The sequence below is a fragment of the Gopherus evgoodei genome, chromosome 3, assembly GCF_007399415.2.
Source record: "Gopherus evgoodei ecotype Sinaloan lineage chromosome 3, rGopEvg1_v1.p, whole genome shotgun sequence".
Lineage (NCBI taxonomy): Eukaryota > Metazoa > Chordata > Testudines > Testudinidae > Gopherus > Gopherus evgoodei.
Window position 1 is genome coordinate 71,666,698 of NC_044324.1, and position 58,934 is coordinate 71,725,631.

General features: G+C 41.9%; 1 protein-coding gene across 1 annotated transcript; it reads right to left on the reverse strand.

Moving 5' to 3' along the window:
• Window positions 1-20,779: 20,779 nt before the first annotated feature.
• Window positions 20,780-43,469, reverse strand: LCA5 (lebercilin LCA5). Its single transcript, XM_030555800.1, has 8 exons — window positions 43,352-43,469; window positions 41,919-42,302; window positions 37,988-38,517; window positions 35,730-35,867; window positions 32,785-32,881; window positions 27,954-28,102; window positions 25,938-26,076; window positions 20,780-24,501 (listed from the first exon to the last, which is right to left on the reverse strand). The coding sequence occupies exons 2-8, from the start codon at window positions 42,115-42,117 to the stop codon at window positions 23,699-23,701; spliced, it is 2,055 nt and encodes a 684-aa protein (XP_030411660.1). The 5' UTR covers window positions 42,118-42,302; window positions 43,352-43,469; the 3' UTR covers window positions 20,780-23,698.
• Window positions 43,470-58,934: the final 15,465 nt, after the last annotated feature.

Consider the following 58,934-nt stretch of genomic DNA (forward strand, 5'->3'; position numbering starts at 1 on the left):
GTGTCCAGTAAGAGGGGCTGGTTGCTGCAGGGGAGATGGTTTTGGTGAGACTTGGGACTGGAAGGGTTGTGGGGTCACCCTGCAAGCAGTAACTAGGCTGAAGGAAGCCAGGATGAGACCGTTATACTGTGCACATGCTGCTGGTGTCAGGGCTCTGAGACAAAGCTGCAAAGCAGAGAGGCATCCAGGGCTACAGGCAGGCATTGACAGAACCCCTTACTGGTCTGGGTGAACCCCAAAGCCTCACATTCTGGGGTCAGACAAAAGCCTGCCTGGCCTCTCTAGTAAATCAGAGCAGCTCCAGGGCTACTCTAACTTCTGTTCCACTTCCCATGGCCCCACATATCAGAGAATAATCATAGTGTAGTGCACTTTAGCTACGCCCATGATTCTCCTCCCATGCTAGGGATGGAGAGCTGAGCCATTACACCAGCTCTACATTGGTGTGTGAGGCCCATTGCACAGGGACAATCCCCGTGATACCATTTTCACCTCACTTGGGGTCCCTCTGTGCTGTCAGAGTGGCATAAAGTGGCCTCAGCATAACTGAAAACCAGAAGACCCAACATCTCATCTGATAAAACCTTATGTGAGCTCCTTTCCTTGATGCATGAATGCCAAGTAGTAACACATACTGCAGGAAATGGGGTCACAGAGAAGGAATCTGTTCTGAATGCTCCTTCCCAACAAGTATTGAAGAACACCCTGCTTGTGGATATGATATAGAGTAAGGAAAACTACTTCCGGCGTGGTGATGGGGAAAGGCTAACATTGTTATGTGAGTGAAGAAAGAATATTTTTGTGCAATAAACATGGGTGTCTGGAGTGGGAAAAGATGAGATTTTAAAAGGAGTCCAACCAAACCTGTTTTCAATTAAAACATCCCTGAGCCAATTGCTGTAATGGCTAGGGAAAGATCTCTTCTGTTATGCAACACACATGGTGGATCAGTTGCTAATTAATTTCAATTAGATGGTGATGAAGTTCCTTGGCTTATTGCCCTGTCATTTGCATTGCATTTTCCAATTGCATTCAGACATTAAATATTCTTACAGAAGGTAACTGCTCACAAGGGAATTTGCTTGTGCAAGATACACAATATATTTCAACGGACATCAGACTCAGCACACCAGCAGCCTAACAGTTGTCAATTTTTCTGTAGGCATCATGACATAGGAGCGTGTACTGGTCCTGGTCCATGGCTAGGAAGAGGTTATGATGCTGGTAGCCTAGGGTCCAGTTCATGCCAAAGTCCTGGACCTCACCGAACACTGACAAATACATAGCTGGAAACTAGTCTGGCTCACTTGTGTGTTAGTACAGTTAAAAGATATTAGAGTTATAAGAATGTGTTTAGAGTTATAAGAATGTTTGTAGAATGCTACATGAATTAATCCTACTTATAATATCTGTACCCCATGTTACAAGGTAGTGTTTAAATGTTTGCTTTGTAACTATAAAAATGTTAAGGCTGTAAATCCCTCATAGTCAGGAGAGAAGCATCAGGTATGAAATACTAGTTCACCACAAGAGATGTTCTCTCCTCCCAAACAAAAGAAGGTCTACAGCCATCAGACAAGCCATTGTGGACAGAAGACTTTGTTGTTTGCTTCCCCCACATACCTGAGGAGGGTAGTGCCCAAACCTTCGTCACATCACAGCTTGAATGCTGGGGTAAAGGAATAAAAATGCCTGTTAAGGAGAATTTGTTATTCCTATGCTGCTTGAAGTGTGTGTATTTCCAAGCATAAGCAAGGAGTCTCCAACTATTTTGCTTAGGTTATCCCTAAAGGATATACAGAGCCTGCTTACTATAGACATTTCTATTACCTTTTGAAACTCAACTCATTTGTGTGTATGTATGTTTACCCACTTTAACTTTGGAAATAACTCATTTCTTTTTTCCTACTTAATAAACCGTTAGTTCATCACTGGATTGTCTAGAAGTGTTGTCTTTGGTTTGAGAACTGAATACAGTTGACGTGGGGTAAGTGACTAGTCCTTTGGGACTGGGAGTAACTTGAATATGGTTGTGATCTGTGGTGTAAAGTGACCATCTAATTCTAGATCATACAATCAGTTTGGGGCTTTTGCCCTACTTCTTGACAGACTCCCCTGAGGTTGGCACTCACAGTCGTGAGCCACTCCCGACAGCATAACAGAGGTCATTAGAGACTTTGATAAAAACAGTTTAGGTGGAGTGCATGGATTTGAAGCTGGATTGGACAGGATCTAGGATGCAATTAGAGGAGAGGAACTCCAGAAAGAGACGGTAGACAATGAAACCAATCAATCATATTAGCGATAAAAGGAGGATTGGGGAGGTTGTGGATCAAGGGTGGCTTTTTTTTTTTTTAAAATGATGGGAGAGACTAAAGCAAGTTTGTATTGTGAGGGGTAAGAGTAAGTATGAGGGAGGTCAGAAGATGGGTCGGAATGGGGTCACTGGGGCAAGTGGAGAGGTTACAGGAGGAGAATAGCAGAAAAAAAAAAGTGTGTCCATGATTCAGAGAAGGAGCAGAGAACTATAGGAGGGGAAGAGGGAAGAGAAGGTGAGATGAGGGGAGGGGGAAAGTCAAGTCATATTTTGCCAATTTTTTCTAGGAAAAGTGCAAGATCCTGTGCAGAGACAGAAGTAGATGCAGGAAGAGGGTTTGAGGAGATCTGTGGCTGCTAAGACAGCCTGTTTGATATGTACGTTTGTTCTGACAACACAATAACTCTGGCTTTCGTCAATGCATCTGGACTGCTATTGCATTCTTTTCATTGTGTACAGACTCCACAAACAGAGCACAACTCCGACAGCAGTTGCCCTTAGGACACAGTATAAATGCAATGAGAGCAGGAAACACATGAAAACAACGGCAACAAAATCAGCTCGTGTTAGTTCAAAGGCAGTGCTCTTAGACCACAGTGTTCTGTGTCAATGAAAAGAAAAAATACCAAAGTTACATTACTATGCTATAGGCATCCCTGAGCCAAAAGAGTGTCCCTAGTTCACATATGCACATGAAGAAAAGTCCATCCTAATCCTTTTTCAAATACACCCATCCAGTGGCTTCTAAGAGTCACCTATTACTTGGTAAGTGCGTTACGGGGTCTTACCTCACAGACTTCTTAGGCCCAAATCTTTAATAAAAATTCTTGAAATTAGACGAAGGTTTCTAACCATTAGGGGTGTGAAGTTCTGGAACAGCCTTCCGAGGGAAGTAGTGGGGGCAAAAGACTTTTCTGGCTTTAAGACAAAGCTTGATAAGTATATGGAGGGGATGTTATGATAGGATCGTTAATTTGGGCAATTGATCTTGGATTACCACCAGATAGGTCTGCTCAATGGTCTGCGGGGAGATGTTGGATGGGATGGGAACTGAGTTACTGCAGAGAATTCCTTCTTGGGTGCTGGCTGGTGAGTCTTGCCCACATGCTCAGGGTTTAGCTGATCGCCATATTTGGGGTCGGGAAGGAATTTTCCTCCAGGGCGGATTGGCAGGGGCCCTGGAGGTTTTTCGCCTTCCCCTGCAGCGTGGGGCACGGGTCGCTTGCTGGTGGATTCTCTGCAGCTTGAGGTCTTCAAACCAATTTTGAGGATTTCAATAACTCGGTCCTGGGTTAGGGGTTGTTATAAAATTGGATGGGTGGGGTTCTGTGGCCTGCCTTGTGCAGGAGGTCAGACTAGATGATCATATTGGTCCCTTCTGACCTATGAGTCTATGAGTCTAAAAGGAAAGAAGAAAAGGGAACAAGTTGGGAATGTGTAAATGGCACAACATTCATTATTAGTATAAATAAGAAATTACTTATGTTCATGAGTCAATAGCCTCATGGAAATACTCTTAAATGTAGGAACTCTGGATTTGTTGAGGGCATTGACATGGAGAGATGAACAAAAATGTATGCCAAACACTGAACATTGAAAAACGAAACCTTGGGCTGTAGTAGTGCTTAATAGAGAGCAGGAGCTCAGCAGTAACAATGATGACTAGGGCAACAGCTTCTCAGACAGAGCTGTGATTCCCAGTTAGGGAGGTGGGGTATACAAAGCTAGCTTAGTTGATAATAAAAATCTGAAATTTTTACCCTAAGTCCCCTCATTGGCCCAAGAGAAAGAAAGATGCGCCCTGACAAATATCTAGGCCTGAGGACAGCTAGGATGTGGGAAACTCACCTACCAGACCCACATCAACAGGATATGAGAGAGTGCTGAGGAGGAAAAGTGCAGAACTTTCTAGACTAGATCTCTTCTGAGTGTTTGTTTTGAATCAGTTGATAGGGAAACAGAACAGCCATTTCATGACATCATCACAGAGGGGATCCTGTGGCTAGGAACACTTGTGCATTTTAGAGTGTTAAAGGCAAAATGCTGTTAGTCCTAGCAAGAGGTTAACATACTCTTGCTATGATTAAAGAACTAAACTCAGGGGCAGTAGACAGTGGATTATCTCCAGAAATGATGTCAGGAAACATGGTAGAAAGAGGATTTTTAAAAAATGTACTTAGTAGAGTTAATGGAAGAGATTTAAAACTAATATACATAGGCTGGAATTTTAGAAGTAATGTTAATAAATAAAGCAGGATTTGAAAGCAGAAAGGGGATTTCAGTGAGAAGATCAGTTGACTGTAAACAGAGGGAAGAGGTCTACACATATAGCAAAGGTATCAAGCTATATATATACCCTTCTTACCATATATAGCAGCAGAAAGATTCCAGACAAGTAACTGTAACCTTCACATGGGTGGGGAGTTTCACAACCTTATTCAAAGGGAGCATTCATTAGTGCCTTGACAGCACACACATGTGCCACAGAAGACTCACCTCAACTCTCTTAACCCAGCTGGAGGTATTCTTTTTTCAGAGAGGTTAAGTGCTGATTATTGCCTGCACATGCCTGAGCACTGTTCTATGGAAGGGCATGGATAATGGATTCAGAGAGCACTGACCTGTCTCACTCTCAGCCATGCTTAGCAACTGACCCAACTCCAGGGGCTAAAATCAGAGACAGATTGGGCCAGTATTTCACATAAATGTAGGGCCACATCACCTCTGAGCATATAGATTGGTGTGTGAGTGTTAATCTACCTCATTAACCTCACATGCCATAAAGTTAGGCTGCTGGCTGAAGAGGAAGAAGCTTAAAGCACTCTCCCTGGTGCAGGCAGTGTTAGAGCATCATCAGGCCAAGAACACTGAAGTCACAATAGCTCCAAGGTATCAGGTTGTTAAACTTATACTCTAATGGCCTTAGCAGAACCTCATTTTGGGTCACTGAGAAAAGCAAAGGAAGCCCAGACCTATTCTCAAATACACCATATGGATCTTGCCAAAATAAACAAGGCCTCAAGAGAGTGAACCAACTCTCCCACTCTGTCATGAGTGAGAAGCCTGCTGAAAACTGGTTTAGGAGGCGAGCTCATCTGTAAGTCAGAACCAATGAAAAAGAAGAGACCCTCTGTATGGAGAAGTATCCGCCCGAGAGGGAGGTCACAAAGATCATAATGAAGTGGTCAAATGAAAATAAGATAGTGTTGAAAGGACACTTTTGGAAGTGGATAAACCAGATTCATGTGAATAGTTCATTCCCGGCTAGAGATCCCTCTAAGGGTATGTCTACACTGCAATTAGACACCCGTGGCTGACACATGCCAGCTGACTCAGGCTTGTCAGCGTGGGCAAAGGACTGTTTAACTGCAGTGTAGACATATCAGTTCTAGCTACAGCCTAAGCACTGGACCCTCCCACCTTATAGGTTCCTCCAGCCTTAGCCCAAACATCTACACCACAATTAAACAGTCCAGTGAATCTGAGCCCCAGGAGCCTCAGTCAGCTGGCGTGGGCCATCCATGAGTGTCTAACGGCAGTATAGACGTATCCTAAGCCCAGCTCCTCAAAAGTATTTAGGCTTCTACCTCTCATTGAGGTCAATGAGTCAAGGGGAAGTAGGCACCTAAATACCACTGAGGATCCATTGAGAATAGGAGTTTGCTAGTCTCATCCCAATCCAAACTGGAAGGATGGCAGGAAATGGATTTACAGCAATAGAGACAGTCTTTTATCACTTTCTTTTTGGGAGCTCAGAGGACCAGTTTAAGGAAGAGGAGTGGGAAGAGAAGAAAAATGTTGAGTGGCCATGTCACTCCTATGCCCACTCTAAGTAATTAAAAACATAACAGTAATACAGACTCAAACAATGTGCCTCTGTGTACTGAGGGGCATGAATAAAAAGAGGCTGAAATGGGAATGTGGGATGAAACCAGAGAGGTAGGCTTCATTAGAGGAGAGCTCAAAGCATACCAACCTACACTGCCCAGCTCAGGCATTAGCTTCCAAGTAGGCAGGCACAGGAGTGGTGAGGAAAAGCCTGACCCCACCATGAGGAAACACACAAATTTAGGTGTGGGAGAATGTTTCCTGCTGATCTTCACATAATGAACTGTACCATATCCCTTGGGATAGGGAAGGTTCATGGTATAATAGGTGCCAGGAATAGGTTACAGCTCCTAAATGGGCTACTACTGGAACCACTGCCTTAAAATATCATCAGAGGCATTATACACACTTCAAAATTCCATGGCTGTCACATCATACCAGAATTTTCGATTCTCAGCTGCACAGATCCCTCAACAAGTTAACTGGGTTCTAATATAGTCCTATAGACCCAGACTTTGAGACATATCCCACAGAATCCCTGGGAATAGATATGAACTAGTGGACCACATGGTAAGTTATGACCCAAGACCATGGAAGTAACCAACAGAAATTATGGTGAAAACTTCAAATAGCTGTGATAGATACCTACATTTTCAAATGATTGTCCAAACCTCTCTCTCTTTTTTTTTAAAGACAAAAGTTAGAACTCTCCTGGAAACAGGCTTTCACACAATTTCTGTACAGCTAGCAATAGTATGAAAACAATGTTTGAACACTTCCTCAACAACAAATAACATGAGTTAATGTATAATTAAATCCTTTCAAAGCATGCCGGTTCAGATTGGCTCTTGTTTTGTCTGAACTCTCTCTGAGCCTTACCCTTAAGGTTAAGAAAAGGGGAAGAATTATAGAGGAAGATTTTATGTGGAAATGCCGTATCAGATGCTGTTGAGCCCTCACTCTCTCTCAGTTCCTGGAGGATCCTCTCTCCATTCAGCAACAAGGATGTGATCTCACTCTTTTAGACCTTTCTGCACAAATTAACATGCCCGGTGGTCCTTAAACAAAAGGAATGAAACATACCCAGGATTCAGTGCAGAAATGTGTGCTCACATTTTTTGTACACTATCAGGATCACAGAGAATCATAGAACATTAGGGTTGGAAGAGACCTCAGGAGGACATCTAGTCCAATCCCCTGCTCAAAGCAGGACCAACCCCACCTAAATCATCCCAGCCATGGCTTTGGTAAACTGGGCCTTAAAAACGTCTAAGGATGGAGATTCCACCACCTCCCTAGGTAACACATTCCAGTGCCTCACCATCCTCCTAGTGAAATAGTTTTTCTTAGACCGCCCCCACTGCATCTTGAGACCATTGCTCCTTGTTCTGTTATCTGCCACCACTGAGAACAGCCTAGCTCCATCCTCTTTGGAACTCCAAAGGTAGTTGACGGCTGTTATCAAATCCCACCTCACTCTTCTCTTCTACAGATTAAACAAGCCCAGTTCCCTCAGCCTCTCTTCATAAGTCATGTGCCCCAGCCCCCTAATCATTTTTGTTGCCCTCTGCTGGACTCTCTCCAATTTGTTCACATCCTTTCTGTAGTGGGGGCCCCAAAACTGAATGCAATACTCCAGCTGTGGCCTCATCAGTGCCGAACAGAGGGGAATAGTCACTTCCCTTGATCTGCTAGCAATGTTCCTACTAATGCAGCCCAATATGCCGTTAGCCTTCTTGGCAACAAGGGCACACTGTTGACTCATATCCAGCTTCTCGTCCACTGTAAACAGATTCTGCTCATAGTTGGGAATTGGGGATCACTGGCAGTTGAGGTAGAATCTGAATTTGGTTTTCTGAAATGCTTTTTGTCAGTGAATTAGCTACCAAGAGATCATTTTGGCAGGCAGCAGCCCATGTGTGCTCAGTAATGGTTCTCAGGAAGAAATTAAAATTGGTTGCACATGAGCAGTAGTAGTGGACAGGAAACTGAGACTATCCCTTGGTCTGTCCAGAGGACCATGGCATCTTTCCCCTAGTTAACAATCATTGAGTGGGCTTTAATCTCAATTAGTAGCTGTGGCTACTGTGTGCCCTTAGCAAGGGAACTACACTCCAACTGGAAGAGAAATCCCAAGGATTAAAAATAAATTGTCTCACCCACTGCCAAGTACAGGAGCATAATCCAATGGTGGGAGTAGGAGTAATAATACTTCTCTCTCTCAACTGCAACACTGAGTTTGTTTATACCCTGCACCCACAGCCAATTCACACCTCTCTCAGGTAATTACACTTTGGCCAGGACCCAGTCACATCCACCTAAGAGAAGTAATGGGAATTTGTCCCATCTGCAAATCAGTTCATTTTTTTCCCCATGTTGAGTAGACCTGAAGGATTTTTAAAGTAATTAATAGGAAAAACCTTGGATTAGAAATCTCAAGGGAAGTTAGTTCGTGAATGTGAGGAATTCTAGGAGAGGTCCTATATATGCACACATTTTTACTCATAAGTCTTGTTAGTTAGCAGCTATAAGTTTGATGACAAAGTTCATTTTGAAATATTTTTGAATAGTCATAAAAATTTAAGGACAATCCCATCAATTTATCAGGTACTTAGAACTGTGCCTACATTTTCATGTATATTTTGAGCACACTGGCAGTCATCAATAGTAAATATACCTCTACCTTGATATAACACCATCCGATATAACACAAATTTGGATATAACGCAGGAAAGCAGTGGTTCGGGGGAGGCGGGGCTGTGCACTCCAACAGATCAAATCAAGTTCGATATAATGCGGTTTCACCTATAATGCAGTAAGATTTTTTGGCTCCCGGGGACAGCATTATATGGAGGTAGAGGTGTAATTGAGATGGCACAAACCAGAACACTGGGTCCTAACCCACTGTACTTTGGGGATCTCCGATCCAGATCTGTATTTGAACGCAGTAGCTCACCCCAATCTTTAGTAATGATTCTAACAAATCATTTGACTTGTGTGTGACTTAGCAGCTACAGAGGCTTGAACAAGGTCACATACAAACTGGGAGGGTACAAGTACTGAAATAATACAGGATGTTACAGGTCAGGGTTGAGGTGTATTTGAGAGTTATAGATGGGCCTAGAAATAGATTGGAAGGAAGTGCATTGAAAGAGCCGTGTAAGGCCAGAAGACTGGAATATCATGAGGTTTTCCAAGTCATGAGTGAGGTGCATTACTTGGCTGTGTTAGGGCTCAAGTCTAGAGTAGCAGGGTGATCCAGATCAGGACTGAGGTTCATTGGAAGATTTCCAAAGTGATGAAGAGAGAGAAGGAGAAGAAGAATCTGCAAAGAGAAAAGGATGGGATACTGGAAATACACCAAGTAAACGGTGAACCTTTTAAAGGTACAGACAAATTCAACTGGAGTTTGTCTCCTAACATAAATAGTTACACATACCAGAAGCAAGTGTTGCAACATAAATGTGTTGGAAAGAATTTCAGTCCTCAGAAAAGTGTACAGAATACTACCCAGCACAGGCCTAACTACAGCAGCTAAACTCTGCCATGTCAACTGAAGAGAGTCGCAGTACAGAGAACTAACTTATTTCTATGTTTGATAGTGGGAAGAGTGGTGGTTTGGTGAATTAGGAGGAGAAGGACTTTCCCTGAGTACAGTGCAAGGAGGAAAAAGGCACCAGACATAGTAGTGGGTGAACAAGATAAATTGGCCATCACAGGTGGAGTAGAGGGCTGAGACAATAGAAGATCATTTTTTTAAATTATACATAAGCCCTATTAGGGCGCTGCACTGTCAACATTTAATAATTGTAATAACTGACAAAAACATCAAGACAAAATATTAGAATAAGCAGAAACCATGTTGGATTAATCAGGGTCTGGTATGGCACTGATAGCATTAGGTGCTCACTCAATGTACTCCCTCTGCTGTGTCTGATGCTGAATCAACTAAATCTTACTTTTAAAGGCTGAAATGTGTTTGAATGGTTGCAGGGCAGGGATTTTGTATTTCAGATAGGAAAAGTCAGCTTTAAAAATAAAATTATGAATATTCTGGAGTTTGCAGTGGCCACAGTGACAGGAAAACAGTTTCAAAGCATTGAACCTGAGTGGATCACAGCCCACTGCTGGTTAATGCCAGCATTTTAAAAGAAAGACATCAGGAGTCTTAGGCAACAATCACAGAACTGAGTGTCATTTATAGTTCTATGTATTAGCAACACATTCCAGCGACTGACAAAATGTGTAGCAAGGACAGGGAACACACTCTCCCTTAGATCCTGTGACATATTGGAATGGAGCTGCCTGGGGACTGCAGCAGGTGAAGTGTCACTATATTTTGGACAAGTTTTCCAGCAGGAGAAGAGACCAGAGCATGACTGCACCTACTAAAGAAAAGTTTGCTCCTCATCCTTCTGAAGGCCTCTCTCTCTTTCTCACCCCTCCCCCCCCAATGAGGCAATAAGCCTGGACTAAGGCTCTGTTCAGTGCTGCCCTTGCCTACAGCCCTCTCTTCTCATTTGTGCTGTGGCTATAAGTTCCTCAGATTTCCTCTCCTTTGCACTAGGTCCCCTACCTGTAGCTCAGGAATATAACATACATTTCTGCTATTAACATAGAGCCAGTCTGGGGACTAGCCCAAGGCTCAGCAGGAACCTGGAAGCAAGTTTAATTCACATCTGACCCTTGGCAACTCCTTTGCTGGGCTTGGTTCTCTACAGTAGGCACGGGCTACTGCTGCTCTCCCGAAGAAGCTCCGCAGGCAATGAACATGTCAGGTAAGCATTCAGTAGGGGTATGGTGTCAGTGGCCAAAGTGTGCCTTGTTCCAGATCCCGCTGCCTGTCCCTTCTCCCCCGAGAAAGTGCTAAGAGCCTCTGAGCAACATGTTTACCAAGTGGATCTGAAACAGACTGAATGAAAACATTTTAGCTTGGATGCCCTAATTATCCATTAATTGAACTGATTTTCTTCTATCGTGGGTTGTTTTCAGCTGGAATTACCTTAATTCTGAGGGGTCTTTATAAAAAGAATGATATTCATTTAGTTTCTTCCACTCGAGAATCTCCGAGTACTTAACAAATATTAACAAGCTAACTGACACTTCTGTGCAGTAGGTCAGTATCATCACCATTTTAACAGATGGAGAAACTGGGGTACAGAGACATTTGTCCAAGATCACACAGCAGGTCAGCATCGGAACTAAGACTGGAACTCACGTCTCCTAATCCTATGCTGAATGCACCTAGAGCACAGCTCTACATCTCTTCTGGATAAGTTGTCGGAACAGCTTAGCACCCACAACTCCCAGTGAGGTCTCTTAGAGCTAGAAATGCTCAGCATTAGTGAAAAAATCAGGTCCTGTATGTTATTTTTTCTGTCTGATAAAGGAGGATAATAATATTTGCCCACTCCTCTGGAGTACCCACCCCACAGATGTTTTGTTAAATCAAAATAAGGTGTTCAGTTTACAAACAGGCCAGTCTCAAGCTTGTCATCATCTAGAACTTAAGAATCACATTACTGCCAACCTCAAGTATTCCAAAATCACGAGGCAGGACCCACAAAAATCCCAAGATTGCTTTAAAAACACGATTCAAAAATATATATTTGCGGGGTTTTGTTTGCCATCTGGGTTTTAAGCCTTTAGAGATTTTACATTTTCAAGCTTTTTTCCACTTCCGTGAGTACTAAAACCTTACTTTTTAAAATTAAAGCAGGGAGTTTTATGTAATCTCATGACTGGAGGGGCTGAAGCTTTAAGACAAATGAAAAATATTGTGAGACTTGGCAACACGGAGATTGTCTCAAATTTGCAACTTCCTGAGGTTCAGGGTGATACAAATGTAAACATTCATACCTTAAAATACTATTAAACCAATTTTCTTCAAATCTGGTTTTTTTAACTGAGACTTTAAAATCAAGACAAGTTAACTGTCTGTATGCAAGCTTCTAGAAGAAATAGCATCTGTATCTTAATATATTGCATTGGTGGGAATGTAAGCTTTGGGGGACAGAGATCTAAAGCGAACAAGTGTGAGAAAAGCCTGTACTGTACTCATGGAATCAAAGTCTATTGATAACCCCATGCCAAAATTTTAGATCTATTTAGATAAATTTGAGAGTGGTGAAAACCTCCCTCAGCAGACATGAGGAAGCAAGGGCGGGACAGGGGATACCTGATGGTTTGGTTTGGTGGGAGTCAGTGTTCTCCCACTTTCCCAGTTGGGAGCTTCCATTAGGCCTCTTCCCCTTCTAGCTGTGGTTTCTCCCTCCCAGGGCTTCCTCTGGGTTGCTTCATGCTGCATCCCTTTCCCCTAGCCCTTAGCTAGTCTGTGCCCATCTCTATCTTCCTTCCCCACCTGTCCCATATCCCCTTTGCCTGTCCCATCTCATCCTGTCCTAACTTGGTGTGGTATGGATTTTTCAAAACAAAATAATAAAACATGCCATTTTAATTACAAACAAGTGGTTCTACTATGTGGGGTGTGGGGTGCAGATGTGCTGAACTGTCCCTCCCTGCATGAAATATTGGATCTAGTAAGACAACATTACTGTCAGTAAAATAGGTGTTTAAAATATAAATCCAGATTATAAGGGATTTATCTATGCAGTTGCATATAGGAAAATGCACGAACAACCATGATGAATGTGAAGTAAGTGACAGACATCTAACTGGACTTTTTCTTGAACATTATTTTATCAGATGTCAGTGGCAATAACTGTACGGACAAATTAGATTAATAAATGGGCACACAATTTTGTGCATTCTCTTCTGAAAACCTGGTCCATGTTTCTTACAGCCAGAGTACTGTGCACAGCTACAGGAATATAATAGTTACATCACCACATGAAAAGAATAGAATTTGAAAAATGAAAAAATAATTAGACTCAGGGATTCAAAAAGAGGCTCTACTCACTTTTGAAAACAATCTCATTTTGCCCATTCTCTTGCCAAAGCTGCTCTTTTAGAAAGGCAAAGTGACATTAAATGCTCTTAATCTTGGTGTGCAGGGGAACAAGAGGTTGGGATAGTTCAGATTCAAAGTGTTAGGCGCTTATTAATCTTGCAGGCAGGACTAGACCTCTCACAAAATTTCCACTGGGCCTGTCCAGCATCTGGAAATACAGCAGCATGTAGAAGTGAAAAGAAAAATTCAAAGTTTTCAGATCTCTGGGATGGTTGAGTTCAGGCTTAATGTGTATTTTGAACAAGGGCTCAGGATAAGGGAAACTTTTTAATGCATCCTAACCACTTTGCTCGTCTCTAATTTGGAGGCAAACCCAAGGCCACTGGGGGAAATACTATTGCCTAGCGAGGTTGCCTAGGAACGTTGTGGAATCTCCATCACTGGAGATTTTTAAGAGCAGGTTAAATAAACACCTGTGAGGGATTGTCTAGGTAATACTTAGTCCTGCCTTGAGTTGAGGGGACTGGACTAGATGAGCTCTCGAGGTCCCTTCCAGTACTATGATTCTATTTGGGTCCAGACAGAGAGGAGAAAGTCCATGCAGAAGGACTCTGCACAAGCTCCATGGCAGCTCTCAGTGCATGGGGAAGTAGTGTGATCAGCAGTGGTGCAACAATTTAAAAAAAAAAGGGGGGGTGAGGGGAGAGAGAAGGCAGGGGAACAGATCCCCTTATTCCCCTCCCATCCCATAGTTGTATCCATAGTGCACAGGTTGGGGAAGTGATAGGGGTTGTCCCATGTGTCTGTGCACTGTATGGAGTCACTAGCCCTCCAGGTAGGGTGGAAGAACCTGCAATTCCCCCATATTTTGTAGTGGAAATAAGGGCCCAGGTGCACAACACTTTTACAGGCTGAAGTTGAGCCTTCTAATCCTTTTGAACTCTTATCTGAGTGCACAGCCCAGTGATGTGGCCTATCCACTTTTTCGGAGGGTTTGGCCCTTGGAGCATGTGATGGGATTTAATGTCATTGCAACTAACCCCCAAGAGATCATATACAGCAGGAATGGCCAACCTGAGCCTGTGGCAGAGCCCGGGATTGATCAGTGAGCATCCACTGGCACACTGGGGCTGGAGCTACCGGCGCCAACTTTCCAGAGTCGATGCCTATACAAGGAGCCACATATTAACTTCTGAAAAGCCGCAGGTGGCTCTGGAGCCACAGGATGGCCACCCTGATGTACAAAGTAAGGGGTATGGGAAGTTCTTGAATACAATATTGTGACGAACTAGGAATGTTTTTAATGTTTTCTCTGAATACTGTGTTGGTACCTCAGTGTCCCCATGGCAGTTCTTAAGTATCTGGCAGAGCAAAGGGCCAGTGCACCTAAATGCCTGACCCTCTGTGTCCTAGCAACTGATGGCCTGGGCCCCTTCTCTGCAAAGGTGCCAACTGAAGGTGTTGGAGACAAAGAGATCAGGTGACCTCCTGGCCCGGGAGAGGAACTGAGCAGAGAGGAGGGGTTGGACGGGATTGTTAGTCTGGAGCAGGCTGGGGCCGAGAAGTGAAGTGCAGACGTGGGGGTCTGGCTCACTGCCCCCCACAATGGACCCAGCCGAGGGGTCTGGTTCGCTGTATCTACAAGCTCTGTTTTAGACCCTGTTCCTGTCATCGAATGAACCTCTGTTTTATTGGCTGGCTGAGAGTCACATCTGTCTGCAAAGTGGGGGTGCAGGACCCTGTGGCATCCCCAAGACCCCACTGGGATGGGCTCACTGTGGGAAGCACACGGAGGGGCAGAGGATGCTGAATGCTCCAAGGAGAGACCCAGGAGATGAAGATGTGTGAGCTTCTTGCCCTGAACAAATCTGCTCCAAGGTAGAAGAGGCTCCCCAAAGTCCTGACTGGCTTTGTGGGGAGCAGTTCCAGAGCATCGCCCGGGCTCTCTATGACAAATATATAATGCACATTAGCCCAAAGCACTATAGCTTTTTGACACAACATAAAATAAACACATTTAAAATAGCAAGATGTGGATAGTAAACTTTACCACAAGATCAAATGGTTAAAGAGTTTCCAAGGAAATCAACGGTGCCCTCTAAAGGAAACTAGTATGTTATACAGGACTCTTGACAGATATTGTTCCTACTGTCAAGATACTGTACAGCCCATAAACTAATACTGAAAAAGAGACTCCATTATGGAAAATTATTCCAGATTGTTCTGTTTAAAATTAGCATCCTCAAAAGAACCTGATCTATGAAAAATCATTTAGATAATTGGTGTGTAAAATATAGACTATTCACTCTTCATCCAAATCTGAGAAAATATCTGAGCTCTACATCGGTTTTGTTAAAAGATTATTGGTTAGGTAATAAAAGATTCCTACCCCAAGCTATCCAGCATTTTTGTCATGAAAGATCATTTAAATACTTAATTATGACATAGGAAAACTGCAATATTTTCAACCTAAAGGACTACACCCATGAAGCATTGTTAGGCCCTTCCTTTGTACGACATCTATCATAAAGCTGTATCCCAGAGCTAGATAATACATAACTTGTATGAGGTATAAATAGATTGCGTATCATAATATACCAGCCTCAGAAAGAATAAGGGATGAATGAATACATACTAATCTAATCATTTATTTATAACTATTTTGTCTCTTTTGTCTCAAAAGGAACAGTTCTGACATAACAAAAGGCTGCAGTTACTTTACAATGCATTAATAGACTTCAGCATATTTTCTTTTGAGAAATGTCACTTAAGGTATCATAGACCCCAACTACACAGTTTGTTTTTAAGCAGAACTCTCCATTAACTTCAGTTGCAATTCTGCTTGAAAAATTGATAGAATGATGTACACTTACATTAACAGGTTTTAAAAGTACTCCTATATGTATACTTAAGGGCCTGTTCCCCAGAGGTGTGAGCTGTCGTTGATTCCATTTGCCAAATTGCAGACACTGGGCCAAATCCTTGAAATACACTGTTGACCACAAAAGTAGTAGTCAACAGTGTATTTACTCCACCAAAGCAGCACTAATGAGCATGTATATTCATTTTAGCAGGAGTCTTACAAATAGCTCTGCTACTCATACAGATTATTCTTCTCCTGATCTCAGTAGGAGCTATGGTGGGTGCTGCTGAGGCCAATTATTTTGGTATAGAGGGCCTGATCCAATCCCCAGTGGGGAGTCCTTCCACAGACTTAGACAGGGCTTGCATCAGGTCTGGATTTTGGTGTCTAATTTATGTACTGATCTTTGGAAATATGGATTTCTGAAAGAGACAGAATAGTTAAAAAGAAAGCAAAAAGAACTTCAACACTTACAAAAGTTTATAAAATTTAAAACACTTTGACTAAGATGTATTTTTAATGTTGTTTTAGTAACCTGTGCCCTTTTGATATTCCCCTGACTGCTGGTATAGAATCATCAAGATGACGTTTATCAGCTAAAGTGGCATACTGCTCAAAGCAAGGTTAGACCCTGTGCCAGCGTAACTAGATATGGTTTATCAATCTCAACAAATTAAAAGAGTTATGGCTTTTAGAAAACAGTGGTTAGAAATAGTAAGGCATTATTAGGGAGATATGCCATATCAATTTTAATATGAAATCTCTACCTGCAAAAAATTGGGATGTATTTTATAATTATAGTACTTATTATCTGCTAAAGAGTCTGGTTTGCTTTAAGTACTGATAAATGCATACTGTTTTCATGCATGCTTTTTCTTAAGAAGCTTCCCTCCTCTAGAGGCAATACTGCAAATTGCTGTTATTATGGGATTTAAGATTGGTTGAATGAATTCCCCATTGGGATATAGGATATATTTTCACAGGAAAGCAAGTTCTCCAGTGGATGGAACTCTGGACTAGGAATCAGGAGGGTTCTATTCCCACATTTCACTATGAGGTAAGTCATTGCACCGCTCTGTGCTTCAAAATAGCCTGCAGTGAAATGGGGAAATCATTTACCAAGCACTTGGAGATGAAACAGGCTCTATAAAACCCAAGTATTATGATTTATTTAAAGTTGTGGTGACCTTGGGACAGATTATTTAGGTATGGAAAATACGTCCCCAGCATACAATCATTAAAGCAGCAAAATTTGAAGCCAAAGTGACAATTGTCAGTCAAATAAAAACTCCTCTGAAAGGGCCTAAACCTGAAGTCCTGGAAGTTAGACCCATCCCTACTCAGCCAATTTCGCCTCAGTTGTGCACTCATTTAAGTCATTTGAGAGTTTGGATCCTGGCGGTTGTTATATGGTGATAGGAAGCTTAGACACTTGCCAATCCAGACACAATTTTTGCACACTCAGAACTAACAATTAGCTGATCTCTAATGAAGAACAGCAACTGTAATATGTCCTCGTGTGAAATTATGAGGCTGATTATTAAGCAAACATAGTGCCACCAGTTTTTCTGAAATTTACAGAACACCACATCATCAATCCCCCCCCAAGCCTTACAATATAACATAGATGAGAAGAAGCACAGCAAAACAAAACTGGGAGGGTGAGGGTGTAGAGAGCTTAATGGTGAGGAAATAAACATAAGAGGCATTTAGGGATAAAGTTAATTTTAAGGAGGAATATGAAGCAGAGTATGACCCAAAGAGAGGACTGGATTCTCCACTCCATTAAGATCACTTTCTGCTGAGCAAGTAGGACAAAATGGCCGGCACAAGGGGATGGAGCCGGTATGTCAGTGGTCTTTGAGGGGCAGAACATAGGTATAGTGAAGCAGAGTTTCACTACATCTCCACAGACCTTAGGTCAGTGGCAGAAGTTGGCGTAGGCTCCCTCCTGCTCTAGTGTATCCTGGGGGTAGGTAGACACAGTTCAGAGAAACTCAACCACTTCTCTACAGCTGCTCCTCTCTACTATATCCAAACACAGCTTGGCTACAGTGAAGAACTGGGAACAGCCTCTTCCTATTGCAAACAAGGACTACTGCTCATCAGATAAGTTACCATAATTTTTGCTGCTATATTTGCAAAAATGTGAGCTGAATAGCATACCAAAAATGGGCAAAACTAGTTTGAAGTTAACCTGTAGATTGCTCTAAATGTAAATAGCTGAGCTATGTTGGCACAAAACAATATATAGAAGCATTTCTTATGCAAACTGGGTTTGCAGTTAATCAAGTGAATTGTAACTTTAAGAGTATCCTAGCAACTTCCCAACAGCCCGGGAAAGTCCAAGCTGACAATGTACACTGATGTGATTGTTCTATTCGTGCAGTCATCAAAACTTTGCAGTTAATCAAGAAGATAATTTGAAACATGAAACCGAGTTAAATTTGAGCTAACAAACGGGAATTTTATGTGAATTACATCACCAGGCCACTTGTTATGGTCAAAGCCATCATCCCAGGACAGGAACAGGTCGGAACAGCACAAAGTGAAGGTCAGATAATTCTGGCAACAAAACCTACCATTATAAAAACAGAACAATTGTACTGTGTAAAACTCTGTGATTCCACATTGCCAGCTCTCCATTTTAGAACTTTGCTGCAGAATATGAGAGTAATTTTTAAAATTTATTACTTTTTGAACACAGGATGACTCAAGCCACACACTGAAAGACAGGTACCACCAAGACCTATCTGAAATTATAGAAGAATCATAGACGATTAGGGTTGGAAGAGACCTCAGGAGGTCATCTAGTCCAACCCTCCTGTTCAAAGCAGAACCAATCCCCAACTAAATCATCCCAGCCAGGGCTTTGTCAAGCCAGGCCTTAAAAACCTCTAAGGATGGAGATTCCACTACCTTCCTAGGTAACCCATTCCAGTGCTTCACCATCCTCCTAGTGAAATTGTGTTTCCTAATATCCAACCTAGACCTCTCCCACTGCAACTTGAGGCCATTGCTCCTTGTTCTGTCATCTGCCACCACTGAGAACAGCCAAGCTCCATCCTCTTTGGAACCCCCCTTCAGATAGTTGAAGGCTGCTATCAAATCCCCCCTCACTCTTCTCTTCTGCAGACTAAACAAGCCCAGTTCCCTCAGTCTCTCCTCATAAATCATGTGCCCCAGCCCCCTGATCATTTTCATTACCCTCCACTGGACTCTCTCCAATTTGTCCACAATCATTTACATTGTGTGTTTATCTCTGTATTGTTTTTTGTCTGTTTAAAAAAAGGCTATCTCCTGTCCTACTAACAACTTACACTGATACCGTGTTTTTTATCCCCAAATATATCAAAATGCTTTACAAACTTAAAATAAAATGAAGAGCAATCACATCACCACCACTGAAATGCAGCCATCTCTAAAGTGCCACCCAGTTTCTGCTTAGGACAGCACAGCAACATTACGCAGTAGATGAACCATGAAGGGAGGATGAGAATGAGAACCACTGGTGCACAATATTATGTTCCATAAAGCCCTTCTACAGACCCTGCAGAGCTGTTTCTGTTACAGAAGTAGATCATATGATAACAAACAATGATAGTTATTGCTTGGTGGTAGCCAGGGCACCTTTTAGGATTTTCAGAGACATTTTTGGTCAATTTAAAATAAAAGCCCTCTCTGCACCCTTAGTAGCTGCTTCCTATCTTTCAACTGTAATCAAATCTGTTTGCAGGTAACACTAAAATTGGAAGGTGTAGCAAGGAACTGTAGCTACGAAGTAGGCAGGAAGAAGGAGGAAAATGTTATTAAGCAACTCACTTTAGTGTACTGGGTACAGTATTTTCATCTTCTTAAAACAGATGTAAAATACTTTTTAGTGTAATTAAGCACGAGTTTTGTCGCAGAATAGAGAGGGGAATGTCTACAAAAGGTTCACAATCTTAAGAAGTGATCTCCAACATGAAAAGGAACCATGGATATCCAACTGAAATGGCAGGCAAATTCAGTTCAGCAGCATATTATTACAGGCTTAGAATTGGCCAAGGATTAGCAAAAAGTTCCATATGCTCTTTAATGCTCACAGCAGTTACATCATTGTTTTAGGTCTCAGTTGTAAACCAACATCTGCAGCACAGTGCCTTCTGACAGCATGCAGATACCATCAGTACTCACCTAGAGGTAAGAGACACTCCTATTCACTCTCCAACACCATTTCTTACAACTCCCATCCAACTACTGAGAAGAACCAACTCTCATAAGATCTGACATGATTCCAATGCATACACAATGGAATGTTATTCAAGACAGAAACTGACTACCTCTATCAGCCAATTAGAATTTTCCTGACATTGTGAGCAGCTGCATAAATGGATGCGCAAACTAAAGGCCTGATCCTACACCATTAAAGTCAATGGAGCAGATTTGGGCCCTAAGATAGTTGGTTAGTGAGAAGGAAATCAAGCATGGTCTAGCTCTGTGAGTAATTTACTTTCTGAATGGGAAATGAAAAAAATAGTTATTTCATAACTCAATACCAGATTCTGTTTTCAAAAAAGTTACCCTGCACAGAGAATTCTTCATATAGGTCCTGATCCAAAGCTCACTGAAATAATAGGAATCTTTCCCTGGATTTCAATGTAAATTTTGACCTTTGGTTTGTTTTCAGGTATATATTACTTAGCTTTGTGTTTCATTCGGTAAAGTTTGTGCTTTAGATTTGAAAAACACACACATTATGCAGTAAATAAGCATGACTGGTAATTTTGCTACAAAGAAAATCGGCGTAAAGATTCATGAAAATCACGAGTCAAGAAAACTGGTTTGCTGAAGGTGATCTCCATACAAAAACTTTACTCAAATTCTTTAATAAAAACCATTCTGTTAAAAATCAAGATTGTTATGATTGGAATTTTTATACAGAAAATGAATCAGAAGTTACAAAAGCAACTGACATTACATAATAAATATAACTGGAATTAATACATACGAGAACAGTACTACAGCATCTCTTTATAAACATTAAAAATGATTATGTCTATGGCATGTTAATTTAACATCTCAATTATAAAATTCTCTTTGCTTTGTAGTAAACGAACACATACTAAGTATTTATTCTCGCACTAAAAATGTTAAAAGCTGCTTTTTCATGGTAGGAGGGTCCAGGCATCTGAGCATGGCCCTCTCCATCAGCCCTCTGAGCATGCCACAAGACACTGGAAGATGTGCTCATCATCCATCATGGACCTTTTGTAAGTGTTTGGTTGGAGACATTCATGAAGAAATGTTGTTCTCTCCAAAATTATGTATGGCAGCTGGAACTGAAGATTATAAATCATCAGCACTATGTATGCACAGCTGGGGATGACAGGCCAGATTCTGGCCCATGTTACAGCCCTTTATGTTGTTGCAGTATTGAAGAAGGGCTCTGAAGTTATTCTGAATGGGCAGGTCAGAGTTCCACTGGCATGAAGAATGCTAGCCAGGTGCTGAGACAGCATAGCTGACTCTCCGATACACCCTCCTGGCTCACCTTGGAAAGGGGGCGTACTAGGCGCATGGTTGAAGGAGACAGGATGACCAGAGCACACTTTGCACCTGTGATCCCAGGGCTGCATAGCAATCCCTTGAGGCTCTTACAAAACTAGCTAAATTTAGAGTAGCTCTACAGCCAGACTAGTCCCTGGCTGCCAAGAGGATGAGGGAAACAAAGGTGGCTTAAAGCCACCTTTGCCTCCCTCTCTCCTCAGCTATGCTGAGCACAAGTCTGACACAATTAGAGATCTTTTCTAGCCTGATATATCTGGGACCAAACAACTTCTTGCATGACAAGAAATTCTGTGAAGATGTGGAAAAAGATGCTGATCCTGAGATACTTGTTTTCTATGTAGGGTCTTCTGTGACTCACTATGGCATGAGTTCCTTTTACATTCTCTTTTCACCTATTCCTTTATTCTAGGTGACGGCTTGTCATTCCCTGCTTACTACATGTTCCTTTTCATAAAGATGAAATTACATGTGCCTTCCCGTATCACCACAAGGAGGCACTCCGAATGCATCACAGATAGCAGATGTCAACAGTCAAAGGGAGGTACTCCACATCAAGGGCAAGACACTTCTAGCTGCCTTTGGTGTGGAATATGGTGTTTTATCTATTTTCCTAAGTTAGCTCGTTGACGTGGGAGTCTAGTGGTTGCTCCCGAATGCAGGCTCTCTCACATAACAGCACATTGCACCATTAGCCAACCCGTGTTTATATTTGTATGCATTTTACATTAAATAATAAAGCTCCCTGTGAACAGTACAGTGCTATGCTTTATGCATCAAACTACAGAGTCCAATACTAGAGTTGAAAAAAATTAAGAAAAAACACAAAGCCAAGTATACAAACTCACAAGATGACCCATTAGCAGTTCTGAACATTTATAATTTTCAAGAAAATATTTTTGTCCAATTATAATTTTTTTTTAACATGGAAAAAAGATCAACAGCAGGGGTCTGGCCTGGAAGATAAAACAAGTATACACTGTACTAGTACATACAACAGAGGGCTAAATCACATTGTACACCCAACTGGAATGATTTAATTAGGACGGAGAGAGGGAGAGGCAATGGGCTGAGAACTTCTATGGGTTTCTCCAGCATCAGTTCTCTAATAGACAGTAGGCAAGATGTTTCTATGAAGGGAGAATGAGCAACAACTCCAAATTATAAGCATCTTCTATATTTAAAGTATTCCAGATCTCATTTATAGCACATTTGTATCAATATATCAGAGCACCTTCTCAGATTCTGAAATCAGTCAACTGATAGCATGGATTTATAGAATTTAAGGTTTCTGCCTTCTCACACAAATATTTGGGTAGGTTATGTTTAGCAATGCACACTATTCTCATCTCAATTTATCTCATCTCAAAACTAGCTTATAACAAAAAGGTTGATGGGGCCATAACTCATAGCCTTCCAAATTGTAGGCTGAATTATCCTTCCTCCCCTCATTATCTGTATTATTTTTAGTCCAACTGGGGAAAGCAAACAACCAACCAAACTCCAGCAGCTATATATAGGACCTGCATTAACTGCACTGAATCTGCTTTGAAGTATTTGAATATCCCAGTGGAATAATGGCATTGCACAGCCTGGCAGGAGACAAGAGTGTGGAAAGTATCATGGGACCTTTACGTAGCCACAGGCAGAGACTAGTGAGAAAAGTGACGCAGGTCATCTTTGGCTCTAGAAAAGCAGGTATAAGCGTTCCCCAACTACTTTCCCTCCCATTCAAATCCATGGAAGAGCATTAGTGGTGGCCTTTTGGAATACCACCAATGTGCCCTGGCAGTTGAACAGATTTGATAGTGGCAAACACACATACAGAGAGTAGACTGGAATATGAGTAGGGTAGAAATAGTATCACCTCCTGAATGAAGAAGTGAGCAAATACCCAAACTCAGTTGCATTACATTGGAATCTGTCAGGAAATTCCCTCAAGATTATTGGCTGTAGTATGTAAAAAGTAATCACTGCAACTCCTTATTTTCATGGACTGTAGGAAAGATACATTAAAAAAATATAACTGCACAAGGAGCCAGACTGGTTAGAGTAGGCCAGACCGGTTTATCTGAATATGCAGTGTATATTTCCTCTATACATATATTTATCTATTGAAATCATCCCTTCACAAGGCTTTAATATCTGAAACTTTTAAAATCTGTATAAAATAAATACTGTATTAAAATATTTGGATAGCATCTTCACACACAAGTTATATAAAAGGTGATCATCACAGGATTACTTCTTCAATTTCATCTTCGAAAGAATCAACAGCATTAACTGCTGGCCGGCTTGTTGTGTGCTGTAAACGGTGCCTATTTGGGTTAAAATGTCTTCCTTCACTGAAAAAAAAATCATCATCTTTAACTTTATTGCTTTTGCCTGGAGGAAGAGCACTGCCGGAATCATAGTCAGCTTCCAAAGGACTTGAGTCACTGCTTTTAGGTGGAGCGATGGTGTTGGCACTAGTTCCAAAAAGTTGCTCCATTAAATTAGACTTTTTCTCTTTCTTAGTATTGAAATCTGTATTTTCCTTAGTATTTTCTTCTAAGACAATACTTTTTTGATTAAGCCAACTTGGCCTCCCCGATCCTTTCCCAAAGGAAGGTACGTAACTACCAAATGTCAAATCATTACTTGAATCTGTGGTTCTAACATTTTGCCGCTTCTGTCCTGCTTTTGTAATAACATCATGGCTGTCATATACTGGAAATCCATTAAATAATTTCTCTGTGGTCTCTAAGAACTGGTAGGTTTTCTCATTTTTCTCTAGGGAGTCAGATTTTGATGCTGTATCTGTGAGGTGTGCTTGTGAAGCAAGTTTCATACTAATAGTGCTTTGAGTTTCTCTGTCAATTTTATACATTTTAGCCAGCAGCAATTCTTTTTTTTGTCGGTCTTCTTCTAGTTTTTCAGTGTTGTATATCTCATTTTCAATTTTATATATTTCTGACTCAATTCTTGCCTCCTCTTCTTTAGCCAATAAAAAGTTATTTTCTTTTTTCCTTCTGTCAAATTCTTCTTTTTCCCACTCTGCATGCAATTTTTTAAAAAGTTATTTGACATTTTCTAATATTTAAAAGGAATTTTTAAGTCATATATAAAAACAGAGCTTTTATAATTCTTGCAACTAGCACTGGTTTTTAAAGAAGTCATTTTTCATAAACATATTTACAATTAGACACAGGCTAAATCTTCTATCCTAACTTAAAACAACATACCAATTTTGTAGTATAGTTGCATTATTCATCTCTTTTAGTACTTTCATATTCTACTGATTTTATCCTTGCCCTGTGTTTGAACAGAGATGAATATAACATCGTTGATTTTAATAACTCTGACAGTGTGCTTTATATTTCTCTGTTAACATCACTGACTTCAAGACAACTTTGGAATATACTTGTTTTCTGAAGTGCTACTGCAAAGCCAACTGGATAACAAAATACAAAATGAGTAATAATTTTCAGTGGTTTGTTTTTAAGTTTTCCTACAGTAGGGAGCAATTAAAAATACTACCTCTTCCTCACTTGCGTGTCTACAGGCCATAGTGTGTGTTGAAAATACCTCTGCACAAGCTTTCTGTGCACCATCAAGTGAACATAAATGATTATTTACAAAAACAGACACATTACTTTTCACAGGTAAAAATGGCTACATGAGGTGTAAGGGGGTGAAAATCAGGTCCTTCCACATATGAACTGCATACACAATGGATTTAAGAGTTTGTGGCCAAGTGATTGTACACACAAAGTTGCATGCACACACAAAAAGGCAATTTTCTGAATATTTACCCATCCAAAAAATAATTGTCCAGTCTAAATATGAAGTTTTAAGGTAGGGTCAGAGTGGAACAAGAACAACCTGATACACGTGTACAGAATAGATCCCCCAATCAGGAATCCTCTCTGAAGAGCTGGGACATGGACCTCGGTGGTGACGGCACTAACTTGTACTGTACTTTATACCAAGCTTATGAAAACAAACTGCAACAGTTAATATTTTTCATCTATATATGGCATAGCATCTCCCACTATGAAAGAGAAGTAGGAAGCTGAATTTCAATGGGGAATGCTAGGGAAAAAAAATCTTATTTTTACAGTAAGGTGGACGAGAGTGCTAATATTAGGACTATTTTACCCCAAGACACCAGGGGCAGATTCTCAGTCGGTGCAAACTGTCCATTGACTTTTTTCATGGATATTTTTTTCAGCTGTGGTTCTCCACAGTTGGTATCTGGCTTTGAAGGCTTGTCTTGGGGCAGCAATAGCAGGGCACAGGAAGGAGGTTACTTTGTATTCCTTAATATTTTCTGTTTTGACCTTGTTCATGTTAAATCATTTATCCTTTTTAGTGGTTTTCCTTTTCCAGAATCAATTTGTTGTTTTCAAGAGAAGTGTTACAGGCCTCATTTGATTCGTATTTTGTTTTGTCTAGATTTTCCAGCTTGGCAGTAGCCACAGTTTTCTTACCGTCACATAGTTTCTGGGCTTTCTCCTCTAATGCCTGCAGTTCATGGTCATGTTTCATTTTCTCCTCTCTCTCCCTGTTCCATTCTTGACTTAGATGCTCTGCTTGTTCTTTCCATCCTTTCTTCTGAGTTTCCTGTTCCTGATGTAAATTGATAAAAGAAAGCGTGATAGAAAATTTCTGCAACAGCTTTTTTTGTTTATTTTTAAAACACAAAATCTTCTGAATTGGAATGATATTAAGGACTTCAATGAAGCCACTTCAGTTTATCTCAGCTGGGGAAATGGCCCTAAAACTCTTATCAGACCTAACATGGTCTTAAGTACTCGCAAATCATCAACTTGATTTTGTATGGCATCTTTAAAAGAACCTGCATCCTGTAATGCTTCATACTAAAATTTATTTGTTCTGTGTTTGTATAGCGCCTAGCACAATGAAGTCCCGGTCCATTGGCTGGGAACGGCAAACCCCGGCCACTGGGAGCTGCGGGGGCTGTGCCTACAGACGGTCAGTGCAAACAAAATGTCTCGCGGCCTGCCAGCAGATTATCCTGATGGGCTGCGTGCCGAAGGTTGCCAACCCTTGGCCAAGGCAGAACACCCAAATCTACTACATTTTAAAGTATCAGAGGGGTAGCCGTGTTAGTCTGGATCTGTAAAAGCAGCAAAGAGTCCTGTGGCACCTTATAGGCTAACTGATGTATTGGAGCATGAGCTTTCGTGGGTGAATACCCACTTCGTCGGATGCACGTTTTAAAGGACTCTTGCACCAAAGATTATAGATAATAGAGGAGAAGATTTTAGAACTAAAGACCTAGGAATCAAACTGCCAACCTTAAAAAGCTTCAGCTGTTATAGAAAACAGCAACACAGGCCTCCCAAAAGCACCACCCTAATGCTCTATCTGCTGAACTGATTCCCAGCTGTAGAGAAACATATTCAAGGTTTCAGTCCTGGTAATCAAAACTTCTTGAAATTGATCCAAGCAACTTTAGGGAACCACTTCTCTCTCTGACATCATGACTTTCTAAATCATTACTTTCTTCTGAACTAACAAGAATGGTCAACCACAAGGATAAAAATTCTGTGAAGGAGGAAACAAGGCTTTCCAAATATGAAATTTCCTTCAGGCAGAGATCACAATGACCATGAATCTCAGTGCCTCCTAAGCTGAAAGTTACACTTTTTTTAAGCTTAGCTTTCCCACAATTAGAAAGAACATATTACAAATGTAGGGAGGGAAACAAACAGGAGATCCTTGTGGATATTTCACTTTTAAGCAAAGTCCAATGTATTCAATGATTCTACAGATATGGAATTTACAGCAGACTTGGTAGTCTCTACCTTTCTTAACGAACACCTTCTGGTAGCTCCTCTGTGCATAAGTTACAATTCTCATACCCTTTAAACATTTGTACAGTGAGTGCAAGTAGATCTAAGAAGGTGAACTTATATTACCTTACACTTCACTTGAATTTTGGTCTGATGGCTCAAAAGTATTAAAAATCAGAGAGATACTATTTTATAACGAAGATGTTAACAGCAAAAAACATTGGGATAAAGATAACAGAAATATATTTCATGCTTTACGTAGAGGAGCACTACTAGATAGGATTTGGACACTAGTGCAATGGGACGAAGTGCTAAAATCCATGATTGTGGAAGAAGGCTGGAAGTTAAAAGTAAATCATAATTAAGGCTCAGCAAAAATACTGAGAACAAGGGACTGCTCATATATCTAGACTAGAAACAGAGAAGGAGAAAGAAACCAAAATGTCAAATCAGTAGAGATTACAGTGAAATGATAAAAGGTAATAAAAGAAGCAGAGCAAGTTAACGATAGTCAACAGGATTCAGAGGAAAGTGAAATGTAAACAGGGTTATGTAAAACCGTAATTTTGTCTATCTGAGAGCCTAATCATTTTCCTAAGATATGAGGATGTCTTTCCTAAAATATAAATTAGACCTTAGGAAATGTAGCTTCTTAAGTGGATTATTTGGAACTATAAAATAACTCACCATTCTGAGAAGTGTCTCCTCTTCCTTCTGATCTGTTACATAAACAGAAACAAACTCTGGTGGTGGAGGAAATTCTATCGGTGAGAAGTACCCACTAGTCTGTACTCCTTTTGTAGTCTGGATTCCTTTTTTAGTATTCTGGCTACAGGCTGTAATAAATATATACAAAAAAAAAAGCAAGTCAAATTTTATTTTTTTTTGTAATTCAAAATATTCACAAATAAAAGGAAACCCAAAATTAAAAAAAAAATCTTTGCTTCTCATGAATTTATACCTAAGAGCTAATAGTATTCCTATAACTTAGAAGAATACATAAAAGCACCATGATCCAGTGAGGATCAGCAGGGTTTTTTCTGTTTGTTTGTTTTTGTCTTTATTGTGGCTGATCTCTAAAGAAAAAAAGAAAAAGAAAATTCTATATCCATTTTGATGAAATTTTGGAGCAAAAACAATTACATGAAAGGACAAAAAATAAATCAACACAGAACAAAAAGTTACATGTTTCTGAAAGTATCTTAACGTCAAAGTACTTCATAATTAGGGCCAATAGGAACCTGTGGGAAATGCTGCCAAATTCTAAGAAGCTTTCCCGAGATTCTGGGAAAGTGTTTGGAAAAGTCTGAAGATATTTTTAATATATCCACAAATAATGAGTTAATTTAGTAGATTTAAATATCTAAAAATATCCCCCTTGGATACTTTTCCCCCACAATCTGCCAATGGTCTAAATTTTGTCTATTTTGTCTATTTCCCCTCCCTCACAGATGGTCTTTTTGTTTCTCTAGAAGGATCAATTTTAATACTATAGCATAGTCTATTGCTTGCATTTTTGAGACTTGCAACCTTGTCTCTGTGGAATAACCTTTCAAATTAACCTAAGAACACTGGATGATGCAACTCCACCAGAGAGGTCCTTTGGGGCCATCTGCCTGTCCCAAGTCAGGATAAAGGAGGAGGATTGGGCGTGGGGCTAGCAACTCCACCCCGTAAAAATCAATTTGCTACAGAAACGCCAACAATAGAGACAACAGAGACTTTTACCCTGGAAAAAGAAGGGTCTTCAATTCAAAGATGCATGACGCTGGGTGGTAAAAGCCGTGAGGAAGCCACTAAGCCGATTACCCTTCTTGCAACCAGGAGGATTACCATAGGCACATGGAACGTGAGGACCATGTACGAGTCAGGAAAGATGGCGCAGGTTGCAGCAGAGATGAGGAGTAACAACCTGACCCTATTAGGCATTAGCGAGATAAGATGGAAGCAAGCGGGACAGAGATGACTATTGACAGAAGAGCTGTATTCAGGACATGAAGAGAGCGATGCACCCCACACACAGGGAGTAGGCTTCATGTTGTCCAAGCAGGCACAGAGAGCACTGATTGGTTGGGAGGCACATGGTCCCAGGATTATCATAGCATTCTTCAGAACTAAAATGAAGAGGATTAAGATGAATGTTGTTCAGTGCTATGCTCCAACTAATGACAGCGAAGAGGAGGACAAAGATTATTTTTACAACAGATTCCAGAAAATACTAGAGATTCTCCCAGACAAAGACATCATCATCCTTATGGGAGACTTTAATGCCAAAATTGGACCTGACAACACAGGATACGAACAAGTCATGGGGACCCATGCTCTGGGAGAGATGAGTGAGAATGGAGAGAGATTTGTGGATTTGTGTGCACTTAACAACCTGGTCATAGGAGGTAGCATCTTTCCTCACAAGCGGATCCACAAGAGTACCTGGGTATCACCAGCAGGCACGACAGAAAATCAGATCGATCATGTCTGCATTAGCAAGAAGTTTAGAAGATCCTTGCAGGACGTTAGAGTTAGAAGAGAAGCAGACGCGGCATGCGACCATCAGTTAGTAATGGCCAGATTGAAGCTGAAGCTGAAAAAGAACTGGATAGACACGTCAGACAGAAGAGTGAAGTACAACGTCAGCCTTCTGAAGGACCATAAGACCAAGGAAGATTTTGGACTGAGGCTGAAGAATAAGTTTTCAGTATTACAGGATCAGTCTGAGGAAGAGGAAGACAGTGTACTAAACTGATGGCAGAAAGTGAGAGAGACACTTAGGTCAGTATGCCAGGAAGTGCTTGGAATTAAGAAACACCAGCAGAAAGAGTGGATCACAGCAGAGACCTTGATCAAGATAGAAGACAGAAAGAAGAAGAAGGCAGCAGTCAACAACAGCAGGACTAGAGCAGCAAAGGCCAAAGCTCAAAAAGAGTATGTTGAAGCCCACAGAGCAGTGAAGAGGAATATCAGAAAGGACAAGAGAGAGTATGTGGATGAACTGGCAGCAGAAGCGGAGCAGGCAGCATACAGTGGTAATATGAAACAGCTGTATGATACTACCAAGCGACTGTCTGGAAAGTTCAGCAAGCCAGAACGTCCCGTTAAAGACAAGCAGGGAAAGTCTATAACAGGAATAGAACAACAGATGAACAGATGGGTGGAGCACTTTGAGGAACTCCTGAACAGACCAGCATCACCAAATCCACCAGATATCAACTCAGCTAACGAGGACCTTCCAATTAATTGCGATAAACCAACCAGAGACAGGATCAGAAAAGCCATCACCATGATGAAGAATAGGAAGGCGGCTGGACCTGATGACATCCCAGCAGAGGCCCTGAAAGCAGACCTGGATGCTTCAGTGGAAATGCTGTACCCCCCCTTTGAGAAGATATGGGAAGAAGCAGTGATTCCAGTAGACTGGAAAGAGGGATATCTCATCAAAATCCCCAAGAAAGGAGACCTTAGCAATTGTGCCAATTATAGAGGAATCACACTCCTGTCGGTGCCAGGGAAGGTCTTTAACTGAGTCCTCTTAGAGAGAATGAAGGATGCTGTCGATCCACAGCTACGAGATGAACAGGCAGGTTTCCGGCAGAACAGATCATGCACAGACCGGATAGCAACGCTTCGCATCATAGTCGAGCAGTCTATAGAGTGGAACTCCTCGTTGTATATCAATTTTGTTGACTATGAGAAAGCGTTTGATAGCGTGGATCAAGAGACCCTTTGGAAGCTCCTTCAGCACTACGGCATCCCAGCAAAGGTGGTCAACCTGATTAAGAACTCATATGACGGTATACACTGTAGAGTGATCCATGGAGGGCAGCTTACTAACACCTTCCAGGTACAAATTGCAAGGATGCTTGTTGTCACCATTTCTCTTTTTCCTCGTCATTGATTGGATCATGAAGACATCCACCTACGAGAGCAGGAATGGAATCCAGTGGACGTTGTGGACCCAGCTTGATGACCTGGACTTTGCTGATGACCTTGCACTTCTTTCGCACAGTAAACAGCAGATGCAAGAGAAGATCAACATAGTGGCAGCCACGTCATCACAGGTTGGCCTCAACATTCACAAGGACAAGACCAAGATCCTTAGGATTAACTCCACCAGCAATGACCCAGTCACACTGAATGGAAGCCCCCTGGAAGAAGTGCAGTCCTTTACCTACCTAGGTAGCATCATCGTCCAGCAGGGTGGCACAGACGCAGACATCAAAGTATGGATTGGTAAGGCAAGAGCAGCCTTCTTACAGCTCAAGAAGATCTGGAGCTCTAGAGAGCTGTCTTTGGCAATAAAAATTCGACTGTTCAACTCCAATGTGAAATCAGTTCTACTGTATGGAGCTGAAACCTGGAGGACAACCAAAACAACCATCAGGAAGATCCAGACCTTCATAAATAGCTGCCTCAGAAGGATTCTCCAGATCCACTGGCCAGACACCATCAGTAACATCCACCTATTGGAGAGGACCTGTCAACTCCCAGCAGAGGAAGAAATCAGAAGGAGAAGGTGGGGTTGGATAGGACATACACTACACAAGCAGCCAACTAACATCACCAGACAGGCACTGCGGTGGAACCCCCAAGGCAAGCGGAAAAGAGGCAGTCCAAGAAACACCTGGCGACGTGACCTTCAAGCTGATAGCAAAAAAATGGGCTATACCTGGAACCAGTTAGAAGGAATGGCCCAGGACAGAGGACTCTGGAGATCTGTTGTTGGCGGCCCATACCCCGATTGGGGTGACGGACATGAGTGAGTGAGTGAGTGACTGGATGATGCGTAATAGCAGGATATTTCCATTAAAGGGATCAGCCATAAAATAGTTTAAAAGTATTGACATCAAAACCTGCTTAAAATGACACAGAAAAGACTGCTTGCCTTACTCCTGGTGAGTAATCTTACTGATTCTGTATGAGTGCATCTGGCCCTATATACATAAGTAAAACAAGCTTTCAGTCTGCCTGCAGATTCAAGAAGACATCAGTACACTGATTTGCATTTGAAAAATTATCTTCAGTCACATGGACTATACTACTTTTTTCAATGCATACGTAAATTCTGCTCTACAAACTGGAATTAGCAAAAATTCAGAGAAACCCTAAATCCATGATAATGGTGCATATTTCCAGTGGGTCTAATTATAATCAAGCTACCTGCTTGATTACTAGTTGTGATTTAATAGCAAACTATTTCTAAACAAAGCCCTTTCCCCATCCCCCCATGAACATTTGGGATAAATGTAAACTGTTGAATTAAGAGCAGACAGACTTAGTTGTTTTGTTGGGGGTAAGGTGGCTTCATTGTACTATTATTAGAGGGACAGTCAAATAAAAAATTACAGTGCATGTCATTGGTTGTTTTGACTGCTGTGTTTTACAGAGAGTAAAGAACTCCATAGCCTGGGACAGGACCTGAAAGGGTCAAAATGAAACAAACACTTAATGGCTTGAACACTGAAAAAATAATAGAGTCTATTTGGTAGTAGCTTTTCAGTTTATATCCTTTTTTTAAAATTACCTTTTTTTCTTTGTGTAACATCCGTTTCTTTTTTAGGTGATGGCTTCAACATACGGTTAGCATATATATTTTTTGCATCAAGTTCTCTCTCTTTTTCCTGATAATGAATGAGGTAGAGGCAGTAGAGTTAAATTAATAAAGTTACATCAACTTATATTTAACAGCCATTGAAATAAATTGTGGCAAGGCTAAGCAACTATGCAGTTTAAGGGAAAATTATATATATAGTTCATTCTTCATTGATTGAATAAGGTCCTTGATTATTCAGCACAATGTTTAAAGAAACTGTTCAAATCTTTAAATCACATTTCTAGTACATGGTTTCCTCCCCTCTCAAAAATCAACTGATTGCCAAAATACTCTCTCACATTTAGTATTGTATCTTTGAATTTAGCTAAGATAAAACTGAAGGCCAATATGTTCATACAAAGGTGCTTAACATTTTAGAAAGCTAAATTACAGATGCATGTGCCTACCATGTTAATTTTTTGTATTATATAAAGTAAAAAAAAAAATCACATTAGCATTACTACCTGCTACTGGACCGGGCAGTAACTCTGACAAGCAGGATCCGCTACATTACAGCTTTGGCAGCATTGTCAGAATTGGCCCTGGGTGTATTATTCAGAAAGAGAACACAGCAGACGATATGAAAAATGCAAGTACAGTAACTCCCCACTTAACGTTGTTGTTATGTTCCTGAAAAATGCGACTAAGCAAATCCAATTTCCCCATAAGAATTAAGGTAAATGGGCGGGGGGGCAGAGTTAGGTTCCAGGGAAATTTTTTTCACCAGATAAAAAACTATTTTTTATATCTATCTATCCATCCATTCATCCATCCACATAAACATAGTATAAGTTTTAAACAAACAATTTAATATTGTACACAGCAATGATGATTATGAAGCTTGGTTGAGGTGGTGAAGTCAGAGGGTGGAAGAAGGTGGGATATTTCCCAGGGACTGCCTTACTGCTAAATGATAAACTAGAACTTGGCTGAGCCCTCAAGGGTTAGCACATTGTTGTTAATGTAGCCACATACTCTACAAGGCAGCTCAAATGGAGGGAGGGGAGACAACTTGGCAGACAGAGACAGACACACATACCGTGTGTGTGAGAGAGAGATGCGCATTACCCCTTTAAGTACGCTCAACCACTCTAAGTAGATTGCCCTTTTAAGTAGACCATGAAGTTGAGACAGCAGCTGCTGTGAGCACAGCTCCCTCCATCCTGAGCCCTGTTGTGTCCTCCCACCTCCACTCTATGGAAATGCAGTAAGCAGGGGGCAGGAGTGTGGGGTGGGAACACCCTCATATTCCCCCCCCCAACCCAGCACAGCAAGCAGGAGGCTCCCGAGAGCAGCTCCAAGGCAGAGGGCAGGAGCAGCACATGGCAGTGGGAGGAGGGACACTTGAACTGCTGGCAATTGATAGCCTGCTGGGCAGCTGCCGCACAGGGAACTTAGGGGAGCTGATGAAGGGCTGTCAGTCCACCCTGGTTCCAAGCCCCCACCAGCTAGCTCCAACAGGCTGCTCTTTCTGCAAGCAGCTGCCAAACAACATTATAGGGGAGCACTGTGCAACTTTAAATGAGGATGTTCTCTAATTGCTCAGCAGTGTAACAACGAAACATTAACTGGGATGACTTTAAGTGAGGAATTACTGTACCATAATTTGTGTGATGGTCAGCCTGGGGGAAATAGGCCCTGTTTCAACAAGGTAGATAGTACATGCTTATGTAAGTATATGAATAGTCCTTTTGACTTCCGTGCTTAAATACCTTGCTGAACTGGAGCCATAAAGATTATCTTTGGAGCAATGCAGAGATTAAAATTGATGCAGTTGTGAGAAAAATGCCATTTTTTTTGCCTTAAGCCATATACAATACTGGGATATATTCCCCTCACATAGCTCTTACTAAAAAGAACCTAGAAATAAATGTTGCCTAACCAGGAATACTGAATTTAGTTAATAAATAGTGCTGAGATTCTTCTGTTCATGAATGTATTTTTCAAGGTATCCTAGTCTTCTTTAAAGGAACACTGTCAACGTAAGACCCATTTATTTGAAACTAGCAAGTTTATTTAACTTTACTGGTAGCACTTTATATTACTGAAAATGAAAGTTTTAAAAATCCTATTTACTTTTCAGAGCACATGCCAGTTACTTTGAATCTCTCTCAGACTGGGCAGTTAACATTATTTAAGTCAGTTTCACTTTTATATCCTCCCATGGTGTTTAGCTGTTTAAAAACAACTTCTTCCAGTGGAACTAAAAGTCATGGAAATATTTCTAACAACCATAGGTTTCATGAAACCTTTCTACATAACCTATATTTTGGTCCAAATCCGAACTTGCAGCTTCTCTTTCAGGAAGTATTGACTAACGAAGTACTAAATAATACTGGGCATTATGATTTTTAAAACAATGATTCTTATAGCCTAATTTTAGAACTTGTACACCTAAAATGAGCAAGTAATTGCTTGTGCAGATAAAGTAACAATGCATGCCAATTGCCAGTAGCATATGCAATTACTCAATCTATGTGCACAGCTACCGTAATTGCATACGCAATTTAGGCATATTAATTGCATGTACTTATTTCCAGGTATGATTTTAAAAATCCAGCCCTTAGTTTTCTGTACAGCTTACAGTTTAGCAGTGATTTCTGATTGTGTACTTGACCTATCCTTTTCCTACCTAATGCAAATAATAAATAAAGGATGACTGATATTAACACATTCCCTTTCATACAGGGTATTCCAGAATCAGAGTTTAGGAGATTAAATTTAAAAAGAGAGAGTGAACCCATATGGAGAAAAATGAAGTTAATTTTGCAAGGAATGATTAAAATAAACTTGAAATATTTCAATAATAAAGTACTCTCACAGCTAAAAATACCTCAAAGTGGCTGGATTTTAATACTACAGTACATAATTTTTACCTTTAGCTTTTGATTTAGTTGTTGAAGATCTTCTTGGAGAGCTTTATTTTCTTCTTGGGCCTCGTGTACCTTTTTTTTCTCAGATTGCAATTGTCGCTGGAAACTGCTGTTATTCAGCTCAAGGCTTTTCTCCAAATCCTGCAGTTCATATGATAATAGAATGTTTTAAAAAAGCAACAGTTTTTTTAAAATAAACAAAATATATACAAATACTATTTGAGGGTCAAACCTGACTCTGTCTCTAGTGTGGTACAGAGGCCATTTGACTTTGTGTCCACAGCAACTTGATCAAATCCAGATGTTAACCAGAGGGGACAGCCACATCAGCTTTGGTTGGTGCACAACCTCACCTCACCCACATACAGGGAGATAACTCTGAGGAGGCACTGGGCATTCACAATACCTCCCAGATTCTGTATGTTATTGGACACAGAGGCGATGTGAGCCAACAGAGGGCTCTCAAACTGGCATATTAGAAATAAAAGAACATCCCCAGGAAAAACTGGGATAAGAATAAGGAGGAGGAGGAGACGACATCCTCGCAGATTTCCCAACCTTCCTTTAACCATTTTTAGTGAAGGTTTAATTTTGGGAGACCCTGTCCTTGTGACAGCTGTTCAACATGAACAGCATATGATGACACTGTGAGGAAGAAGAAAAATATCCAGAGTGCCTTTTAAGAAAAAAAATCACTTATCTCATATGGGATCACAAGTGCTAAAATGCATTAATTGTAAACCATAGACTCACCGGACTGGTAGGGACCTCGAGAGGTCATCTTGTCCAGTCCCCTGCACTCAAGGCAGGACTAAATATTATGTAGACCACCCCGACAGGTGTTTGTCTAACCTGCTCTTAAAAACCTCTAATGATGGAAATTCCACAACCTCCCGAAGCACTGGAATGAATTGCCTAACTACCCTCACAGTTAGGAAGTTTTTCCTAATGTCCAACCAAAACCTCCCTTGCTGCAATTGAAGCCCATTCCATCTTGTCCTATTCTCAAAAGTTAAGAAGAATTATTTTTCTCCCTTCTCCTTGTAACAACCTTTTCTTTACTTGAAAACTGTTATCATGTCCCCCTTTCTCTTCTCCAGACTAAACAAACCCAGTTTTTGTCAATTTTCCATCACAGGTCAAGTTTAATCATTTGTATTTATCTTTTATCTGTGGACTTTCTCCAATTTGTCCACATCTTTCTTGAAATGTGGTGCCCACAACTGGAAAATACCTGATTACAGTATGGCAGAACTAATGTTGTTTGGGTTCCCAACTCTACTTTTCCATACCTTGACATATTTGGATTTCACTTAAATTTAACCTAAGTCTTGAATTTCCTAGGTTAATAATGCTTGGGATTTTTTTTTTAAATAATTATACCATCTTTGTAATTTTTTTTACCTTAAATTTCCTACGTAGGCACTCAACCTTAACTCCATCTTAACACAGTCAAATATGAGTATAAATACCAGGCAAAAACGAACACCACACACAACTGCTAGACAGTTAAGTTACTCTTATAATGTTACAGGCCCAATATATAAATAGTTTTGACTTAAAAGAGCTCTTTTTCTTTCCCATGGCTATATAGTTTTGCTGACTAAGATGCAAACATTATGCACAGAATTCCTAAAATAAATACCTACTATACATGTATCTATACCACGAGATAACTTTGAACAACATGATGATAATTCTTTGAGGCTGACTCCACAGCCAGCCTATACAGAATAACCAAACATTGCATGGATGCTGAGTTGTATTAGTTTTCAAGTGAATTTGTTTTAAAAAAATATAATGTATTTTGTAGAACTTCAGCATAATATCCTCTAAAATCTGTGAGGATCCTCCTCTTATACACGCTACCTAGTCAAGCAGCATAAACTAGATTATGAAAAATTAAATTAGCTGCATACCTTTCTGGAAATTATTGCTAAATTGATTAGCATTTAAGTTAAAAATGCCAAGTCTATAATATAAAACACACAAGATAAAACATACCAGTAAATAACATTAATAAACACATATTTTACAATCTATGCAGTACACTATGATTGTGCATAGTCCTGTACAAAATTTACACGGTGTTACTTATTTGCAATAGAAACCATTTTCCATTCACCCTACTGCTGTAAAATGGATAATACAAGTTAATGTATGACGCTCATACTGGAAAGAAGCATTCCTACTCAATTTGTTAAATTAAATTGTTAAATTAAAAAAAATGTGGGTAGGAGAGGTCAGGAATGTTCTCTCACCTTAATTCTTTTCTCACTCTCATCCAGTCTGTTCTCTGCTGAGGCTAGCTTCTTTGCCAGTTCATCTCGTTCAGCTAAGTGCTTATCTTCAGAAAGCTTTTTCAATTTTTGCAAAGAATTTTTTGTCCTGTACAGTTCATCCTCTGAATCTTTCAGTCTTCTCTCAGTTGTGCGTTCTCTCTCTTGAGATTTTCGTAAGCGCTCCCTTAATATTCTAATCTCATTGTTATGTCGGGCGAGGAGCTGAGAGATTTCATTTTCTGTATCTTCAAACTTATTCAAGGCTTTCTCCTGCCTGTACTGAAGCCTTGTCAGTGCCCTGTTTTCTTTCTGCAGCTCATCTAGTTTGATGTGGAGTTCAGTTAGTTCATTCCGAAGCTCATTGATTTTTAGCAGTCTGGCAGAAAGAACCCTTTTTGTAACAAGATCTATATCTTTTGCAGGAGAATCCCTACTGAGGCTCTGGGAGCGAAAACCCCACCTTCTCCCTCTTTTGGCTGGTGCATATTTGGAAATTGGTTTCTTAGCGGCTTAAAAAAAAAGCAGATTTTACTGTAAGGAACTCAGCAAAGCCCATTGCTATTCTTTTCTATTTAAGCAGGCATCTTCCTTGAAATAAAGCCCTTTTCGCCTGAGAGATTTTTGTATAGTACCTACGTCATGGTGGTTTTCTTTAGAGAAATCAAACACAAAAATGTTTATTCTCATTTTCATAGCTACAAAATAGAGATTTGTGCTTATGATACACTGCAAAGCTGCTGTATACTTTGATTTTCTTCTTACTCGGACTTTGAAACCAATTATGCTGCTTGCAACCATCAGAATGAAATTATAAAGTAATCATCTGTTGTAGTTATATTCATTAATTTCAGCTTTCATTATGTGTTTAAGTAGAAATACTGTATCTCTGTACACGTTTAAAATGGTGATCACCAGAGCTTCAGCTAGTTTTGTAGCAAGCATGCAGCAATTTTATTAAATACATTCAAATTTTATTAGATACATATATAGTATTTCTGGAAACCTGCTACTGTACTTGCTATAAAGACGATAACAATGGGTTCATTGCAGTTAGAAAAAGAAGAAGTTCTAAACCTTATGAAAATTTGTTCTTCCCTGATAAATTTTAGTTCTGTCACATGTTATTTTCCAAGGAGCATTCTCATTTTAGTATTAATAGATACTAATCCCAATTAATTTAAAATATTATTTGTATGCGTGTTTCATATATACAACATACAGATACTATTTTAAAGTGATCTGGGATTAGTGGAGGTATATATATACACACACATTTTAATACATACAAAATACAATTGTATGTATTTTAATATATAAAAAGCTTGGCTTTAGTCTTTTTGCATAGCTCAAACCATAATCATGCTGCATAAGGCAAATAATCCATAGAAAAACTGTCATTTAGAGAACTGAATATATGCAGTTATTACTGAACTAATGCAGAATAGCCTTTAGAAGCAACATATTGGATGCCATCTTATACCTGCCATTGCAGCTTCTGAATCATGAGACTGGCATACAACAGAAACACACTACAGTACACAAATCAGGTATTAGCTAAGAGGGAGCATGCACTAGCTCCTCTATTTTCCTTTTGGCACTTATTGTATCTCCTCTATTCTACAGACAGCATTCTATGGCAAAACAGCAGCTTTTAAATCTTTTCTTAGTTTCCCCTAAGCATTTCACAAACACAGACTCATCCACTAATATTTCTATCTGAAACTCCGCTTTCCATAGCTTAATCATATACAATACTCAGTTTTCCTTTCATGGAGAGGATTTGGCACATTACATTCAGCTACAAAAGGGTCAGGTAATAATTATACCACAGGGCTACCCCCTGTTTCAACCTATTTAATGGGTTCAGATAAATCTACCAATATAGATTTTATTTTCCAATCCATATGAAGCACTCAAGAGTCTCACATATGGTTTTGCACTTTTGACCATCTGTATAAAACTGGGAACGAAAGGTTGGTGTGGTGATCCTGCCATTTCTGATGTATGTCTTCATACATCACCCTCTTTTCTCCACTACATATTGCAACAAAACCATGGCAATTTTGTTTCCCAGAGACCTACATGCGAAGCTAACATACAAACAGGCTGGGGGACTTGACACTCCTTAGCACAGCTATATTGAGCACCATGTCAGCGCCAAATAGGCCAACAAAGAAAGAGGGGTTGAAGCCATGATCCATGGGCATTTCATTGATTTGAGGCCTCATTATGATCTAGTCAGACCTCTTGCATAACAAAGTTCACAGAATTTCACTGAGTGATCCTGCATCAAGCCCACTGTGACAAATATTGTACCACATGCAATATATTTGGGAACTATTATACAGACTTTATTAATGTTATCTGTATCTTTGTGATACTACTGTATCACTCAAAAACTTATCTGCAAAAGCAAGAAACTAAAAATCAGTGTGTCAGAGGGTGATTAATACAAATCCTGGGACAAGTAAACAACTTGAAAAAAGTATCACAGCTAGGGAGAATTGAGAATTCAAAAGACAGTCTAGGGTATAAAGACAACGCGTGAACTAGAGGCCCTCATTTTAATCCAATCAACAGATGTGAACCTTTGTCCAAACCTTGCTGAAAGGCTGGAGAGACAAGGGTCTGCACATGACTGAGGCAGGCTTAAGTATGTGTTTAGACCTTTTATTTTTTGTGTGTTTTCTCTGCATTGCTTTTGTCCTTAAATAAAAGTACTTTGCTTTGGAAGAGTTGTTTCATTATTTGCAACCACTTGCATATATCGTCCATAGCCCCTTTGAGAGAAAGACAAGCACAGGTTCTGGATTCCAGTCAGGACTGCTGGAATAATCACAGTGAAGTGCAGCCTAAAACCCCAGTGAGAAGGGAGAGGTATGCAGGTCTCTGCCCAGAGAGACATGAAGGCTAGAGTCCTGAGACTTAAGAGGGCACTCCTTGAGCAGACCAGGGGAGTCAAAGAAACTGTGAGACTCATATACTCTATCTCAACCAGAAGTTATCTTTTAGAAAGACAGGATATATTATAACTTAAACTGGAAATTGTGTGCGATGACTCAGTATAAGCAGCTAAAACTCAGCATAGAGGCTGTTCGGTCATTATCCACCTTAGGAGTCACAGAGCTATTCTCTTCTCATTTCTTGCTGGGTGGGGAGTAGCGTGACCAGATGTCCCGATTTTATAGGGACAGTCCCGATTTTTGGGGTCTTTTTCTTATATAAGCTCCTATTACCCCACCCCCTGTCCCGATTTTTCACACTTGCTGTCTGGTCACCCTAGTGGGGAGTAAGTTCCATTACCTCCACAATCCCAGTCAGCAAAGCAGTTTACCCAAGGGGATTGAGGTGGGGGATGTGTTGGTAAAGGAGATGGGAGTGGAATGAATTTTAACTTTGGAGAATAATCAGATAAAGCACTTTTGTTTTTGAAGCTCCAAGGATGGGAATATGAATATTTCTTTTGAGAAAGAACACACTGTATACAACTGCAGTGGAAAGTCTAGTAAAACAGATATCCATAATAAAGATCTTTGGGACATTTTGTCTAAGAAATTATAAATATTATTCCCTGGATTTAAGTATTATATATACTGTATAACAAGGGTTTGCTTCAAGAAATCCAATGACAACCTTTGGAACATAAGCAGATCTGAAGTTCTGTTGCAATTAGAGGATGGGACCAGGGCAGAATTCACTTGTTTTTTTTATTTTCTTGTCAGAAAAAATAAATAATTCTAAAATTAAGTTTAGCAGAATTTTATAGACAAAGGCTCATTTCAGTTATCAAAGTAAAACTTACAGACCACTTACCAAACATAAAATAATTTATATTTTCTTCCCTCAAAGTTTAAAATACAACTGACACTAGTAGACTGTTTCAGGGTGCCATGTATTGTGATCTACTTACTTTGGTAATGCACAAGGCTACTCAAAGTCTCTGTTTTGTGATCTTTTTTCGCATGGCTTGTAGACTGAGAGCTTAGTGTAAGTGATCGGTCAGAGGCATGAGATGCATTATCTTCATCTGAATAGTAGGAGTTGCTATTTTTATCATCATCTGATATTCTGTCATGGTCAGAATCCAAGCTCTTTGTTCTTTCTCCCATTTCTCAAATCACAGTTGTTCTTCAGATTTTTCTCAAAGAATGTTCATTTTGACAGGGAAGAACTTTTTAGTAGTTAGAAGTAAAACTGTTGGCTCCTTTCCAAATCTTTTTTAGCCTCATGTTCAGAACATGAGCTCTTGGCATTCATTTTAGCAAGCAGTGGCCATCATTCATAATGCATTTTTCTACAACAGTTTAAAAAAAAGGAACTGAGAATATTTTAGTGGTTCAGTTTTTAGATTTCACACAGAAAACCCCCCAGAAAGGGCAAGATAATTCAGGATTCCCACAGTCTCATGCCAAACATGCCTGTGTATCAGGCTTGTCAGTTATGTCAACAGGAATAGGTATCACTCTGGGAATTGCTCGATAGCCTTTTTGGGTATTGCACACAAAAACACCTTTCCCCACCACCCAAAACAATGAAAGGGTGGATTTAAGCATTACATCATTCCACATTATAAAAAGTTATGAAGAGGTAATATTTGGACCACAAAACTGATGATGCATCTGACGAAGTGGGTATTCACCAACAAAGCTCATGCTCCAAAACATCTGTTAGTCTATAAGGTGCCACAGGATTCTTTGCGGCTTTTACAGATCCAGACTAACAGGGCTACCCCTCTGATACAAAACTGATGACAGAATTCTTAAAATTTGGACCCAGGGCTGAGGATCACAGGCTTTGTGGTATTTTGTTTTCATAGGAACACTCTGCAAGACTAAGTCAGGCACAAAAAATTAGTGAGGAGACACTCTGCAAATAGCTGATGATCAGTAAATGCCGACCTAGGCCTGAAGAGTTCTGGGCACAGCAAGGGACAGACAGACATGAAACACAAGGAAGTGGTTGTTATCCCAGCTAGTGAAGGTGCTGATGGAAAATCAGCAGCCTTGACTCCCAAGCCCCTCCCTTCTCCCCTCAAGCCCGTCCTCCCCACTCCCAGCCTCCTCTCCTCAAACCCCCTTCCCACTTCCATTCCCAGACCCCTCCCCCACCCCTCAAGCCCCCATACCCCTCCTCACTACTCCCAGCCCCCTCAAGCCCCCTCCCCAATCCTAACTCCCTCCCCCCCACTCCGCTGCCGGCCCTTCCCATCCCCCACACCGCCTTCGCCGACCCCCTCCCGCGCCATACTCCCAGCCCCTCCCCTATGAAGCCCCCCATCCCAGCCCCCGCCCCTTGCAATGAATCTGGGTCCATACGCCGCTCTGCCCGGCCCCCGCCCGGTACCTAGTGCTGCCGGCTCCGCGCCGCATCCTCTCCCCAGCCGACCCCGCAGGCGGTTGGCGGGCCCGGGCTGCGCTGCGCTTAAAGGGGCCGCCGCCCGTCTCGGGATATTTACAGCGGGTTCCAGGGCAACGGGGCAAGGAGGGAGGCGGGGAATGGGCGGGGCGGGCAGCGGGATATGAAGCCACCCATTGACTGCCCGTCCTGCCAAATCAACAGCCCAGAGCCAGTCCCTGCTCCTGATTGGCTTCGAGGCATGTGGAAGGCGCCCCTCCTATTGGCCGGGGGTTTGCGGGGGGTGCTCAAGATGGGCTGCTGATTGGCTAGTGTGCCAGAGCCTCGCCGTGTGAACTCTGGCCTTAGCGGGAGGGGGAAGAAGAGGGGGCGTCTCGCCGGGGAGGGGAAGCTAAGGCCAGGCCGGGACCAGGAGTCGACGCGACCCGCCCCGCTCCGCCTAGTGCGGTATCCTGGAGCCCCGCTGCCAGTCTTGCCCCCTGCACCATGGCTACAGCAGCGCCCCCCCCCCGAGCGGGACGCAGGGGGGCTGCCCCGCAGACAAGCCAGACTGACAGACCTGACCACCAGGACAACTTTTGTGGGGACCTGCCCAGTGTGATCAGCCACCGCCTGGCCTGTAGCACGCCCCCTCTGGGGTAAAAGCCCAACACCTACCCAGCACACTGCGGAGTCCCCAGTTGTCCCATATATCAAGAGAATATCTGACCCTTATTTGATGTCCAGGTTCCTGCACCAAGTCACACAGATCCTTCCTCACAAAAGCACTAAGGCTCAGATACTCATGTTCTGTTACTTTCTTTGTTGGGCCTGTCTTGTAGTTGGTGACTTATGGGTATTCTTCTGGCTCTGTCTATCTGTTTCTTCACTTCAGCAAGTGAGTATTGTAGTTTAAAGAATGCTTGATAGAGATCATGTAAGTGTATGTCTCTGAGGGATTGGAGCAAATGCACCATCATAGGACCTAATCACATCAGCCACACCATCAGAGGCTCATTCACCTGCACATCTACCAATGTGCTATATGCCAGCAATGCTCCTCTGCCGTGTACATTGGCCAAACCAGACAGTCTCTCCGCAAAAGAATAAATGGACACAAATCAGACATCAAGAATTATAACATTCAAAAACCAGTCGGCGAACACTTCAGCCTCCCTGGTCACTAATTACAGACCTAAAAGTCACAATTCTCCAACAAAAAAACTTCAAAAACAGACTCCAATGAGAAACTGCAGAATTGGAATTAATTTGCAAACTGGACACCATTAAATTAGGCTTGAATAAAGACTAGGAGTGGATGGGTCATTATACAAAGTAAAAACTATTTCCCCATGCTAATTTTCCCCCTACTGTTACTCACACCTTCATGTCAACTATTGGAAATGGGCCATCTTGAGTATCACATTTTTCCCCTCCTGCTGATAATAGCCCACCTTAATTGATTAGTCTCGTTAGAGTTGGTATGACAATGCCCATTTTTTCATGTTTTCTGTGTATAAATATCTTCCTACTGTATTTTCCACTGCATGCATCTGATGAAGTGGGTTTTAGCCCATGAAAGCTTATGCCCAAATAAATTTGTTAGTCTCTAAGGTGCCACAAGTACTCCTTGTTTTTTTTGCAGATATAGACTAACACGGCTACCACTCTGAAATGTTAGAAGAGAACTTCACCCTGATAATTCAAGGATTAATTATCATTAGTTAGCTATTTGTGAATATGTTAGCAAATAATTAATCATTAGTTACTGAATGACTTATATTCAGACTGCTCCATCAGCTTCTCCAGTTACAACAGTTTTATTGCAGTTAAATCAACTGCTGAACTGCAACAAACACAGAGATTTTGCCACACTGAAATAGAAACTGTTTGGAGGATGTTTTAAAAATGCTTAAGTCTAAAACATATAGATAATTTGTCAAGTGAGCTGTTGGTGCCATTTATGTAAGTGACGTGTAACTTGATGCCTTTCCTGGAGCAGGACAAACTAATGCATGAGTTATTTAAGCAAATATTAGCAAGACTTCATTCTTTGCAGACCTCTAATATCCCTGAGAAGGAAGATTGAAGCCTTTACCTCTTGCATACAAAACCTGGATGGGAAAGTTTTTGGAACAAAGCACTGCATTACAGGGCTAGAGGAGGAGGTAAAGACTGTTTTAATACATTGAAAGGGAATACTTCCAAGCCTCAAATCTTAACTGAAAGTAGGATTTTTTTAGAACGTTGAATGGAAACTTTGGAAAACCAAATCAGGTCCCAGTGTCATAGAATCTGAGATTCCTAGGCATACCAGCAGCAAGAGAGCTCCTAGAATTGTTAAAATTTGTGGAAACCTTGCTTATTCTATTGCTATATCTAAATATTGAAGGAGATCCCCAATGCACAGAAAAATGGTGCAGAATTCCACTGCACAATAGGAATGGCCGTGGCACACCAGGGGGGACTATAATAGTGACTGTATCTAATGTGATGGATAAAGCACAGATTCCTTGAGCTACCAGAACAAAAACAGCCCTTGAATCTGAAGGGGGGAATCTTCATTTTATTGGTTTGAGTGCCAGAACTTTAAGTAGAATTGAGGACTTTCCGGTTGAAAAACAATATGGATGAAGGGGCAGAGATGGTGCCCCTGTTTACTACCCAGCAGTGAGTGAATCATGATAACAAAACCTTTTGAGATTTAAAGCTGCCTACTTAACTTCTGCAAAAGATCAGTGGATAATAAAAATCTTACTAAGGACTCAAGCAACGAGCAAGAAGATTATTTTTGTTTCCCTTTGCCTCCCCACTTTCTTGGGTCAATATTCTTTTCCTTAACATAAGATGTAACTCAGGAATTTCTGATAATTGTATATTGCAAACAAGCACAGACATTTATGTAAATCCAGTGATAACTATCGATGTGTAACCTGCATGCACATTATTACAGAGCACTTTTGTTCAAACTCCAAGAATGCTAGTCATATTAAAGAGACATGGGCTTAAACCAAAACCCTATATCCAGATATAGCAAACTTCCTGGACCAGGCCTGCAATCTCTAGTATCTAGTTGCTTCCCCTCTCCTATGCAATAATGGTGTACCTGCAATTGTTACTAAGGGATAGATTCACAAAGAAATTTAGGCACCTAGAAAATCACTGTGATTCACTAAGCCTGGGCTGGCTACCGAGGCTTCCTATACAATGAATTGGGAGAGATGGGAGCATCACACGACAGGATGGAAGTTGTGATCCGGTCCTTCCTGCATGAGAACTACTCCTATACCACGCTCAGATGCATTTGTGGTTACTAGGAATGGTTTGTCAAAGTCCGGGGCCCTTAGCACAGGGTCAGACATGAGCGCCACCTTAAGTTGGGTAAAGGCTTTTTGACACTCATTAGTCCACTTAACTGCATTTGACTGGGTCTTTTTGGTTAGGTCGGTCAGTGGGGCAGCGATTTGGCTGTAGTGTGGTACAAATCGCCTGTAGTACCCGGCCAAGCCTAAGAAGGATTGGACCTGTTTCTTTGACTTTGGGACAGGCCACTTTTGGATAGCATCCACCTTGGCCTGTAGGGCGTTTATGGTTCCTCGACCCACCTGGTGTCCCAGGTAAGTCACTCTGTTTTGGCCTATTTGACACTTTTTGGCCTTAACAGTTAGTCCGGCCTGCCTGATGCGCTCAAAGACCTTTTCCAGGTGTTCTAGGTGTTCGGGCCAGGAGTCAGAAAAGATGGCTACATCATCGAGGTAGGCAACTGCATATTTGCCCAGTCCTGCTAGTAGACCATCTACCAGCCTCTGGAAGGTGGCGGGTGCATTTCGCAGCCTGAAAGGAAGTACATTAAATTCATACACCCCCGCATGGGTGATGAATGCTGACCTTTCCTTGGCAGGTTTATCTAGCGGTACTTGCCAGTAGCCCTTGGTTAAGTCTATTGTAGATATGAATTGGGCATGTCCCAACTTCTCCAATAGCTCATCCATGCGTGGCACTGGATAGTTGTCTGGACGAGTTACCGCATTTAGCTTACGGTAGTCCAAGCAAAAGCGTATTTCCCCATCTGGTTTGGGTACCAGAACCATTGGAGATGCCCATGCACTGGTAGATGAGTGGATTATACCCATCTGTAGCATGTTCTGGATCTCCCGTTCTATAGCATCTTGGGCATGAGGAGACACCCGGTAGGGTGGGGTTCTAATTAGGTGAGCATTACCTGTGTCAGTGGAGTGGTATGCCCGTTCAGTCCGTCCTGGGGTGGCTGAGAACAATGGGGCGAAGCTAGTGCACAGCTCCTTGATTTGTTGCCGCTGCAGACGTTCCAGGGTTGTGGAGAGGTTCACCTCTTCCATGCCACCGTCACTTTTTCCTTCATAGTAGACACCTTCAGGCCACTCAGCGTCATCTCCTCCCTGGACTGTAAACTGACAAACCTGTAAGTCTCTGGAATAAAAGGGCTTGGGAGAATTAACATGGTACACTTTGGGCTTTAGGGAGGAATTGGGAAATGCTATGAGGTAGTTAACAGCTCCCAGGCGCTCTTGGACCGTGAATGGCCCTTCCCATGATGCTTCCATCTTATGGGCCTGTTGCGCCTTCAAGATCATAACCTGGTCTCCTACCTTGAAGGAACGCTCTCTGGTATGTCTGTCATACTAGGCCTTTTGCTCTTCCTGAGCAACCTTTAGGTTTTCTTTAGCAAGGGCTAAAGAGTGTCGGAGGGTGTTTTGTAGGTTGCTTACAAAGTCCAGTATATTAGTCCCTGGAGAAGGCGTAAACCCCTCCCATTGCTGCTTTACCAACTGTAATGGCCCCTTAACCTCGTGACCATACACAAGTTCAAATGGTGAAAACCCTAAACTGGGGTGTGGTACAGCCCTGTAGGCAAAAAGCAACTGTTGCAACACTAGGTCCCAATCATTGGAGTGTTCATTGACGAATTTACATATCATGGCCCCCAAAGTTCCATTAAACCTTTCCACCAGGCCATTGGTTTGATGGTGGTAAGGGGTGGCAACCAAGTGATTCACCCCATGAGTTTCCCACAGTTTTTTCATGGTCCCTGCCAGGAAATTAGATTCTGAATCTGTAAGGATGTTAGAGGGCCAACCTACCCTGGCAAAATTGTCTGTTAGGGCCAGGCACACAGCTTTAGCCCTGGTGTTGCCTAGAGCTACTGCTTCCGGCCATCGGGTAGCAAAGTCCACGAAAGTCAGTACGTACTGCTTTCCTCTGGGTGTCTTTTTTGGGAAAGGACCCAGAATATCCACAGCTACCTGCTGAAATGGGACCTCAATTATGGGGAGTGGCTGTAGAGGGGCCTTGACTTGGTCTTGGGGCTTTCCCACTCTTTGGCATACCTCACAAGACCGGACATACTTGGCAACGTCCTTGCCCATTCCCTCCCAGTGGAAGGACTTCCCCAACTGGTCTTTGGTTCTGTTCACCCCAGCATGGCCACTGGGATGATCATGGGCTAAGCTTAAGAGCTTCTCCCGGTACTTAGTTGGAACCACCAACTGTTTTCGCGGCTGCCATTCTTCCTGGTGTCCCAGAGAGAGTCTCCTTGTATAAAAGTCCTTGTTCTATAACAAACTGGGATTGGTTAGAAGAGCTGAGAGGCGGTGGGGTGCTCCTTGCCGCCGCCCAAGCTTTCTGAAGGCTGTCATCTGCTTCCTGCTCAGTCTGGAACTGTTCCCTTGAAGCTGGAGACACCAGTTCTTCCTTAGACTGTGAACTTGGGCTTGGTCCCTCTGGAAGCGATGTAGGTGATGGGGTTGTTTCCGTTGCTGGTGAGCTGCTCTCCGCTGGTGCACCAGGGGGTATTTCAGGCTCTGGCTGAGCCTCTTGGGTGTGGTTGTCTGCTGCTTCTGCCAGTTCAGGCTCACTGGCGCCCTCTGGCGTTGGGGTTGAAGATGGGTTTGCAAGCACTGTCGTCAGTGCTGGCAATGGTTCTGGTGCTGGCTGCTTTTCCAGTTCCTGGTCTGGGACTGGATGCACTGTGGCTGTTTCCATTGTTGGCATGGGATCCGGGTCCACTACCTCTGTCTGGGCCTCTTGTAACACAGACGGGGCCCTGTGGATGGCTCAGGAACAGGAATGAGTCTGGAAGCTTGCCTGGTTTGGCTACGTGTAACCGTTCCCACTCTCTTGGCCCGCTTTACCTGGTTGGCCAAATCTTCCCCCAGTAGCATGAGGATGGAATAATTGTCATAGACTGCAAAAGTCCACATTCCTGACCAGCCTTTGTACTGGACAGGTAGTTTAGCTGTAGGCAAGTCTACAGCTTTTGACATGAAGGGGTAAATTGTCACTTGGGCCTTTGGGTTGATGAATTTGGGGTCCACGAAGGATTGGTGAATAGCTGACACTTGTGCCCCTGTGTCTCTCCATGCAGTAACCTTCTTTCCGCCCACTCTCAAAATTTCCCTTCGTTCCAAGGGTACTTGAGAGGCATCTGGGCCTGGGGATCGTTGGTGTGATGGTGGTGTAATGAACTGCACTCGGTTAGGATTCTTTGGGCAGTTGGCCTTTATATGTCCCAGTTCATTACACTTAAAGCATCTTCCAGCTGACTGGTCACTGGGTCGAGGTGGGTTACTGGAGACTGGTGAGGTGGAAGAATAGGGCGTCTGTGGCTTTCCTTGGGTTATAGGTGGGGTCTTGGGCTGCCCTCGATTATAGGGTTTATTGTCAGTGTGCCCCCTGGGGTATTCGTTCCCCTTGACAGTAGGTTTTTTCTTTTCTGTCACTTCCATCCATTTGGCTCCAATCTCCCCCGCCTCTATTACCATTTTGGGTTTTCCATCTTGGATGTACCTTTCTATTTCCTCAGGAACACCATCTAAGTACTGCTCCATTTGTATCAGGAGGTGCAGCTCGTCCAGATTGTTAACCTTTGTTCCTGATATCCAGGCTTCATAATTCTTTGCAATGTGGTAGGCGTGTCGGGGGAATGACACATCTGGTTTCCATTTTAGGGCTCTGAACCGCCGACGGGCATGTTCAGGTGTTATCCCCATTCGGTATCTGGCCTTGGTTTGAAAAAGTTTATAGTCGTTCATTTTTTCCTTAGGCATTTCAGCTGCCACCTCTGCTAAAGGTCCACTGAGCTGTGGTCTCAGCTCTATCATGTACTAGTCTTCAGGGATGCTGTACCCAAGGCAGGCTCTTTCAAAATTTTCTAAGAAGGCCTCAGTGTCATCACCTGCCTTGTAGGTGGGAAATTTCTTGGGATGTGGAACAACAACTTGAGAAGAGTTGTTAGCATTGGCTGTGATCTGTTGCTTAGCCTGTTCTAATTCCAGGGCTTGCCTCTGGAGTTCCAACTCTTTCTCTTTTATCTCCAGCTCTCTCCTGTGGGCAGTCTCTTTGTCCTCTTGTTCTCTTTTGTGGGCCGCCTCTCTTTCTCTTTCTCTTAGCTCCATCTCTTTTTGTTTTATTTCTAGTTCTTGTATTTTTTCCCCCATGTCTCGCTTGTGCTCTGCCTCTTTGATTTGTTCCTCTGCCTCCAGTCTCCCTCCTTCCTGTTTCAGGGCATCCTTGGTAGGCATGGTTTCTGCTTTCTTGTGTTGGGGTGCCCTCTGGTGTTTATTGCCTGAACTGCGGCTTTTCTGTTGCTTCTCGGGTTGCCTAGCAACAGTGCCTTTCTAATTAGCCTTCCCAGATAAAACTAGAACAAAAAGAAACCCTTCATTTTCATGTGTGTTCTGCTGGTGTAGTTGACTCACAACTGGAGTTCTATTGTCTAACAAAAGACCCTTGTTAAACTTAATGGCCTTTGCCTGAGGCAATCTCTATGCACAGCCAGAACGGAGCAAGGAAAAAAAAATCTCTGGCTGTAGTTTTGAAAACCCTCTCTCTGCTACAAGCAGCTAGCAGAGAAAAAGAAAAATAATAATCTTACTGGCTTTTGGATTCTACTTTCCCACATGCTGCCAACATGTCATAGTATAATTCCCAACTCTGGACCTTAATGTCCAGGATATGGGTACTAGCCTAAGTCCTCTAAGCTTAATTACCAGCTTAGATTCTGTAGCGCTGCCACCAATCAGGAATTCCAGGGCCTGATACCCTCTGGTCCCCCCAAAACCTTCCCTGGGGACCCCCAGGACCCAGATTCCTTGAGTCTCACAACAAAAGGGAATGAACCATTTCCCTTCCCCCTCCTTTCTTCCACCCAGCTCTTTCCTGCCCTGGGTACACTAGGAGACCACCGTGATTCAATTCCTTGAATCACCACACCGAGAGGAATGTTACCTTCCCCCTCCCTTCTTCCCCGGAGAGAGATACAGAGATAAACACAGAGAGCAGGTTTTTTTTCCCTCCCCCCTTTCCTTTCTCCCACCAATTCCCTGGTGAGTGCAGACTCCCTTCCCTGGAGTCTTACAAAAGATAATCAAAAAATCAATTAGATTATAAAAAAAGAGGAAAACTTTAATAAAGAAGGAAAAACATAAAAATTGTCTCTGTAATCAAGATGAAATATTACAGGGTCTTTCTAGCTTATAGACAATAGAAAGAAGCTTTCTCCAGCAGAAACACAATTTAAGCTACTTCCTGCAAGTACACATCTACAAATAAAGAAAAACAAATTAAAAGACTATAACCGCCTTTTTACTTACTTACTATTCTGAATAGATAAGAGACTGTAGCAGGGAGATTGGCAGAAACCTGGTTGCACCTCTAGTCCCGTCCAGGACCCAGTGAGAATAAAGCCAAACCCAAAAACACAAACAAAGGTTTCACTCCACCGAGGTTTGAAAGTATCTTGTCTCCTGATTGGTCCTCTGGTCAGGTGTTGCAGGTCACTGTTTGTTAACCCTTTACAGGTGAAAGAGACATTAACCCTTAGCTATCTGTTTATGACAGGGAGCCTGATGGTATGTCTACATTACAGGCACTACATTGGCACAGCTATGCTGTTGAAGCACTGCAGCGTAGACCCTTATTACACTGACAGAAGGGTTTTTTTCTGTTGCTGCAGTAAATCTACCCCCTTGAGAGGCAATAACTAGGTGGATGGAAGAATTCTTGTCTGCCTAGCGGTGTCTACACCTGAGCTTAGGTTGGCTTAACTACATCTCACAGGGGTCCAGCAACTCTGACCTCAGCAGCCTGTTAGCAAACACTAGTCACGCTTTGGCTTCCACTACTTGCAGGATGACCCCAACATACTCCCAGTCCTGAATTTCCACCTAAAAATGTGTTCTGCACTGCCCAGCCCTCTCCCACAGTCCAGGTATATTAGGTCTTTTGCCCCTCTAAAGGGATCAATATGCAACAGTTTGCTACCCTAAATGGAGTTACCCACACAGCTCACAACACTGGATTAATTTTGATTAAAGAATAAAACAAGTTCATCTAACTACAAAGAGATTTTAAGTGAGTACAAGTATAAAGCTTTAAAGTCAAAAACGTTTACAAGAGAAAAAAGATAAAATGCTTTTTAAACTTAACAAACTAGACTTAATTCAAGGTGAAATTCTTGCTAGAGGTTCCCAGTAACATTGCTGAACAAATTCTCAGATGAGGATCTGCTCTCGAAATGCATAGGCTGTTTATTTTGTCTTCTTAGGTGAAAAAGAGAGAGATGGCTAGGGAGGGAAAACATGGGGTGTTTTTACCACTCCCTTTTATATTCAGTCACCATTTGAAATGCATTTTCCTGAGGGTTACCCCTAGATAAAGTTCATTCTTACTTTGAGGATGGACACACAGAGACTGGTGATGAAAGAGGTCACATTCTGTTGTTTTCTAAGATGCAGATCTGGTTTGTGATGAACTGGGAATGTTCTTAATGTTTTCTCTGAATACTGAGTGGGTGCCTCAGTTTTCCCTATGCAGTTCTTAAGTATCTAGGTGGTGAGATAAGGGTGTATGGTTGCTGCAGAGCAAAGGGCCAGTGTACATAAGTGCCCGACACTCTTGTCTCCTAGCAACTGATGGCCTGGGCCCCTCCTCTGTAAAGGTGCCAACTGAAAGTGTTGGAGACAAAGAGATCAGGTGACCTCCTGGCCCGAGAAAGAGACAAAGGCCAGAAAGGAGAGGCTGGAGGGGGTTTCAATTTGGGGCTGGCTGGGGACGAGGAGTGAAGTGCAGACGTAGGGGTCTGCCTCGCTGGGCCCCAGAATGGACCTGGTGCAGGGGTCTTGTTCTTTGTACCTACAAGCTCTGTTTTAGACCGTGTTCCTATCATCTAATAAACCTCTATTTTACTGGCTGGCTAAGAGTCACGTCTGACTGTGAAGTGGGGGTGCAGGACCCTGTGGCTTCCCCAGGACCCCGCCTGGGCGGACTCGCTGTGGATAACGCATGTAGGAGCATATGCTGAATGCTCCAAGAAGAGACCCAGGAGGTGAAGCTGTGTGAACTTCTTGCCCTGAAGACAGTCTGCTCCAAGAGAGAAGAGGCTCCCCAAAGTCCTGACTGGCTTTGTGGGGAGCAGTTCCAGAGCATCGCCCGGGGGCTCTGTGACATCCGCCCCCACTTCTTTGCCAAAGGATGGCCACTTGACAGGTGATTGCCCATCAGCTTCAATGACGCTTGGCTAGAGATGTCAACTTATCCTTTGTCTTTGAGAAATAAGTTTACTCACTCCCCAGACTTGTCTGGTAAACACACTTCTGTCATGAATTCAGCTTATATTCATATATTATGTTCATAACTTTACATATAATGTTGCTATATACATTTCACAATGATATTGACCAGCAAGTTATTAGTTTTCGGATGATATCTAACAAGGCATGTTTTGAACAAAGATTATTGCAATAGTGTGTAGGGTGTGAATACAGGGATGCACTCGGTCACAGGAGGTAACTGGGTGGCTAGGGGTGTTACATAGATGTAAGCCAAACCTGAGAATGGGATTCACATAAGCCAGAATGCTCACCTAAAATAGCTAAGGGAGATGCCAAGCTAAGTGGGTATGTGCTAAGACTCACCCACCCTCTCAAAGCGAGTCATCTAAATCCAGTTGCAGGGAGGCACTTCCCTCTGCTTGGGATTCCCAGTTGAAAACCCTCTCTTGGCATTATGGATAAATAGTGAAAGAATCACTGGGCGAGAGAGAGACAGCAAGCAAGCCTGAGAATGACTCTGTAGCCTAGTGATCAGCACATTTGCTTGGGAGGTGGGAGACCCAGGGTCCAGTCACCCTGCTTCAGTGACTTTTTATTTATTCACGGTGAAACAACTTCAACAGGAGAGACTGAAGGAGCCCCATATCAGAATATCCCATAGTTCAGTGGCTAGAGCATGTAACTGAAATCCCTGTTCAAATCCCTTTTCCTCTTCAAGCAGAAAAGGGACTTGAACTGTTGTCCTCCCTGCCCTTGCTATTTGGGGTAAGCTTGTCTATATGGCCCAATCTGGTAGGTGAGCTCTGAGCATGCTTACCAGAGGAACACAATCTTCTTCCAGTTTGTGGTTTGCTTTGGGGCTTGGGCATCTTGATGCCCAGAGTAGGGCTGCAGTCTGTAGAAACATAGGTGCCTATGGAAATTTTACTGCAAAAATATAGGTGCTGAGTGAATTTAGATGCCTAGTGTTTGGAGGCAGCTGAGTGGGGGAGGGGGGTTGTGAATTCCAATGGGACCTGATACTGGGATTTAGGCCCCTACAGTGTCAATGAGGTACCTAAATCCTTTTGTGAATCCAGCCCTAAGAGTTTTGTGTTTGACCATGAAGACTTTCTAGATACCAAGTTCTTTTGTTTAAAAATGTATGTTGAAACATTCTCTGGCATGGTTAAAACATTTCAGTTAATCATAAACATGGCTCACTTTATCTGTTGTTTTACAGCCCTCTATGTATAAAAATGTCTTAAATACTAATAAAAATAAAGCTTTTAATAGTCAATCTGATTCATTGGCAACTAGTTGTGGTCTCCTTTAAAATGTTAAACTCTTTAGTCCAAGTAAATCACTCTGTCACTGCAATCCAGAGTGTTTCCCTCCTCCATGACTCACCTGATCACCATCCTGAGAAGTGAGAAACCCAAGGTCACTCACCAGCTTGTCTCCCACGCCCCACTAAGGTGACCTGAAATCTCTTCATTGTTTCCTTTCTCAAGTGCTTCTGAGTCATCCTCTCAGATTTGACCACTTACCTTTTATAATTTATCATTTATTCTTCTTTAGACTTTCCATTGTTGTCAGCTTTCATCCTGTGGCTATTTGCAGCTCCCTCAACAGGATTTTCTTGTGCAGCCTCCAGACTGCAATAGCATTATCATTGCTATTGGCATTACTGACATTCCTTTTGTATCATGAACAGGCAACAAAGAATAGGCTTCCGTGAGCTGAACTGAACTTGAAGATGTACAAAAGAAGCACATTGTTCATGCTGAATTATTTTCAATAATTGCTGTTTTCCAGGTCTGTGTAATGTTGAAAGATTAAAGGGGAAATACAGTTTAAATACAGTTTAAAAACATTTATATATTTCACACCACTTGTCAATTTCACAGTTTTTACTAATTTGTCAAGATCTTTCTTTTAATTCACCTGTTTTGATTTTAAACTCATAATTAGACTTGATTGTTGAGATACACTGGGTGAATGTAAAAAGCAGAGTGGTGCTGCTCATTTACAAGAATATAATTTGGAAACCAATGAATTAACACTTCTTTGTGGTGGAAGAATACTGCAACTGTTCCATTTCTGCAATTGTGAATCTTAAACAGTTCATATTATATGTGCATGTGTATAATCAAGATTCATATTAATACAGAACAAAGCCAAGTACTCGTTATGGAGGCATGAGAGATATTTTATGGACAGTTTTTTAAAAAAACAACATGATCTCATACACCAAAAAGACGCTGAAGGAAGTGAGCGGTAGCAAAAACTTGATTAAAAAGAATTGTTTGAAGAAGGCATTTGAATGAAGTATGTTCTCTTTCTAGTAGCCATGTTTCATTGCAGAAGAGTGGGAACGGGGCGTGCTCAGGGAAGGAGGTGGGGCCGGAGCGGGGATTTGGGGTAGGAGTCAGAATAGGGGCAGGGAGGGAGGCAGAGTTGGGGTGGTAACTTTGTGGAAGGGGTTGGAATGAGGGTGGGGAGGGGACAGGGCGGGGCCTCTTGGAAGGAGTGGAGTTGGGGCAGGGCCAGGGGCAGTGGGGGATTGAGCACCCAACAGCAGGAGCAGAGTTGGCCTCTATGCTTGGGTGAAACCTTGTTAGGGTTGAGTTAAAACACCATTGAAACTGCTAGGTGTGAACTCATCCTTCAGCATAAGCCCATACCTAAGACAATAGGAGTATGTGAACCCACCCAGACCAAAAAAACAAACACAAAATAAAAACCTGGGAAAGAAAGATAGCCTGAAGGAGCAGCTGAAAGCAACTAGTGGCTGACCATGGAAGAAACATGGGAAGAAGTTTTTGGGTCAGGAGTGCAGGCTGAAAAGAAATACTCTTGGTGCTGTGAGCAGAACCCCGTTTGTCTTATCTAATTGGGACCAGGGCTAGATGAGATAATCAAAAATTTGGATAATCTGGAGAATGGGCAAGTACAAGGCTGAAGCGCCATCTAATGGCCACAGGAGAGATTGTCCGCTTCTGGACCTGTGTGCACTAAAAAACTAAATCAAATATATTTGATTCCTTCCGCATTCAGAGACATAGGACTTCGTACATTCTTTGTAAATAAACAAAACTGCATCAGAGAAATACCTACCTATCATCAGTTTCTTCTGCTAACTGGAATAACCTACTAGACCCCAAATTTTTGGCTAGCTGCTTGTCAAAAGAGGCAACAGCATCTTCTTTATTTTATTTTTTGATCCAGTAATTTAGTAACTTGGCAATTCAAAAGGCAATAACATACACTGGTAAAGCCTTGCAATCTATACATCACCTTATTGTAATCCTCTATCAGAATTAAACACCGTTAAGCCAGCAATCACATCTTCTCATTTCCAGGATCTGTAATAATTTATCTTTGTATTTGTCTTAGTGGTAAAAGCCAAGATAATGTTTTATTCATATGATGTATCTATATTGTGTGTTGATTGATGTAGCTTGTTTTATGGGTGGTTATTTTTTTTCTTTCCACTTTTGTAACTGAAACCATCTATCCCTTTTTAGGACCTACTACATAATGAGATCAATCATTGTAAAGTCTGAATCAAAGCAAAGACATTGATTGAGCCAGCACTGGCATGCAGCAGAGGAGAACAAGAGGGAAGAAATATTTCAGATATTCCTCTTTAGGGTCAAGTGTGTGCAGTTTTAAGGGGAGTATCATAGAATATTAGGGTTAGAAGGGACCTCAGGAGGTCATCTACTCCAACCTCCTGCTCAGGGGAGGATTAATCCCCAGATTGATTTTTTGCTCCAGATCCCTAAATGGCCCCTTCAAGGATTGAACTCACAACACGGGGCTTAGTAGGGTAATGGTCAAACCACTGAGCTATCCCTTTCCACAGATCTAAACCCCTCTATGCTGTCTGCTTACTAGGTTGCACTATCATGAGAATGATCTTCCTGCCCCACAAATGAGAGGGAAGAAGCTTGGCTGGAGGGAATTCTTGCTCACTGTACAGGAGTAAGAGATTGGGTATTGAGCCGCTTTTTTCCTGCTGTGACACTCCACTGATTCTCCCTCTTTTTGTCCCAGACGTGTTTAGGGTCTGCAGTTTTAGGACTGGGGGAGAGAAAATTCAGAATAGAGTCCTGTACTTCTTAATGAAAAAACAAAAGCCAGTAGTTGGAAGGGAGGTTGATCCCTATGGGTGGCCTCTATCTTACTCCCTCATGGGCTAGTAGCCATTGGTGAAAAGGGAAAATCTTTTCTCTGATGGACTCTGAATCCTCTCCCTACCTCCTACTTCAGTGTGAGGTCCTTTTGTCAGTGAGGGGCTCACACTCTCTTTGGGACTGTAGGAGAATCACAATATGCTTAGTACGTCCTGGATATTATCCTTAGCACCCTGTAGAAGAGTCAGTCTCTTCCCTGGGCCAGAGGGACAAGATGTGTGACTATGAATTTTAAACAGCCACCCCAGGATTCCATTAGGCTTGCATAGCTTAGGAGTGGGGCCTGGCTGTGAAGCTTTGGTAGTTACCACACTGGGAATGTACCAGGATTAGGCCATTAGGCAGTAATTTCATTTAGCCAGAGAAGACTACTTTGACAAATATGGATATACAAACTTATCTTAAACATGATCTGTTTAAGTTTGACAAGTAAACATGATTTTAACACATCCAGCAAACTTTGGATAAGGTCCAAAGTAGAAAATACTTTATTCACCCAATAAGTATTTATCACTGAGGGCACATCAGACAAGTCACTTAGGGCTGGACCCAAAGCTCTTTAAAGTCAAACTCTTTAGCCAAGCCCTTTGAGTCTCCTCTAATAATGTAGGTTTTTCATTCCTCTGATCATCCTAGTAGCCCTTCTCTGCACCTGTTCCAGTTTGAATTAATCTTTCTTAAACAGGGAGACCAGAATTGCACATAATATTTCAGATGAGGTCTCACCAGAGCTTTGTATGATAGTACTGACACTTCCCTGTCTCTACTGGAAATACCTGATGCATCCTAGGATTGCATTAGCCTTTTTCATGACTGCATCAC

Coding starts and splice junctions, on each gene's coding strand:
- LCA5 (XM_030555800.1), bottom strand. CDS start 42,117: ATGGGAGAAAGAACAAAGAGCTTGGATTCTGACCATGACAGAATATCA. Junction 32,882..35,729: donor AACTAAATCAAAAGCTAAAG/GTAAAAATTATG, acceptor ATTCATTATCAG/GAAAAAGAGAGAGAACTTGA. Junction 28,103..32,784: donor TGTTACACAAAGAAAAAAAG/GTAATTTTAAAA, acceptor TATTTATTACAG/CCTGTAGCCAGAATACTAAA.